The 55,144-nt window shown below is 34.7% G+C and overlaps 8 protein-coding genes and 1 pseudogene across 11 annotated transcripts; 4 read left to right on the top strand and 5 right to left on the bottom strand.

Annotated features, from left to right (window-relative positions):
* The first annotated feature begins 2,182 nt into the window (after window positions 1-2,182).
* On the top strand, window positions 2,183-2,651 carry LOC130993821 (two-component response regulator 24-like; annotated as a pseudogene).
* A 946-nt stretch (window positions 2,652-3,597) lies between these two features.
* LOC130992627 (phosphoribosylformylglycinamidine cyclo-ligase, chloroplastic/mitochondrial-like) lies at window positions 3,598-6,834 on the bottom strand. The gene is made up of 10 exons (XM_057917341.1): window positions 6,657-6,834; window positions 6,353-6,412; window positions 5,573-5,910; window positions 5,327-5,421; window positions 5,153-5,254; window positions 5,009-5,068; window positions 4,479-4,651; window positions 4,268-4,370; window positions 4,046-4,204; window positions 3,598-3,966 (listed from the first exon to the last, which is right to left on the bottom strand). Exons 3-10 carry the CDS (start codon window positions 5,898-5,900, stop codon window positions 3,796-3,798), a joined length of 1,191 nt encoding a protein of 396 aa, XP_057773324.1. The 5' UTR covers window positions 5,901-5,910; window positions 6,353-6,412; window positions 6,657-6,834; the 3' UTR covers window positions 3,598-3,795.
* Window positions 6,835-11,572: 4,738 nt separating this feature from the next.
* On the top strand, window positions 11,573-16,885 carry LOC130992570 (probable rhamnogalacturonate lyase B). Of its 3 annotated transcripts, none has more exons than XM_057917256.1 (15): window positions 11,573-11,667; window positions 11,806-11,927; window positions 11,992-12,051; window positions 12,146-12,265; window positions 12,339-12,458; window positions 12,525-12,666; window positions 12,734-12,883; window positions 13,002-13,163; window positions 13,298-13,404; window positions 13,934-14,024; window positions 14,872-15,013; window positions 15,119-15,275; window positions 15,384-15,500; window positions 16,275-16,401; window positions 16,504-16,885. In XM_057917256.1, the coding sequence occupies exons 1-15, from the start codon at window positions 11,626-11,628 to the stop codon at window positions 16,732-16,734; spliced, it is 1,890 nt and encodes a 629-aa protein (XP_057773239.1). In that variant the 5' UTR covers window positions 11,573-11,625; the 3' UTR covers window positions 16,735-16,885. The 3 variants fall into 3 exon arrangements, with proteins under 3 accessions (XP_057773239.1, XP_057773238.1, XP_057773237.1); XM_057917255.1 differs by having other exon boundaries at window positions 12,734-12,904; window positions 16,278-16,401; XM_057917254.1 differs by having other exon boundaries at window positions 11,579-11,667; window positions 12,734-12,904.
* A 1,187-nt stretch (window positions 16,886-18,072) lies between these two features.
* LOC130992622 (protein CLT2, chloroplastic-like) lies at window positions 18,073-21,414 on the top strand. Its single transcript, XM_057917335.1, has 10 exons — window positions 18,073-18,633; window positions 19,106-19,251; window positions 19,348-19,385; window positions 19,688-19,803; window positions 19,985-20,084; window positions 20,157-20,192; window positions 20,395-20,445; window positions 20,581-20,704; window positions 20,823-20,948; window positions 21,109-21,414. The coding sequence occupies exons 1-10, from the start codon at window positions 18,239-18,241 to the stop codon at window positions 21,246-21,248; spliced, it is 1,272 nt and encodes a 423-aa protein (XP_057773318.1). The 5' UTR covers window positions 18,073-18,238; the 3' UTR covers window positions 21,249-21,414.
* Window positions 21,415-21,724: 310 nt separating this feature from the next.
* On the top strand, window positions 21,725-28,034 carry LOC130992616 (protein CLT2, chloroplastic-like). Its single transcript, XM_057917323.1, has 10 exons — window positions 21,725-22,504; window positions 22,845-22,990; window positions 23,313-23,350; window positions 23,991-24,106; window positions 24,865-24,964; window positions 25,043-25,078; window positions 25,188-25,238; window positions 26,406-26,529; window positions 27,332-27,457; window positions 27,545-28,034. The coding sequence occupies exons 1-10, from the start codon at window positions 22,104-22,106 to the stop codon at window positions 27,706-27,708; spliced, it is 1,302 nt and encodes a 433-aa protein (XP_057773306.1). The 5' UTR covers window positions 21,725-22,103; the 3' UTR covers window positions 27,709-28,034.
* Window positions 27,966-32,061, bottom strand: LOC130992624 (protein ECERIFERUM 2-like). Its single transcript, XM_057917338.1, has 2 exons — window positions 31,325-32,061; window positions 27,966-28,932 (listed from the first exon to the last, which is right to left on the bottom strand). The coding sequence occupies exons 1-2, from the start codon at window positions 31,754-31,756 to the stop codon at window positions 28,102-28,104; spliced, it is 1,263 nt and encodes a 420-aa protein (XP_057773321.1). The 5' UTR covers window positions 31,757-32,061; the 3' UTR covers window positions 27,966-28,101.
* Window positions 32,062-44,402: 12,341 nt separating this feature from the next.
* Window positions 44,403-45,294, bottom strand: LOC130992689 (uncharacterized). Its single transcript, XM_057917440.1, has 2 exons — window positions 45,049-45,294; window positions 44,403-44,948 (listed from the first exon to the last, which is right to left on the bottom strand). Exons 1-2 carry the CDS (start codon window positions 45,234-45,236, stop codon window positions 44,819-44,821), a joined length of 318 nt encoding a protein of 105 aa, XP_057773423.1. The 5' UTR covers window positions 45,237-45,294; the 3' UTR covers window positions 44,403-44,818.
* A 645-nt stretch (window positions 45,295-45,939) lies between these two features.
* On the bottom strand, window positions 45,940-46,759 carry LOC130992683 (uncharacterized). The gene has a single exon (XM_057917434.1). The coding sequence runs from the start codon at window positions 46,614-46,616 to the stop codon at window positions 46,203-46,205; it is 414 nt and encodes a 137-aa protein (XP_057773417.1). The 5' UTR covers window positions 46,617-46,759; the 3' UTR covers window positions 45,940-46,202.
* LOC130992552 (serine/threonine-protein kinase CTR1-like) lies at window positions 46,757-54,407 on the bottom strand. Of its 2 annotated transcripts, none has more exons than XM_057917228.1 (15): window positions 53,404-54,407; window positions 53,036-53,334; window positions 52,614-52,758; window positions 51,815-51,930; window positions 51,060-51,262; window positions 50,373-50,747; window positions 50,247-50,287; window positions 50,026-50,094; window positions 49,024-49,124; window positions 48,844-48,928; window positions 48,667-48,765; window positions 48,529-48,597; window positions 47,625-47,756; window positions 47,185-47,279; window positions 46,757-47,109 (listed from the first exon to the last, which is right to left on the bottom strand). In XM_057917228.1, exons 1-15 carry the CDS (start codon window positions 54,031-54,033, stop codon window positions 47,013-47,015), a joined length of 2,556 nt encoding a protein of 851 aa, XP_057773211.1. In that variant the 5' UTR covers window positions 54,034-54,407; the 3' UTR covers window positions 46,757-47,012. The 2 variants fall into 2 exon arrangements, with proteins under 2 accessions (XP_057773211.1, XP_057773210.1); XM_057917227.1 differs by having other exon boundaries at window positions 50,373-50,756; window positions 53,404-54,349.
* Window positions 54,408-55,144: the final 737 nt, after the last annotated feature.

The following is a 55,144-nucleotide window of genomic DNA, read 5'->3' as shown; positions in this document are numbered from 1 at the left end:
ATAAGAATATAAATGGAGAATTTATTTAATTGGTAGGAGGAAATTTAGAGAAATTGGTTGTGGACGTGTGTGCGCTTAAGAATTTGAGTGGGAGGATTGGAGTTTGCTAACACAATCTTTCTTCAATTCACTTCATTCTAAACAATTGATACAACCTCCACATATATATAGTAGTCAAGTGAGAATTCTAGAATTCTCTTGATTTTTTCTATCTAGATTTTTCTACTTAAAATATCTTGATTCTAGATATTACAAATATCTTCACTTACTTTTTCTAGAATTCTCTATATTTTTCTTCTAAAATATCTTGATTCTAGATATTTCTAATACAAATATCTTCACTTACTTTTTCTAGAATTCTCTATATTTTTCTTTTAAAATATCTTCACTCAAAAAATCAAGTTTATTTTTATATTCCAACAGGAGGGAGTAAAACTTATACAAGAAAAAGCTCTTGCTCTCCAAATTAAAAATCTACATTTAATTGGCGGAATGATTGAAACTAATACAATTTGAATTGCTTTGTCAATTCAATTTGATCAAATTTATTTAATTAGATACACAATCTAATTAATTTAATTTTAAAAAATAAATTGGTGTAATTAAGTAAATTATTTTTTCAATTTAATTTGGTTATAAAATAATATATTTTGTATAAATTTTTAAAAATAAAATTTGGATTCAACATAGATTTTTGTTGAAAATTTATCAATTAAATTACTACATAAATTAATACAATTTGAATCTCGCATCAACTTTCTTAAGCTACACACGAGATGATTTTCAGAACTTAGTTATGATATTTCAAACTTCAAATGAGATAATGTTCACGCTCCACATGAAATAATACACAAAAATTTGTCAAGATTTTTCAAGTTGCAGACAAGATGATGTTTAGAAGTTAATTATGATCTTATAAGCTCAAGATGATAATGATCTTTAAAGCTACACACGAGATAATTCTTGTAACTTAGTTGTGGTCATTCAAAGTGCAAATGAGATGAGATGATATTCACAAGTTAAATTTGTTCTTTCAAACTCAAACCGAGATGATTCTTGGAACCCAATTATAATATTTGAAGCTAATAATGCATATATAAGTTTGTCAATATTTTTTCAAGTTCCATACAAAATGATATTTACAAGTTAATTTTGATGTTAGAAGTTCCAAATCATACAATCTCACAAGTCAACTTTGATTTTAAAAGCTTCAGATAGTGATGTTAAAAAAATGGACGCATAAAAGTTTATTTTTTGTATTTTAAGGTCTAGACGAGATGATGCTCAAAAGTTTGGTGGTCAAACATTAGATGTCATCTTTCGAACTTTAGATGATGATATGATCCTACCGGGTTCAAACGAGATGATGCCCAAATGAAATAAAATCTTCAATATCAACTTTTTTCAAATGATTATTAAATAAAAATTTATATAAAAAAATATTTATTATTCTAACAAAAGGTTAACATTTAATTGAGCAATATGATTCAGATTAATATAATTTCAACTCTATTAACTCAAATTAAATAAATTTAAAAATAATTTATATAAATAACTATTTATACAAAAATAATATCATATAATTTAAAATAATTTTCTGTCGAATTTCGACGGTTATACACTAGTCTTGAATTATGCAGAAATGAATTTATCTTTCAAAGGAAAAAAGAAACAAAAATGATGTAATTTGAATTTCACCTGTGATTTCCACATGCCACAGTAACAAGATTCTGTTTGAAAAGGTGCTAAATCCCAATATGAAAAATAGATCACACAACATGAATTCGTAAAGCAACAAAAAGTTTCAACTGTAAATGGCAGATTTCATAACTAAACACTGCAAATCTACCACACAGATTTCTCCCAGACGGAAAATGATGAATGCCAATCCCCATTCAATTCATTGCATCAAAATCTCCAAATTTTAGACCAGAAAATCTTGGAGAAACATCAGAAAAAATTTAACCTAAATCCATCATGCAAAAAGCCAACAAAGGCAATAAAAGTACTTGACCATAAGCGCGGAAAATCTGGTTGCAGCCAACACTTTCATATCCTCTCCAAAAAGTTGCTTCATCAAAATCTCTTCTTCCAAAGGTTCTCTCTCTCTCGATATATATATATACATGCCTACATGTATACTCAACATGCATGCATGGTGCTTTGTTTCGCAGGAGGAAAAATGGAGGAAGGGCGAAAAAAAAGGGCGCTCGTCGTAGACGATGATCCATTGATCCGTCGAGTGGAGGGGATGTTGAGATGAAAGCAGTCGAAAATGGGAAAGAAGCTGTGGATTTGTTCGTGGCGGGGATTACCTTCGATCTCGTGCTCATGGACATGGAGATGCCAGTCATGAACGGACCCGAGGTAGAAATATGGTTTGATAATAATGTCACCACCTTTCAATTTTTATTTATTTTATATAATGGTGTGGTGGCCCGTGTAGGCCACCCGTGCCCGGTGCCCTACGGGCAATGGGGATGAATTGCATGATGGTCAGGGTGACCGCCCGCAGCGACGAGGCCGAGAAGGCAGCGTTCGTCGCCTCGGGACTGGATAGTTGTTGGGAGAAGCCTTTGAATGAGTTGACCAACAAACTGATTTCAACAATCAATATTGTTGTACTAAAATTTTTGTCCATCATAAAATAAAACAAATATATAATAATAAAACTGTTACGTTTGTTTGTAAGGGTGATGTTTATTGCTTTTGTCTGGTTATAATTAGACAAAATTATGTACGGTTTAACACATTAAAATAATTCAAGAAATATATAATTACAATTAAATACTTAAATTATTGATTTTATAGAAATATAGCAAACTATATAAAATTATAATTAAATACCTAGACTATCACCAAACTAACAAAAATATTGCAAAGTTCAGTTTTTAATTGCGGAAAATTACATTGTTTGATAGAATTATTTTGTGAAAAAAAAAATCATAATAAGACATATAATCTTTCTTTCTGTGATCAGCAATTGGATTTCGAGATAATATTGCATTTTTGCTCATTTTTGTAATAATTTGAGCATTTAATTGTAATTATTTATGATTCTAGACTTTTTTTTAAGTGTCAATAATTTGGATATTTTATTGCAAATATGTGTAATTTAAGACACTTTTTATTAGAGATAAGTAGTTTGGACATCAAACTATACTTTTGCCTTGTAACTATGATAATAGTGACGCAAACTTTAAAATTTCAATTTATTCAATTAAAAAAAATAAAAATAAGGAATTGTCTCATTTTTTAAGCAATTGTAAAGGAACCGTCCCTTAAAGTGCGTTTAATTTGATTGTAATTTTTTTTATTGAAAATGGATAAGAAAAGATGAGAATTTTTTTTTTTTATTCAAAATGGAGTACTTATTAGAAATGAAAAGATAAGAAAATGTTGAAAAATATTTTCACACCCCTACCTTAAGATAAATTAACAATGGAGAGAAAATTAGTGAAAAAAAGACAACGCAAGAAAATATTCTACCCTACCTGGAGAAAATTTTCTATGTGAAAATGATAGAACATGTGTTAAAATATATTTTTTCCTTTCATTTTTCATCAAAGTAAACATCAAAGTAAACGCACCTTAATCTAGTTCAGAAATAATCATAAACAAGACTTCAATAGCATGGAGTAATAAACACGACATTTCAATTTTATATTCATTTCACCTCAAAATCCTGCAAAAATCGCTAATCACGATGGATTTCATAACTTCAACCGGAACAGAAAAAATTCTGCAATCTCAGCTACCTCAGAACTTCTCAAGGCTGGCAATTCGAAACATCGATTATCGGTAACTCACGCCATCCCCGCTTACAACCTCACCAATCCGGTACACCGAGTTCTTGCCATGATCATCTCCGAGTAATCTGAGAGCGGCCTCCTCCTTCATCACGAGCACCATCCCGATCCCCATGTTAAAAGTCCGGTTCATCTCGGCGCCTTCTATCCTTCCAGCCTTGAGATTCATCAAAGTTCAATGGTGTGAGTAAACAGAAAATGAGAGAGGAGGCCTAGACAAATTTGATGATGTTGACCTCTTGAATCCATTTGAAGACAGGGGGAACAGCCCACGAGTTCTCGTATACTAGAGCCCCAAGGCCCTTTGGGAAAACACGGGGTATGTTGTCAGTGAAACCACCACCGGTGATGTGGGCGATCCCTTTGACGCCACCTCTGCTAATGATGTCAAGAACCTGTGTCAAGAACGAGTGAGCTCGCAAATGGTATTACGTTGTATGCTAAGCTTGAGGCATTACCTGCTTCACATATATAACGGTTGGGGCCATCAGAGCTTTGCCCAGACTAAGAGACGAGCCGGGAAGATTGTCTTTCAAAGAAAGGCCACTTCTTTCTAAAACCCTGGATTAGTGCAATCGGATTAGGCTATTAACTCATCTGTTTCCGGAGGTGTACAGAAAAGACAACTCCAACTGAAAAACGAGCAATCTCAGAGAAACGGATGTGAACCTTCTGACAAGAGAGAAACCGTTTGAGTGCACTCCACTGGAGGGAAGACCGATGAGGACATCCCCAACCTCGATGTTTTTTCCATCGATAACAGAGTCCTTCTTCACGATGCCAACAGCAAAGCCGCTCAGATCATACTCACCATCAGCATAAAAATCAGGCATCTCTGCAGTCTGAAAGATATCAAGGACAGTCGAGTCAAATCAAATACAGTGAATAGACGTCGGTTTTCTTATTCAAAAGCACATTTTACGCAATAAGGGAGTTTGTATAAATAAGGTCACGACTTTATAGCTGAATGGAGCACAAATGAAAAATAATAATTTGCTTATCGTAAAGAAACCACTTAAGAAACACTATGAGTGGACAGGAAAAAAAAAACATACTTAGCAATTCAGCATAGACACCAGCTAATTTTTGGAAAACAACAAAAAAATGTACAAGTTCGAAAACCTTTGAAGAACGAATAGTTAATTATATTGGGAGCTAGATGGTCGCCAAAACAGATAGAATTAGTAGGCCAAAAGTACCTCTCCCCCAAGAAGAGCGCAATCAGATTGTTGGCAACCGTCTACAATGCCTTTAATGACCTGAATTAGTATATATATAATAAAATTACTGAATTTTCATCGGATAATGGATAATGCAAGAGGTCGACTGATAACAACCGATACCTTCTCTGCAAGGTCAACATCCAGACGGCTTGTGGCGAAGTAATCAAGGAAAAACAAAGGCTTAGCTCCAGATGTGATAATGTCATTAACACTCATCGCAACCTGAATAAAGAGAATTGCACATTACCACCGGCATAACTAACAAATAACATCCAAAGACTGAATTTTTTTTACCAAATCAATGCCGATAGTATCATGGATTCCAGTCTCGAAAGCCAGCTTAAGCTTTGTTCCCACTCCATCAGTACCAGCAACCAAATAGGAATCCCCTAATACATGAGCCAAAGATAAATACAGACAACTCATGCTTCAAATCCAAATATAATCAAAACTTTAAACGAGGCAATTCATGCAGTTCGAGTGAAAAAAATGTCAGCATCGACTATTGAACATAAAGATCACAAAAGCAGAGAACAATACCCAATGGAAAGAGCCCTCCAAAGCCTCCGATTCCGGGAGCCATCTTAGCTATTCTTTTAACAAGCTCGGAGCCAGCATCAATGTCAACTCCGGCATCCTTGTAAGTAAGTCCATCGCTCTTTTCTGCAGCCTCAGTTCTCGACATAGAAACCACACCTCTGCCTTTCCTAGTTCCTCTTCTCATCTTAATTTCATTCTTGCAGTTCTTGGACAAGAAAGGCAAGAGTCTTCTTGTTGAATGGTCTTTACCAATCTTGAACAAGTTATGATTAATCGAACTCGAGATACAGCGGGAGAGTTCTGTATTTGCTTTGCAGGAAGTATTCATGGTTTTTTTTCTTGACAAACAAAAAGAAGATAACAATCATCTCTGAACACCATGAAATTCGATAAATTGCATAAAGGATTTAAGCAATGTTGTGACAATCACTGGAGGCAGACGCCTTGAAGCGCGCCTCAAGGCAAGGCGACGCTGAAGTGCACCAATATGTGCGCCTCTGCAAGATTTTTGCGTATATGCGCCTCGTCAGCGAAAGGTGGCCACCTCGACGCGCGGATGCGCTGAGGTGCGAGGCGGCGCTGAGGCTATGCGAGAATGTAGGAATCGGGAGATGCAGACATGTTCAAATAAACATGATTTCGGCAACAGTTTCAAAATTTCAGACGTGATTTCAGCAATTTTACGTATAAACATGGATTTCAGTTATCACAAAAACAGAATTCATTCAATATCTTCACAATGAAAAAAAAATGTAAGGTGAAATCATCTTCCATAAATACCTTTTCTTGAATCTTCTGTTGTGTTCCCAAACTCTTGAATTGAGGATGCAAACTCTGGAACTGAAGATGCAGACGAGGGAGAAGGGGAATTAGGGTTTAAGAAGAATGACGGGTTTAAATCATTTAAGTAACAAAGAAAATACAGCTTTTTGAATAAATTAAATAAAACCCTCGAGATAAAAGCGACCCTTTTTGATAAGTAATTCCAGAATACACAGATATTAATCAGATAAAGTGACATTCAATTAGTAGTAAAGAGAAACAAGCAATAAAGTAATTAGTTCATAATGAAAGAAACACTAACCTCGGAAAATTTGAAGAGCTTCTTCTGCGGATCAACTGATAGCTTCCAACAGTTACCCAGTTGAAAAGTTACGATTTTGAGGTTGACGGTGGAGGAGAGAAGCGGCGGTCGGCGCGGCAGAGAGGAGGATGCCACTTTAGTAAGGATTTGCGAGATTGCGAGTGCTCTTAAATTTTAGTTTTCTCGCTCCTTTTCTTTTTCTTATTTTTATAGTACTCTTTTCTTTTCTTTTTTTCTTTTTTTGAGATACTTGTTTCTCCACTCCATCAATGTTCCCCAACTTTTTGAGTATGAGTTTAAAAAATCGTTAGGTAAGCATGTTGTAAGTGAAATTTGAATCTCACATTAAAAATGTAATTATGATAATGTTTAAAAATATATGGTGGATGAATGAAGTTTGGATTCCATATTATTAAATTGTGTTGTGAGTGAAGTTTGAGTCCTGCATCAAACGTATTGTATTATGAAGTAGTATTTCAAAATATATTGTGGGAGAGAGGAATTTGAATCCCACATTAATTAATTATATTATCGAGTAATATTTAAAAATAAAAAGAAAATATTTTTTATGAACGTGTTAAAATAGCAAAAAAGAACATTGATTGTGGATGGAGGGAGGGAGTATTATTTACTTTATTTACCACTCTTCTTTTCTCTTATATTTTTTTTGGCATTTTCAAACTTATACAAATGGGGTAATTTTGACGGGCTTTTGAAGCCCGAATTCGGCCGCAGTAATGAGGCCCAATAGATTAAGCCCGTTAAAACTTGGGCATTACAGAACTGGATTGTTTATAATCTACTCCATTCGTCCTACGAATCTTGACACGTATTTTTTTGGGGTCATCCCATGAATCTTGACACGTTTCTAAATATAGTACTAACAATTAGCTAAACAATAAGGGTTCTTAATTACATTTCTCTCTCATACTTTATCACTTTATTACATTCTCTCTCCTACTTTATCACATTCACTCTCCTACTTTACACACTTAAAATACTCCCTCCGTCCCAAACGAAATGACCTATTTCTTTTCGGCACGGAGATTAAGAAATGTGTATAAAGTAGATAAAGTGGGTTGGTAAAAATTATTTAAATATTAAGTATAGAGAGAGAATGTTTTGCCAAAAAAGGAAACATGACATTTCGTTTGGGACAACCCAAAAAGGAAAACAAGACATTTCGTTTGGGACGGAGGGAGTACTAATCTATAACTCCTTAATTCCCGTGCCGAAACTAAATGTTAACATAAACCCTCCAACTATGTTGCATAGGTACGGGGGTGCGGATGCGGGGGCGATACGATACGAGTACGGGGATACGGATTTTTAAAAATTATAGGGTGCGATTCGGCAAATATACATCTAATTATTAAAATTTTATGATATATAATGCTTATAAACTATATACAATTTAAATTTTCTTAAATTAATTCTATATAATTTACATTTTATTTTACCCAAAAGTTAAGCATTTTCAATTATAAGTTAATTGAGCAACAACATAACGATTCAAATATTATTAGTCCAATATATAAGTCATAACTGAAAATAAAATAACCTTGTGTAGGCCTTTCGTGCACGAGATACGTGAATTTCGCCTATGGAATTTGCGAATCCGGTTAATTTAAGATTTGCACCCTCAAAAAAAAGTTTTAACCCAAAGTACAAGAGAAATCCAGTTTTTAAAATCCTAAATTCTATTGACCCAACTAAAAAAAGGTCCATCATCTCTTTCTTTTGATCGAGCCCATCATTCAATTAATCCATTACGGCATTACCTCAATTCTTAATTAAACAAAAAAGTTGCAAGTACACATCACTTTGGAATGCAGAGTTTTACTTTTTACAGGAAAAAAAAAAAACAATGGGGGAAACAGTTCCAAAGCGTGTTATTTTTTTTAAAGCTTATTGAAATAAAGAGATATGTGACTTATCTTCTAATACTAGTTGTGCTCCCACACTATACACGGGACTGCATATTGCATGTTATTTTTTTAAAAAAGAAAATAAAAAACTTAAATTTATTATTATTTAATGTTCATTATTTATATTTATACACAATTTATTATTTTTATGATTTAAATTTTATAAAAAGTAATTACAAATCTTATATTGATAAATTATTATAAATATGATAGTAGAAAATAAATTTCATTATATACATATTTTAAAATAGAACCACTATTGAGAATTTTCAAATGCTTCATTTGTAGCGTTATTTGAAATATAATGATGTACATATATTCTTTATATATACAAATGTGATTTAATGTTTTATTTTTTCAAGATGTATATTATTATGGAAATTTTGGATTGTATCATTAATTTTACATATCTATTAAATTTTAAATTTTATCATTAATAAAAATATAATTTTCATTAATTCTTCATTTATACAATGCTTCATTTCAATGAAGTTATTGAATTTTCAAGATAGTTCACATTTGAAATAATCAAGTTTATATAGCAATGCGTTAAATTTAATTTGAACATTATCATTATAACATTTATATATCTAATTCTAAATACAATCTTATCTTTTAAGTCCAAAACTTTTGAAACTATTTCAAAGCTATTTACCCAATTAATATTATAGCAATTTTTTTTTTTTTTGTTATATTTGAGAGACGTGCTATATTTTTTTACGTATTACATATTTGAAATTGCATGCTGTTTTTAGTGGGATTTGGTGTGTAATTTTAAGGACTCAGACATATTTTTAAAATGAATGCATAGAAATTGTTAAAGGATTTCTGAAATGTGAAGCATACATTCACTCTTTAGGCAGGCATATATGATTAATAAAAAATATATTTGTTTTGCATGTTTTTGCATTAGTTGCTTGATTTTTGGAGGGAAATTTTAGAAGACAATCTTCCTTTAGTATAATATATAGATTTTTACTCATTAAATGTATTGATTCTTCATGTTGCTATTGTAAGTGTAGATAGTGTGCTCTTAAGAATGACTTACATCAAGAATATATAAGCTGCAAAATAGCATGGGGGATCAAGTTTTAAATGATTGCTTGATTATTTTTGAGAAAGATATGCTTCTACAAGTTTCTGATGACGAAGTTATCAAACACTTTGAAGAAATGAAGACTCGTCGAAAAATAAATTAGATAGTTATGTATTTTTTTTTTTACAATGTTTTAAAATGTATTATTTTTAACATTAAATATCTTTTCCTTTTATGTTTGTGAAATTTTTTTTGGGTTAATAGCCGAAAAATATACGAACTTTCACCGGATTTGCATATTGCACATGACCTTCAAAAATAGCCTCAGAATACACCACCTTATAATTTAATCGCAAATTGCACCCGCGTTGACTAACACCTTGATCGGTGGTGACGTGGCTGCCGGATTTTGTTGACGTGGACGATTTTCTGATGTAGTAAAACGACGTCGTTTTGTCAAGCTCTTTTAAATTAAAAAAAATAAAAAAATAGAAAAATCCCCTGATTTATCGTCTAAACCTTCTTCCCGTTTGGATTGCCTTCGTCGCTCATTCTACAAATCTCGATCGCTGCCTTCCTCCTGGAAATGAGGGGAAACGGTGGTGGTGGAGAGCAGGTGCGCGAGCTTTAGCCTGCGACCGCTGCGAAAATTAGGGTTTCGAAGGGCTCCAGTTCGGATCTGAGAAATTAGGGCAGGAGAGGGCGGCGGGACGGCGGAAATCGTGGGGAAGAGGGAGACGGCAGGGCGACGAGTGTTGGACGACGCGCCTCTGCAAGGACGATGAAGGAAGAGGGGTTTGCAGGAGGGCGAGGCGGCGACAACTTTGGGGATATAGGGCTTTAGGCAGCGGCGGTAGTAGTGGAGCAGAAACGTGTGTGTGTGTGTGTGTCTGTGAGAAACAAGAGAAGAAGGAGCATAAACATGTAGAAATCGATGGTGGATTGTGGGCAGCGGAGATCCACGATCCGGTGAAACAGAAGGCGTGGTGGGCAAGGGATGAAGATGGAGGGCAGAGAGAGGATGAAGGCTGCGAATCGCTGGGGAAGGGTGCGGAGAAGCCGAATCTGGAAGCGCTGCTGTCGGAGGGGTTCCTGGAGAGGTGGCGCTGCCGCCTGCCGGTAGAGATGGCCGCTGCCTGGAGAGGTGGAGAAGACGAATTGGATTACTTTGTTTAATTAATTAATCAGACTTTGCTTAATTAAAATCACCTTTTAATTTAATTTATGGGCAAAACGACATCGTTTTGCTCACGTGGCTTGCCAGCGTGAAAAAAGCCACGAGCAATGTCATGTCATCGCCGGTCAAACTTAAGAGCTGCCGGAATTTTCGCCGTGTGCAATTTGCGATTAAATTAAAAGGTGGTGTATTCAGGGGCTATTTTCTAAGGTCATGTGCAATATGCAAATTCAGTTAAAGTTCGTGTATTTTTTGGCTATTAACCCATTTTTTTTTACACCCCCAATTTAAAAATCCTGGATCCACCACTGAAAAAAGGCAACACTACAATCAAGGATGAAGCTAGTATCGAAAAATATAAGATTAGCACTTAATTCTCACACTAAAGTAGGTTTTTATTTAACTATCCATATGTATATATGTGTCCTAGTTACGAGTACATCATAATAAAGATTTGGTTTCTTACTTTGTAGTTCAAGTAATGTCCAACAATAGTCATTGCTTGCGCACCAATAATCCCTCACCCCTCGTTACTTCTTTGACACCTATTTCTCCCTTCCAAGAGTAAAGTTCAAGATCTAGATATGTAACAAGTAACTTGATACTAAACCTTCTAAAAACTTAAAGCAGAGATACACGTTTAGTATTCAATCTAAAAGAGACTCTTACTAAAAAAGCAAAAATATTGACATTTTGCTTAACTTTAGCTTAAAATTCGGCCTAAATTTAACATTTGCGAGTATATAAGTTGATTGCAAGCAGACTAGTATTAAATAACTCACAATATTTCATTTGTCTGCAGAGAATATATAAGAAGGATAAAACAATATGTCAACTGCAAAACTACGGTTGCACATTCGAGAACGCTATGTAAGACAAACACGCATACAAAATCATGTTATGTATATTTTATTTTTTTGAATTGGAAAATCATGTCATATTTGGTTCAATGTAATGGATACTTGAATTCATAGACTATACATAATAATGTTTGATATTTGAATGCAGGTGGCGATGGAAAATGCCATCGTTAGAGTCACATTATCAAAACCAGATGGCATTGTAACTGCAATAAAATACAATCACATGGACAATCTGCTGGAAACAGCCAACGATGAATCTAACAGAGGGTAATAATCTGCAGAAAATCAATATTTTCAAGGATTTAATAAATATCTGAGAATATGAATGCAGGTACTGGGACTTGGTTTGGAGTGAAGCAGGAAGTAGTGGAACTACAGGGACATATGATAGGTACTCCATTTGGATGCATGCATGTGTTTGGATTTAATTTCTACAATAAATTTTGTAGAAATATTCATATAATCGTATATATATATAATTACAGAATTGCTGCAACAAATTTTGAAGTTGTGGTGGAAACAGAGGAGCAAATAGAGTTATCATTCTCAAGAAAATGGGATACATCCCTCCAGGGAAAGCTTGCTCCATTAAACATAGACAAAAGGTACGTACTTTAAATTCACTATATATATACTGATATAGTATTAGAAATTAATTATGTAATAATTTAATTGTAGGTTCATACTGCTTCGCGATTCGTCAGGGTTCTATTCGTATGCGATATACGAACGGTTGGAAGGGTGGCCTGGATTCAACCTGGACGAAACAAGAATCGCGTTCAAACTGAAGAAAAACAAGTTAAGATTTTTGTAAATAATTATGTGAAGGTAATATATTAAATTTAGGTAAATGGATATGAACAGGTTTAGATATATGGCGATGGCAGACAACAGGCGAAGATACATGCCGTTGCCAGATGACAGGCTGCCGGGGAGAGGACAAGCCTTGGACTATCCTGAAGCTGTACTACTTGTGGACCCCATCGACCCTCAGTTCAAAGGAGAGGTAATAGTTATTTAACTAAATTAGGTACGAAGAGGTAGGGGTGGTTAATTAGAATTGTGAATTGTAGGTGGACGACAAGTACTCGTACTCGGGTGAGAACGAAGAAGTGAAGGTGCATGGATGGATAAGCATGGATGGAGGTGTGGGTTTCTGGCAGATAATGGCTAGCAATGAATTCAGAACAGGAGGCTCTACCAAGCAAGACCTCACCTCTCATGTCGGTCCCACCACTCTTGCTGTGCGTATATATATACAACACTCGATTTAAAACTACTATATATTGTAATATTCAAATCTACGTGATTAATTAGTATATGTTTTGATGAAATGATCAGATGTTTGTTAGTGCACACTATGGGGGTGAGGATTTAGTGCTCAAATTTGGAGAAGGAGAGGCATGGAACAAAGTTTTTGGTCCAGTTTTCATTTATCTCAATTCTACCAACTCACAACCTCAACAAGACCCCCTTTCGCTTTGGGAAGATGCCAAACAACAGGTCTTAATTAGAAATAAAATTACTTATTCTGATATGATTGATTATAATTTTCTAAGATTTGCTAAAAATACACGAGTTTAGTTGAAATTAAGTATATAATAATTTGATTGATATATATAGTGGAAATGGAACAGGCATTGGAGCAAATTGAGAGTTGGCCTTACAATTTTCCAGCATCGGAGGACTTCCCAAAATCAGCTCAAAGGGGTAACGTCACCGGCACATTACTAATTAAAGACAGGTATATTGCATAAGTTACTCAATTGACTATACTTCTATATATTATGCAAGATCATTTGAATTTCTCATCAACTTATAATACTATAATACAACATTGTTTCTATTAAATATTAATTTCCATTGCCCATATATATTACTCTACTTTTTGAGCGAGGTTAACCGAGCACTCTCATCATAATTGACGATTTTTTTTTACTAACAATAGGATAGAAAATTAAATTATACAAATATGTATGTTAAGTTGTGACATACTATAATACACTATCTCATATAATTGTAAATTACAAACTAGAACAATAAAAAGAAGCACTAGTTGATAGAAAGATTGACTATTCAGTTCAGCTACATTTGAGGGGGTTTCCTAGTAGTCTAGAACAATTATATTAGCTCACTTTGTAATTCTCACACGAGGATAATTTTTGATGAATTTAACTAATTGTGAGAAGATTTCATAATCAAATTAGTTAAACATTTGCGTGAAACTCTAAGATTCCCATTGTTTTGTGAAATTTCGATATTTTGAAATATAGGTATGTGAGTGATGATGATGTGGTGGGAAATGGTGCTTACATTGGGTTGGCTCCACCAGGAGAAGTAGGGTCATGGCAAACAGAAGGCAAGGTGCGATTGTTGATTCATTATTCTAGACTGCTCATAGTTTACTATCGTTAACTGATCTCATTATTAATTAAGTTACCATATTTAAATCTAATCAATATATTGAACATATTTATGAGCACTCATATATAATAAGTTAACACAAAGAAATTAAATTTAAAAATTTGAGTTAATATATCAAAATATCTATTTTGTCCTTTTATCCTTTAATTCACAACACTAAAGCTTCGTGATTTTGTAGGCAAATTAAATTATGGTCAATTCTCGACTAAGGAATTTAATGATTGTGAATTATAGGCAAAATAATGTTAATTCACGACTAAGGAGTTTTGTGTGAATTAATGTAACAGTTAAGGGTAAATTTGTAAGACTAGTTAATTATATATATATATATATATATATATATATATATAAGATATTGTGGTTTAAGGTTTGAGTAAGAAGTACAATTTTCTTAAGAACCTGAAAATCATTAAAATTATAGCATATGTTGTAAAAATTAACGCATCCACTGTTAAATTTACTGCACTCGAAAAAAAATAAACATTTCGCTCCTTTCAAGATTCGAACTCAAGTGTTGTATTCGTCGAGTAAAATGATGCATTCTTAATGATTAAAGAGCTAAAAAAGGATTCGAACTCAGGTGGTGTATTCACCGAGTAAAATGATGCATTCATTGTAGATCTTAATGATTAAAGGGCTAAAAATGATTATCCGTTCTTATTTTATTTAGTGGTTCATTATATATATATATATAAATTACACAAGTAAATAAAAATAATTTAGAGATGGCAAGACGGTGGACTAACAAAATTAATATTTAACTTAAAATTTTGGTATTAATTTGCAGGGTTATCAGTTTTGGAGTAGAGCGGATGAAGAAGGTGATTTTAGCATCAACAACATCCGAATTGGAGAGTACAATCTGTATGCATGGATGCCAGGATTCATTGGAGGTTTCAAGCATGATCAGAACCTTAACATAACCCCAGGTCTATAATAAAAATTCATTCCTTTCTCTTCCCACCAGATTCAATTAAAATAAAGAAAGTGAAATTTGTTAGGTGTGAGAATAATTAATACTCCATATCTTGCAGGATGCAAGATTGATATGGGGAAGTTAGTGTACGAGCCAGCTCGAGATGGACCAACCCTGTGGGAAATAGGCATTCCTGATCGTACTGCTCAACAGTTTTACGTTCCAGATCCTAACCCCAAATACATTAATAAACTTTATATTAATCATCCCGACAGGTACCTAACTTTTTATTTTATTTTTTTCCTTTTCCTTAATTAGTATCGATCATTTTGACGATTGACTAGTAGTTGTAACTATATATTAAATTTGGATTAATTATGTAGGTTCAGGCAATATGGATTATGGGAGAGATATGGGGAATCATATCCCGATCGCGATTTAGTCTATACAGTTGGGCAGAGCAATTACACAACTGATTGGTTCTTTGCCCACGTTCCCAGGTACAAACACATGCATACACGCATATATATATATATATATATATATATATATATATATACACACATGAATAATATTAATGTTTCTTAATTTTTTTATAAATATTCCGTAATTAGACATTCGATCGGTGTGAACTTCTGTCTCTAAACAACAAGATCTAAGATTCATTCAGTCACCAAGTTAAAACATGTTGTTTTATATTATAATTAGTTGCAAAAATGGTTAATTAATTAAAGGTACGGGATAATTGTATATATATGCAAACTCCCAAAGTAGAAGAATGAAAAATTAAAAGGTAGGGGCTAGCATATATATGCACTTTAATTACCTTCCCGCTAATTTTGAATGAATTACGTACTTCATCTAACACTATGAAGGACCCAAAACTTTTAGGTACGTAAATCCAATACGTACACGTCATGGATATCTCGCCTTTCTCTGTTTCATAAACTTGATTAAGGAGAAAATATAAATTGGTTAAAGGTGGTAGGATCCACAGTTTTTAAATGGTTAATCTTTGTCATTTATGGAACTGACATTTATAATGGAACAACTCAAAATAGAATACATGTCACCTTTGGTGTGACGGAGATAGTATCATTTTATGCTTGAAATTCCTGAAATAATATTGAACTTACTAAATAATAATGAAGTTTCAATATTCCTCAAAAAAAATAATGAAGTCTCAATAATTGAAAAAGGCCCTAGTGTAAAGACTACAAAAAATAAAATGTTTTATTCATTAAATTACTTTTTTTTTTCCATTCGAAATTTAGAAGAAAAAACGCCAATTCATATAAAGCAACAACATGGCAAATCAAGTTCAAACTCGAGGCAGTCGAACCAAATGGAAAATACTATTTGAGATTGGCGATTGCATCTGCAGCTCAAGCTGAATTACAGGTACGATTTTAATTAGATGAAAAAATAAGTTTCTTTTTTATTGCTACATTGATTTAATTAATTAGTTCTTTTTGTTTGTCTAAATGTAATTAATTTCTTAAGGTACGAACAAATAATCCTGACCAAAATCCAGCATTGTTTACGAGTGGATTAATAGGAAAAGACAACGCAATTGCGAGACATGGAATCCATGGTCTTTATTGGCTGTTTAATGTGGAAATGCCATCAGCTTTATTTATTAAAGGGATTAACACTATTTATTTGACTCAAGCAAATGCTACTTCTCCATTCCAGGGAATCATGTATGATTACATACGCCTCGAAGCTCCCTAATAGCTTTTATTACTCTGTGGTCTTGTTAATTTGGAATTTTCAAAAGGATTTATCAGACTTTATTAAAATAATGTAAAATCGCAACTTTTATTTATTGTATAATAGGATTAAGATTTTTGCGTGTTTGAGTGATTCATTGGGATTTAGTAGTTCAGGAAAAGCATGCAAGTGTGACGCGTCATTTTTCAATCATTTGAAAAAGTTGAGAAAATCGAATTTGGTATAAATTAAGTAAAAGAAATATTAGAAAAGTCGTGCCGAAATTGAAAATTTACTCGGGGTCTTCTTTCCCATTTTATGCAATTAGAGATTTTCAGCATATATTCTCAAAAAGAAAAAGAAAAAGAGATATTCATCATATAACATGTAGGCGTTTGATTTAAAGGATTTTTTTTTTTTGATTTGGGGGAGTTGGGGAGGGGGAGCAGTGGGGTTTGAACCCGGGACCTCACTGTTCACACACAGGAAGTCGCACTGCTTGGTGTCCCCTTGGGAACTGATTTAAAGGATTAAATGTTTTATTTGTATAATTTAATTAAATATTTAATTTTCATAATTGAGTCTGTGATAAATAATTCAATTCACGCTCTAATTATACAATCGAATAATTATTTATTATTCTAAAATTATTTAATCACTTTTCAATTCTATTAATCTCACATATCCTATCATCAAACCACACACGGAATATCATGAGTTTATTATTAAACTCTAGTTCTGGTGTATATGATATGGACATCCCACACTATCAATATTAAAATGGATATCCCAGTATTGTTAATAAATTTCATTAATTACTAGTACTTTCTTAATCATTATGGGAGATGTCAAACTGCAGTAAAGCAGCGTGCAGCTTGCTCTCTATCTCACCAAACCGACTGCGCAAATGCCGGCACACCGCTGTTTCTTGTGGCGTAGCTTTTATTTAAACATATTTTCCTAAAAAACATGTTTTAATGGACGAAGAACATACTATATTATTAATCGGATCATCATCGGACGCCCCAACCAAAAATCTAAATGGATCACTTACTCTTCACCAAACCCCATTTCTTCGGATTAAGATGATCTATTTTCAGTTCTGTACATTTATTTATATACCTCATGTATTCATATAAATATATAAAACAAAAAATAATAATGTTAACATGGATTGAATAATTTGAATGTAACTTTAATAATCTAACATTGCATTATCTACCTCAATATTTACCTCTTTTTTTTAGAGCTAGATAAGCTCATACATACAACTTTTCTAAATGACTAGCTCGAGTTCAAACTTATTAAAAAAAAAAATCATACCAAATTACCAACTTAACCGTGTTTCACGATTCAATCAATGTCTACGTGCTTGTTAGGACAACTCTATTATTTACTTGAAGTATGACTTTGACATGTCTCGCAACGCTTTCCACGACTTCTTCACCACAAATAGTAGTAAAATAGATTTTGATGGTCGAATTTTAATTTCATGAGCCGAAATTCGTAAGCACGCATTCTTCCCATGAAACCGTTCATCGCCGGCGCCAAATCCCCCTCCCGCTGCCTAGTTTCCAGCAGCAGCAGCGGTGGCAGCAACAGCGGCGTTTCTCCGACTCCATCTTCTCGTCTCCATTTGCCATTTCATCCATCAAAACCATCAATCCATAAACTCCAGTTTTCCATGTTTCGTAGCAGATCATACACTTTGTACGAGAGAAAGGCCATAGTTCCTCCATCAGCTATCTTGAAAGTTCCTTGGCGCGACGGGTCGAGTTCGAGCAGTGAGAGAAAGTTTGCGGTTGTGGCGTGGTCCGTGGTGACTCTGCTGATGGCGGTTGCGAATCGGGTGCTTCAGAAACTTGCTCTTGTCCCCATGAAAGACTACCCCTTCTTTCTGGCTCAGCTCAACTGCTTCGCGTAAGTATTTTTCATGATTTTAGCACTTACTTTCACAAAAATCTTATTTTGCATACATATGAATTAATAGTTATATATATATATGTCTCCAAATACATCAACTTTAAGTTGTTCCGATTTTTCACATTGTTATCAATGGCTCCAAATTAATTTTGAGGTGACTGTCTGAAATTTCTATATGTATATAGCGTACACGACCAACGTACTAAACCATGTAATCTATGTCACTTCAACTAATTACAATGACATAAACATGCATATACATTTATGTTGTTTAAACTTTGTAGAAGTAACCACTTACAAATTAATATTATTGTTCAAAAATATTACTCCTATATTAGTATTGTGTTGAGTCATATGTTAATTTATTGAGTAGTTGTAAGGTATATGTGAGCATGATGGTTGTGTAGTAGCTGATAAACAAACATTAGATTAATTTGTGATATATATATAGAATTAATAATTGATGCAGGTTGGTGGTAGTTTTCTTCTGGGTGCTGTATGTGAGATATCATGTTGGCGTAACGACCAATGAGATGCTGGCTGTTCCCAAGTCGCCCTTTGTTGCGATTGGCTTTCTTGAATTCCTTTCTTCTATATGCGGGATGTATGCCGGAGGTACAATACTCAATTTTTGTGTATAATTTAATTGGCAACACATGAGATCATATAAGATTAATTTACTCATTTTTTATTCAACACCATCTCTTGCAGCCATGCTTCCGGGACCAGCCATACCCTTGTTATATCAAGTAATCAACTACTCTTTATCTGAAATATTGTCGATTTTTAGATTTTAGCAATGTAATTATCTGCAGATTTGATATGCAATTCGACAAGTTGTATTTATTTCGTTCCAATACAAAATTGAATGATGTATATACGTGGCAACAACTTTGATCTACATTTACAAGGAATGATTAATTCATACAATTTGATGAGATTGTTCTCTTACAAACTATCCAATCTAGCAAATTAAAAGTGTTGTTGACTGTACTAACTTGTTTATTCTGAAATTAAATACTTATAGCCATAAGTGATTTGTGTGTGCAAGACATTCTTGGTTTGGCAACTGGTCTTTTCCAGCCTCCTGTTGGGTAAAAGATACTATTTGAACCAAATTATGGGATGCTTTCTTGTGGCAGCTGGTGTCGTAGTCGCGGTTTCAAGGTATTGCTCTTGTTCAAGTCTTACTCTATTCTAACACAATTTGCACACTGCATCAACTACTATTTGTTTGAAGTACCAGTTTCTTGTTTCTTCATTAGGAAGATATATAAATAATTAGATATTGTGATGAAAAAATATAATTGCACAATTATATATAGCTACTAGTCTTGGTTGCATGCAGTGGTGGAACAGATAGCGGAATGCTGTCTGGAATCAACCCTATATGGCCGGGGCTGATGATCGCCTCAAGTTTTTTTCAAGCAGGTGCATCTATTTTTAAGGTACTGTCCCATTATTTTCTGCTGCTCCAAATTAGCAAAATTATAATAACTCAAGGTGTTGCACATGTACAGGAATCAGTCTTCATTGATGCTGCAAAACATCTCAAGGTAAATAACATTAATTTTTGCATTTCTATTTCTACCAAATATATATTGCTTTCTCACTCTCCTCGTCCAAGCTTTGAAATGCAAAAACAGTCGGCTTAAGTTTCTTTCTACTATCTTTTTTTGGTGCAAAAGAAAAAGTTTTGAAGCATATAATTTAATTATTTGAGGTTTTTGTTGATCATTTTTCACATCATGCATGCAGGGAAAATCATTGGACATTTTTGTTCTCAATTCATTTGCTTCTGGATTTCAGGTAACGACATGATGTCCTACTCGTTTCTTTTTTCTTTCTTTTTGTCTTTTTTCGAGAAGAAGTTAGCAGGAAAAAAAAAAACTGGTTTAGTGATAATGATTTCTAAAAAATTAATTAGATGAGTTGTTATGGTAGGCCCTGTTTTCAATTGGGTTCTTGCCAATTCTGTCGAACATGAAGGGCATTCCTTTATCTCAACTGCCTTCATACTTCACAAGTGGTGCTGCTTGCTTCTTCAACATTGGAACAAACACAACAGGTATAATTTTCATCATTTCATTTAGGACTCTCTTTGATCATGTCTTTTGTTTGGTAAAGTAAGATACTTTCATTTTTAATCAATTAGACAAACATAACATTGATGTTTTTTTCCTCAGGATGTGAAGGAGCGCCTTTGTTACCATTGCTCTACATAGCTTCCAACATCTTCTTCAATATATCCATTCTCAATCTTCTCAAAGTTTCCAATGCAATCGTGACTTCTTTGGCAGGAAGAGCAGCAGGTTCTCTCTCTCTCTCTCAAATATATACATATTCCCTCTGTTTCATTTCAAATGTCTCAAAATTATATGACAATTTTATAGTTTTGAGACATTTGAAATGTGGCGAAGGGAGTAATTATCAAGTAAATTGACGAGAGTTTTTAACAATGAATTTTTGTAGTGCCATTTGCAATCTATATTCTTTCTCAGCCATTGCCTTACCTTCCAAAAGGTGTAAGTTTAAGCCCATTTTTCCACGTGGGCTCCGCCATTCTTGTAGTGGGACTCATCATCTACAATTTCACCAAGCGGGAGTTTTGATACTTTCACGTGCAAAATGCACGAACTCTCATAGCTTAATTAATCTCATTTAAACACTAACTTTGTATTTTGTAACAATAATGTTTACTCTCATGTTAAGGACTAAATTTATTTTTGATTCATCTTATGGACTCAAGTTCATTAGATGTAATCAATTTCTTCTTCATTCGTCTAATTAGATGTAAGGTCCAATCTCCAATTATAAAAATAATACTTTTATCAGTAGTACATGTGTGTACATATAAGAAAATATCAAATAAAAACCATCCTTTTATTTGAGAAATAATAATTAATAAATTTGTATATATTTTATAATATTTACACGGCTGGTTATTCTAAAATAAATATTATTTATTCTTTTCAACCTATTTTGAGGCTTTTTTTATGTCTCACCTATCTTGAGACAATTCTTTATTTGGCAAAAAATTTATCCTTTATTTACATTTTTATTTTTTTACATACACATAATTCGTGCAAAAAAGTCTCAATATAGCCGGGACGGAGGAAGTAATTTAAATCATAAATTATACTTTTCGTTCTGAAACTATCCAGAAATACCGATAACATCAATCGAATGTTCGAACTATTAAAATTGTAATAAAAATATTGAATACCAATTTTCGTCAACAAAAAACTCCATATACCTGAGAATTTTTTAATAAATAATGACATAATGAAGAAAGTAAAGAATTAAAGAAAAACAGTGGTTGCAAAACACGTGCTGATACTATTACACGCCTTGTTGTATATAAGAGGACGTGAGAAATAAGAAGTCAAAATAAATCTAAAGTCCCAACAATAAAAGTAGTTGCACGTGGCTGTTAATGCCGCCATTTTCGTATTTCTTCTTCGCGAATGGAGCTTCTCCGACCAGCATCTGCTCCTTCAGCTCACTGCGTACCCCTCCGATCCACCCCCACTCTCTCCTTCCATCTTCAATCCGCCTTCAACCGCAATGCCTCTCCCCGACGACTCTCCGTTTTCTCCCACCCTTCCTCTGCTCACCACTTGAAGATTAACTACAACGACACCATTTTGAGGCGGCGTTTGCCTCTGGTCTCCGCCAATGCGACGCCTCCTCCTCCTCCGCCGCCGCCGCCGCCGCCGAATTCCGATACGAAGAATCGGAAGCTTTTGGTGGTGGCGTGCTCCGCCGTTACTGTAGCACTGGCCATTGCCAATCGTGTGCTATACAAGCTCGCCCTTGTCCCCATGAAGGAGTTCCCCTTCTTTTTGGCTCAGCTCACTACTTTTGGGTATGGTTTTTTTATGCTTTGAGTATCAAGTTTATCCATTTATTATTGAATATCATAATTAATTGGATTGTCCTTATAGCTGCTGAGATTGTTAAAATTGTAGGGTTCATGACTCTTACCGGAAAACTAATGGTGATATTATTGAAGAAAGTGTAGTTTCTAGAGCTCCTAAATTTCATTGATGTGCTAATCAGTTAAAGCGAAAGAGTATCATGGGGGATAACTGCTATGTTATATATAAAATGCACAACATGATAATGTAGCTTAATTTCTCTTAAATATTGGGATTATGATGTCTTTTCAGGGTAACTTAAGCTTGATGGTTGTTTTTGATGGCCAGGTATGTGGCTATATATTTCTCTATACTTTTCACGAGATACATAGCTGGAACTGTAACGGATGAGATGTTAGCATTTCCAAAAACACCTTTTATAATAATTGGTTTTCTGGAAGCTCTTGGAGTTGTTGCTGGAATGTATTCTGGAGGTACAAGCAACTTTGTTTTTGGCTCTCATGACTGAATCATAATCTATCATGACTGATAGATGTCTCAGGAAAAACTTACCTTTTCAATAATTCCCAACAACCATATTACATGTATGTGTTCTGCCATTGTTTGATATTTTCTTGGCTTTGTGGTAAACATGTGAGTTACTTCTTAATTCACAATTGTTGCGACTTGCGAGTAAGGGCATGCTGCTGAGTGAAACGAAGAACAGAAAGAATTCCAACTTGTGAATGCACAGTCAAATTGATTATTTTTATTCTTTTAGAGGCATTTTAATTGAGCGGTGAGTATCTTTTACAGCCCAGCTTCCTGGACCAGCCATACCTATATTAAATCAGGTAATGTTTATGTCACTTCTATTTGGATTGAAGTGGTTATTTCCCATTATGGATAAGGCACAAGAATTGGAACAGATGGACTATTAATTCATTCGCAGCTTTCCTTTATCCATTTCTATTTTCTTTGAGATTCAAGTTCTGAATATATATATTTTTTTATTTTTGAAATGTCAAGTTCTGAATATTCACTATAACTAATTTTAAAATTGAGCATAAGTCTCTGAGTTGGTCTCGTCCCCAAAATTTATGCATGCAGTTTTGCATGGTAAGTTTGCTTGGAATATTCACTGGAATTTTGATAACATATCTTTTCATCCAACTCTAAGCTTAAGTGGCTATTCACTTTGTTTGGATTGTATTACCTGATGGGGACACATCTTTTGTTGAATTTTAGAAGGCGAATCATCAGACTGAGCAGTCCATTTGTTCGTACATTCCCTAGTTATTTTGGCTTGGAGCATCTTGATTCATCTTTCATGTGTTAGATGGACTAACCTAGGGAACTTTTACTTTTTATTTTTAATTTGTTTTTATTGAGAGAGAAAGCTATATTAACCTAGTTATATCCAGTACAACTGACCAAAGGCTAAGATTCATTTTGTTCTCAAGGTTCATTTTTTCGGGGGACCTACTATTTCAGGCATTTTTGGTATGGCAACTAGCCTTCTCTGTGCTCATCTTGGGGAGGAGATACTCTTGGAACCGACTCGCTGGATGCTTTCTTGTTGCTGCTGGTGTTGTGCTGTCAGTTACGAGGTTTACTCCTCTTCGAATGAGTCATTGCTATGTAAATATCAAAATGAATGTGGTAATATCCATACTGCGTTGTGGGATATCTCTTCTGGGAACTTCTGTTCCTTCCATTAGTGATTTATTTTTCCTCTTTTGAAATCTTGAAACACAATTTTTTGTCTTAACTTTATCCAAGTGTGTATAACCCCATTTTTCACCTTGAATTGGTCAAAATGTGGAAGAAAAGGGTGTACTTTCTTTTTTATTACAATTATAAAGATGTCAAGTTGAGTCAAGTGAATCATTGTATTTTTTTTACTATGGTGTGCGTTTTAGAATCATGTCTGAGACAGGTCTACTGCTTGTTGAATGACTCGAGCATGACTGAATTGGCACTCTTAAGAAAATCTCACTTTAGTTCAGCTAGTAAATTTCAGAACAGTTTCCAGTCTTATCAAAACAGAGAACTATGATGCGCAAGGAATCGAGCTAATTTTTTTCTCCTTGTTCAGTGTTGCTCTGTCGCTGATGCCTATGTGTTTGATCTACAAAACTAATCTGTATAATCTCAGAAAGTCTGTGAATACACCACTGTCCATGTAAAGTCATTGTATTATAATTGGTCCTCTTTCATCTGCAAGAGTGGGTTGTTGGTCCTTGGGTGACTAGATAAAGGTCTGGCATTAAGAGAATGCACTAGAAAGAACAAGTCAAGAATGATAGTCACGTGGATTTTTGTAGACATCTGATTTTCTGGTAATAGTTTTGTTTCTGGATTGCAGCGGATCAGAACAAGATCAAATGCTCTCTGGAGTTGGAATGATATGGCCAGCAATGATGATAACTTCAACTGCATTTCAAGCAGTTGCTTCCATTCTCAAGGTAATGCCTAAACCATCTAGTAGCTAAAATACCACCTGAAATGCAATTTTATTTTCTCAAATTCTTGGATGTATACAGGAATCTGTTTTCATTGATGCTGCGACCCGTCTCAAGGTGCCAAAAATGAATTCCCTCAAGTATTGCTGTTGAGGTTTTACTACGCTCTACTTCATATTTAGAGTGTATAAAATATAAAACTCTACTTGTTGGCTACTTGATACAGGGAAAGCTACTAGACATATTTGTGGTCAATTCCTATGGATCTGGATTTCAGGTGAATATCTCAAAAGGATATCATTGACTATTAAATTTAAGTCTTTGTACATTTGCATTTTTGGGTATATTTGACATAAATTATACATTGTGTTTATATGTGTCTATTATGATGGAACTTGTTTCAGAGATTGCTTCAAGCTGAAGCTGTAAAATTGGGTCAAACATAAATTACCATTGGAATTTTTTGCTTATGACGCGTTGTGTCATTGTGATTTTTATAGTCTTCCATTTCTACTTTCTCCAAGCAGTAAGCAGGTATCGATCCATGTATGTTTTTTAATATCAAGGTTTCTGCACCCTCCTGTCAACTATATGGAATAGTCCCCTGGATAGCCAGGATGCTGAGATACTGCTCTTGTGCAAGTTTCTCAAGAACTAAACTAGGGCTCGGTTCAAGGAACATGTGGACTAGTAAAAAGTAATGAACCTCCCAACAACTTTACCATGCGGATTTGTCCTGAGTGTTAATAAAATTTCTATGTATTGTTATTTTTTCTTCTAACCTTTTGTGCATCTTTCTATTAGTTTTATTTTCTGTTCTTGAATCATTTGTTTTGAATCTTGAATTGTCATGGATTTTGGACCTGTCTTCATTCTATAACCATTCCAGGGAATTGCAATCTGCGCAATGTGTTCTAATCCACACAAAGGATGTCTCTTGGGCTTTTCGTTCCCAGTGATCAGTTTTGACTGTCTGGCGACCATTTATTCCACAAGGAATTAAACAATAAAGACCATTTTATTGGTAGAGATATTTTAGCTTTATCTGGATGTCAATATGCCTCCAAGTGATATAATTATCAAATTGACAAGGGTACAAATATAGAAAGTATGACTGTCTTAGGAAGTCACAAATGCAGCCTCATCAGTAGTAGTAGTGGGCTTTAATGATCTTTATTTTGTTTTTCCCACTTTGAATGGTTCATGAAGCGACGTGAGTAAGAAAAGGTAAGGAAATAGTATGAGAGCCATGCCCATGGCTGATGGGAAGGCTATTAAGAGTGCGGCCCTGCAGACCACTAAACCTCCTTGGACTCCCTTATTATGAGAACTGTATTGGGTTTACCCTCTACTCACATGAATGAAACTCATCGAGTCATTAACTTTAGCTAATTTGAATTGAACCTGTTATTTTTTCTATCTCATTCTTTCTTTTCACTTGTAGGCGCTTTTTGTACTCCTCTTTCTGCCAGTTTTATCAAATTTGAAGGGCATACCATTACCTGAACTGCCTTCATACTTGAGAAGTGGTGCTGCTTGCTTCCTTAATATTGGAGCCAATACAACAGGTATTCACTTGCCTTTGATCTCAGTTTTAGCCATTTCATTGAAGAAAAGTTCAAAGAGTAGTTCTTGGGTTACCACTTCACCCCCAAGTGCAAAACCATGGTGCAAGTTCATTTTTAGTTACTTATAGATTAAGAGATGGTCCTCTCATGGAGGAACATCATATTTTGTCTGGTGTAGTTAAGTAAGTCTTCACCCTAATAGTTTCCAATTAATGCAAGTAATATCTAGATGATCATATAAAGTTAAAAGAGCAGCCATGTTAGCTAGCTTACAAGTAATGATATTCATCAAATACAAACTAGGCATGATAAGAGTTTGAACTCCGTTTCTAGTAAAGTCCAGAGGAATTAATCTTGTTCAGCAGTAAGGAAAAAGGAGAAGTTTTGTCTGAAGAAACCCAGTAGTGACCTGCAACTTCAGCTGCGGCCTAATGAAGCTCTGTGCTTGAGTATTTATATTCTTTTTTACCATGGGAATTCAAGGACTCCATGATGCTGGACCCTCATCCATGTTCATTAGTGTGTTCCCCGAGTACAGGCCGTAATTTAATTTATTTGTTTAATATTTTTAAGGTTCATCTAGTGGTGGGTGCAAATTATTTTGAAGACGCCTTGGATAGGGAGGTGTTTTTAGTGTCCCCGTTAAGTACCTCATTTATAAGTGGAACTGGGTGAATGGATATTTTTATTTAGTAGGTTCAATGAGTTAAAACATGCTTCCATATCAGATTATTGTCATTTTATAATCTAGGAGCAATAAGAACATTATATGAAGTAGTCTTTTAACCTCTCATTTTGTCAGATTGTGATGGGGCCCCACTACTACCTCTCCTCTACATAATAACCAATATTGCTTTCAACATATCTGTGCTCAATCTTTTGAAATATTCATCCGCTGTTGTATCCTCCCTTGCTGTGATGTCATCAGGTACCCTCATCACTTACCTGTTAGCTTACTATGAGTTTGACTGCTTGAAAATCGAGCTATGCTAACCACATCTACTTGGTTTTGTAGTGCCAATCTCAATCTACATTCTTTCCCTTCCACTACCATACCTCCCAGGAGGTGTAAACTTGAGCCCCTTTTTCGTCTTGGGCAGCGTGGTTCTTATGTTGGGGCTCATCTTATACAACTTTTCCTGGCCTCTCAAGCAGAACTCGGACACATCGCGACATTGACAGTAGTTGTCTCCATATTGTGTTGTGATCTTTGTATAGGTTGATGGTGGCTAAGTGATCATCTATTGTTTAAGGCTGTGCATAAATCACTGGCACTCATCAAACTCCATCATATATGTCGCCACGTTTACCTGGGATTTTTTTTGCACATTTACTCCTTTAGGTACTGGCCGATGCCTTGATAATAATCTGTGCAAGATTTTGCTTTCTAAGTTATAGTTAAAGGTTTTGATACTTAGTAACGAGCCCTCTGCTTCTTGTACTATGAAAATTATTTGTAGAACTTTGTATTCAAAGTTGTAAGATGAAAAACATTATTTTGCAAACATAGACTAACACAAACATGGAGGAATCGCACACAATATAATAGACATGCCTTTCTATGTAAAAGTTTTAGACAATGTCCCAATCCAGCCTCAGGTCATTCTTCAAGTGATGGATGTGATCTTCCGGCAGAATCACATTCACAAGCCGTCCACCTCCACTTGCATCCGCGGCCACCACCACCGCCCCTTCGTCTCCCACCCCTCGGATGCTTATGCTGCCTAGAAGCGGCCGTCTCCCCTTAAGCTGGAGTCCATACAGATCAACTCCTTCCAAGTCTAAGAAGGTTAGATTTGCTCCATACACCACAAAATCGAGAAGCCCCTTTCCCTCCTCCATTTGTTTTTGGATCATGCCGGTTTGATCGAAGAACTTGTCAGCAATCAGCTTAGAGATTTCGAGTATATCAGCCTCTGCGATTACGCTACTTGTTTCAGCTTCGACCACGCCAATCAAATGGCGTGCGTTGCTTGGCATCTCATGATCATTTTTATCATGATTTTTTGTGTTTCTACACACGGTTATGATATTAGTCCCCCTTATTTTAGCCATGGATTTCCATAGAATGGCTGAGATGATTTGGAAGGGCTCCGCCTTATACTTGGCCAGCAAGTCGCTCAGCTGTGTCTGTGTGATGTGGAAACTGTGAGTCTGCATTTTGGAGCTGTTGGGAGCTAACCAATCGTCTCCGATGGGGTCCAGTAGCTTCACGGCCGAGAGAGACGAGGGCGGGCTCGGGTGTGGGGGGTTGGCGGGGGCTGTGAGAAGCTGACGTGGCGTGGTCTCATTGGCCATAAACTTCCCCCACATGTTGAGGAATTCTGAAGCTGAGAATGCATCTCCAAGAATGTGAGCCCATCTTAACCCCACACACAGTCCTCCACATTGGAACTTCGTTAACTGCACAAACTCGATATGTCATGTACAAGAGCTTCATTATGCTCAATCCACGATTACTCAATTCCCTCTCTCGTTATATACCACACAACTAACCTTTTGATTAGTAGGGTTTAGGGTCTAGGGAGAGATCAGTTCAAGAATATACATTTTTCTATTTAACTGTATGCATTTTTAATATTTAACATTAAATGTTAAAAATACGTTTAAATCCTTTTTGCCATTAAAAACTTGTTTTAAAACTTGAAAAAAAAAATGCGAAAAATCTTAACTATTAGATGAGCGACACTGGACAAAAGTCTTATACACTAGTACTAAAAAGATGTTTAATTAAAATGTACATTTACAATACCAAGTTTGTACATGCATAATTATTATTTTATCTACACTTATATATTCTACTTTTTGAAAGGTAAAAATTCAAAACAAACATATAGTGTATTTAATTCAGCAGTGTTTGCTATTCTTTATTTTCTCGCTTATTATATAGTACTTCCTCCGTCCCAGCTAAATTGATAAATTTCTTTTCGACACGAGATTTAGAAACTAGTGTTATAAGTGTGTTTGATAATAAAGTGAATAAATGATTAGATATTTATGTGCTTATATTTATTTCATATAAGGAAATTGATCAATTTAGTTGGAATGACCTAAAAATTAATATTAATCAAGTTAGTTGAGACGGATGGAGTATGTGATTTAGAGAAATTCCCAATCATTTTAAAAAATTATACAAAAATGGAGAAGTTGACTATAAATTAAAAAACGTGAATTATACGCTATCAAAACCATTTATTAGAGTAGCTCCTTTTACATGTAAATGCACCCAACTAGTATAGTATAGTGTGGAAGAAAGTTAAGGTAAAATATGCACAAAAAGTATCACTTATTTAATGATTTTGTGATTCGGTAAAATACAGTATCCTACTTTTTTTTTGGCTTCACTATATATGGTATGCAAATATAGTTATCAGATTTAAATTTAAATCACAAAGCTCCTTTAAAACCGGTTTCATTGGGAAATCGACTTTTCAATTACACTACTTCAACATACAAATGACACTTTAAAATATTAAAGTGTCCGATTTCACAGGAGCCCACGTGAATTTAAATGTGGCATTGAAATTTCATGTCTTTTCCTTTTTATGTAAGAAAAAGATGAGCGACACAGGACAACAGTCCAATCAAAATTTAATGACAAAAAATATTTTCTCAAGAATCTGATCACGCAGTGTATAAAGATTGTTAATTTGGTCTAAAAATCAACTTTAATTTATTTATTTTGTATAAATTTATATTGCTAAAGTTACTAGAATATTTGAATAGCGTTCTTATTATGAATTTAATTGATAGCAATTATTATTCTAGTAGTTAATTAATATCTGAAAGAAACTATATTTGTACAAATCTACATACTTCTATTTGAAAATCTGCATTTTCAAAAAGAAAAAGAAAAAAAAATCTATATACTTTTATTAGAAAATCGCATTTATCGGCTTAACAAGAAACTGCTGGGAGATAATTAAATCAATAATGGAAACTTTAGTTAGAGAAATAAATCGAGTATCAACAAAAGTTGAACTTTAATTTTGTTTCGCTGGCGGATAATGACAGGTTTCCCGCATCAACCTTGTATTAAAATCCAATTAATTCAAGGAAAAGGTCCCAAAACACAATCAACATTTATGATATTTCTTATATATGTATTATCAGATACTTCATCCATCCCTCAAATATCTTCTTAAGGGAGGTAGGCACAAATTATAATAAAAATTAATTATGTATTTAATGAGTGAAGAATGAATCCCATAAAAAATGAAAATTGTAAGGTATTATTTTCAACAGTTAGTGGAATTATTTTCAAAAATAAATTTAAAAAGATGTTTTGAAAACAGACCAAAATAAAAAAGAGAAAAATGTTTGGGTATTATAATGTTCAACTTAAATTATTTGCATTGTCTGAATGTTATTAAATTATATATATGATAATTGCCTAAAAATAAAAACACATGCCGACATAAATAAGAATTAATATGCGATCAATAATCTTCCTTTTCATGCTTAATTTTTGTATATATATATATGATGAATCCATCGGAATTGGATGACATATCCTAAACACATCCCACTATTTTTCGTATAATGCTAAATTTTCACCATTAAAAAAATCTTAATTTTGTATTTAGGGACGTTTACTTTGCATAATTGAGTATTTTTATCCACTAATTTAAATGATAAAAATAAAAGTTTCAATCTATCAAACCTAATCCTTCAAGTCCGCTAGAATACTAATCAAAGTATAAGAAAGAATAGAAAATAGAGCAAAAACATGGAATGAGGAAGAAGGTAGCAGATTGAAAATGAAAAGTTGCAATGATTTGTATTTGGTAAGTACCTGCAGAAACACAAGCGGCGTAAAGCCGAAATCATGAGCGAGGATGGGCTGATCATAAACCAGCAGGCGATGGTGATCTCCGCCGTGGACAGCCGCGAGCCACTCCGCCACCGTTTTGGCGCAGGTGGCCTCCACAACCCGAACGCCGCTGTCGTTGCACTTAACGTAGGGGCGGGCGGGGGCGGGGGCGTCGTGGCGCCTAAGTCGGCCGCAGATAGGGTAGTAGAGCTGCAGGCAGGGAAACATAGGCTTCTTCAAGTCGTGGATGGTGAGCTCCGCCGCCGCATCTGCGCCGAAGAAGTGGACGCTTGTTATGTAATGTAACTTGAAGGCCAAGTCGAGATCGCTCAACTGGTGGTTCTTGTCCTCGCCGGTGATGCTCGCCGGCACCACCGTCGACAGCTTTATGTCATCTAACTCCGCCCACACCATCGCAAATATTCAACAATCCCCTACTTAATTTGATGCTATATAATAAGTCGTATTTATATATGTGATTTGCGGATTCACACGGCTTAATGGGATGTGCATACTTTTATTTGTGATGTATTGTTCCGAAATGGCAAAAAAAAATGCATAGCACAGATGGAGACTTCAGACTTGGAGTATTACTTTTACTTTTTATAACAAAACTTTATTAAGTAGTGAAATTGGTAATAAACATGATGAGACACTAGACATTATTCTTCATCCATCCTCTCGAAATGTATTCTCATTTAAGAATACATGAATTTTATAAAATTGATTAAATATGATTTATTTTACAAGATGATTAAAATACATGATTGAGTATTTTCATCCTCACGTATATAATTTCTCTGATCCCACTATTTTAATGGGATAAGAATCAAACAAAACTAGCTTCAATGATACTTCATTCGTCCACGAAATTTTTTCCATATATATATATATATATTTTTTAATTTGGTCCATCCATTGTCTTCTTTTTTAGAAAAAACTTGGTCCATCCATTGTCACATTTTACACAAAAACTTACGTACACCCGGATGTACGATACACCTGGGTCGTACCCGACCCGGATCCGACCCAACTGAACTATTTAACCCCGAATGTCAAGTGTTAGTGTTATTTCAATATAGTGTTAGTGTCATTTTACACGTAGTGTTAGTGTCATTTTCAAAATAGTGTCATTTGTAAAATAAAATAGTGTTAGTGTTATTTTTGAAATAGCGTCATTTGTAAATTAAAACAAAATAGTGTTAGTGTCATTTCAAGATCGTGTTAGCTTAGTGTCATTTCAAGAAAAAATGGGTCAGGATATTCCAACTGGATCAGGATCCGGGTCGGGTACAATTCGGGTGTACGGTACACCCGAGTGTACAAGAGACTAACTCCACTTTTTATTTATAGTGATAGTAGGGTCCACACAACTCCAATCACATTTAATATATTACTCCACTAACAATTTCATTTATATACATTTTACTAAAATTCGTGTCATTCAAAATGTGATAAATATTTTGTAGATGGAGGGAGTAGAAATAATCAAAAGCCTTATGATATCTTAAAGTATCAATTCATCAAAGCAAATGAGGGATTAACTTTACTATTTTTTATCTATATATCAAGCTTAATTAATTCTTTAAAATAAACGTTGTCTTATTGTGAATGAATTATGTGGTATATTTAGTAAAAATGAAAATAAGAATATACTTTGAAAGTTAAAAAAAATAGGAATGCATTTTAGAAATGAAGTAAGAATATCTCAGCAATCCTATTTCTGTTTTGTTTTTTTTTTTCTGATAAATTAACAATATTAAATAAATAAATTTAAAAATCGCGCTACAGGAGTTTCGAACCCAAAATCTTTGACTTTATACATTAATTTCTTATCACTTAGCCAACACACGGACACCTATTTTATCTTTTTGTGACTGGGGAGGAAGAATCCATCATAAAAGTTGAAAATTTAATTACTCTCTCGTCACAAGCATATAAATCCATCACAAGCATGCATACATGAATCCATCATATTACTCCCTCTTAGTCATGTGATGATGAAGTGAAAATCAGGAACTTTAACGGTGAACTATTTTATTAATGTCTTTATAAGCTTAAGTTTGTCGTATTTAATTTGTAAGATATAATTTTTTATGTAATTTGCAAGTTATTGAATAGAAAATGAGTTTACTTGATATGCATCAAAAATATTGATCGTGAATTCTCATGAGCTAAACAAATAAAATAGAAAAAGAACAAAGAAACTAACTATTTATATCTACATATATGTAATCATGCAGTGAGAAAAAGGGAACTGCATGATATAATTAAAATTTTAATCATTCTGCCATCTCAAATATTATATCGCCCCTAAGCAAACCCTAATAGAAACCATCAAATCAAACTGAATTGAACTGAAAATTTACCCGGCCCAAACTGAACTGAAAATTTACGATTTGATTTAATTTGAATTTGGTCTTTAAATGATGCAATTCGATTTAATTTTTCAAACCCAATTTAAGTTCGATTTTTTTGGATTCGATTCGGTTTCAGACCAGATCGTCTAAATGCTCACCCATAGCCCCTGAATCGTAAATCATGTTGTTGCAGCCTTTTCGCATGTTGGTTAGGGATTATGCAACTTATCCTATTAAAAGCAATAACTAATTTTATTTAATAAATGTTAGTTTTAATTACATTGCAGTTTTTTCCTTAATGTGGAGGACAAACATGTAATAATAATAATAATAATAATAATAATAATAATAATAATAATAATAATAATAATAATAATAATAAGTATCACATGTTATCATGTTACTAGCAATGCAAAAAAACTATTTACAATATCAAGTTATTTCCTTTGTCTATGAAAAGTATGACACTTTTATTTTTAGGATATAACTTCACAGTTTTTCTTTATCTTTTATCCTTACAAATATTTCTACTTATAAAAAGAAATCACTTATAGTCCACATTTAATTCAATATCAACCGCTTATTTTATACAATGATAGAACTCTTTATTCACTATATAGAAATCATGAACAATTTTATTAAAATTTGTATCCACAAGAAATATCATATTTTTAGTGGACAGAAGGGAATACATGATATAGTAGAACGGTCTAGATCTAACACAATCTTCAATCCAAATTGAAGGTAGAAAAGAAATAATTAAATTTTAAAATATTCAGATCGAGACGTATGTATTTATTTAGGGATATTTGCCGTAAAATACACGAACTTTCAACAAATTCTGATTTTTCCCATGACCTTTAAAATTTGAAAAAAAATACACAACTTTTTGATTTCTTCTAGTTTTTCCCATGAGTATGAAATACTCTCAAATAGAAGCTGATTTTAGGGCTTTTGATTTAGATTTTTTTATACTTAAGCTTGTACATCGACTTTATTATGACATCTTTATTATCCCTCACGCTTAAGTATCAAAAAATTTAAGTCAAAAGCCCTAAAATCGGCTTCTATTTTAGAGTATTTCATACTCGTGAGAAAAACTAGAAGAAATCGAAAGGTTGTGTATTTTTTTTCAAATTTTAAAGGTCATGAGAAAAACCAAAATTTGTTGAAAGTTCGTGTATTTTACGGCAAATATCCCATTTATTTACAACCAAATTCATCAAGTGAAATAATTAAACTTTAATCAAGGAGGGAAACTTAACCTTTTCATTTAAAGTAGAAAACCACTTTATTAATTACCACTAAACTAACCAAATATTTTTTCGCTATATTCATAAAGTGGGTATCATTATTATTCTTTGCCAAATAGAGCTACACTGGGATCCGCATCTCACTGATTACTCTGAATCAAACTCTATGCATACCGACATTGTTTTTGGAATAAATTTTACAATAACTTAACAATACGCGTTTCAATAAGACTGATGTTAAACAGTTATTGCAGCCACACACTAATTAAATTGAGAAAAAAAATAATTTATTTAAAAAAAAATTAGTACTATGTATTATATTGTTCATATTGTAGTTATTTTTTTTTATAAATTTTTATTTTTAAAAAATAAAAAGTACAAAAAGTATAAAAAGTTAAAAAATTAAAATAATAATTATAATGTAAACAGTATAATAAATTTACGTATTTAACTAATTTGTACATAGCCACATTGTTTCAATAATTGACCTCATTCACGAAACCTTAAATTGGCAGAGTAAGAATGAAGAATAGTTGTAGGTTGTGATGGTAAAGTAATTGGTGGGGTGAGGAACAGGAAGAGCCTAAACCTAAGGTTTGGTAGTTGCAGAATTAATTGGTGAGTAGAGAGTCGGGCGGCGAAGGCGGTGGAAGTTGTAGCAATTAATGGAGTAATTAATTAATGAGGGCTGCCACCTCACCTCCCCCTTTTTGTATCTATCCACTATTCCAACTCTTCAATTTCCTACATCTAATCTACCATTCCATTTATACCCCTCCATCTAACTTTGTTTTTCCAAAAAAAATTGGATTTCGACTCTTCTCCTCAAATTTTTTATCCGGATTAATATTTTGATTTTTCAATACAGATTTGACCAATGTATCTATTTTTTATACGATTATTCTAGGTTCAATACACAAACTTTGAGTTCATTTCATCTTCTTTCACGAAATTTTGAACATTATCAATAATATACAAATTTTAATTTATTTTATACTTTCTCATCAATTTTTTTCTCATGAATTTTAAGAATTGTAAAAAAAAAAATACACGAATAATAGCTTATTTTATATTTTTCACAAAATATATTATTATAAAAAATGATTCAATTATTTTATAATTAATAATAAATGCCGAATCATTTAAGATTAGACATTAGATAGTTTCTCAATCATATGTTCATGTGATGGATATATCATATTATTAATTGGATAGGAAAATGCTAATTAGCATTATACAATTGGGCGATTGATAATCATAAAATTTAAGTTAACATTGAATCTAAAATGATGTCATGTGACACAACTTTAATTAAAACGACGTTATTTTGATTACGAAATATATTTTATTTAAAAAAGGAATTAATGTCACGCATGAATATTCATTGTCCTCTATCATTAATTAAATTAATTAAGCTAGCTAGTTAAAAAGATAACGAGAGATAATAAATGTATGATTACTTATCGTCTAATTGTATAAATCTAATTAGCATTTCCCGATTTAATTTATTACATGGAATATTCATCACATAATCATGCGATTGAGAAACTTTCTAATGCCTAATCTCAAGTGAAACGTATTTATTGTTAATTATAAAAGAATTGTTTGGACCATTTTTTTATAACAATATATTTCGTGGGAAAAAACAAAATGAGCTAAAATTCGTGTGCTTTTGACAATTCTCAAAGTTCGTAGAAAAAAAATGAATCAAAATTTATGTATTTTTTAATAATTTTTAAAATTTGTGAGAAAAGTCAAAATGCACCCAAAATTCATGTATTTAAGGTGAATGACCATTTTTTATGGATATGGGCCAGAGTTGGGCTTAAGAAAAAGATAAACTCATAGTATTTGAATATGGACTTAGCAACATTCTGCCCGAATTTCAGTCACAAAATCTCATGTACATTCGGGTTATGGTACACTTGGGTCATATCTGACCCAAATTCTGACTCGGATCTAACCCAACTGAACTATCCTACCCGAATGTCAAGTGTTAGTGTCATTTCACTATAATATTAATGTCATTTACATGTAGTGTTAGTGTCATTTCAATATAGCATTAGTGTCATTTTCGAAATAGTGTCATTTGTAAAACAAAATAGTGTTAGTGTTATTTTCGAAATAGTATCATTTGTAAAATAAAATAGTGTTAGTGTCATTACAAGATCGTGTTAGTTTTAGTGTCATTTCGTGTTAGTGTTAGTATCATTTAAAAAAAAATAGGTCAGGATAGTCCAATTGGGTTCGAATCCGGGTCGGGTACATCCCAGGTGTTGGATTACAAGTTTGCGGGCGTATTACAATGTAAAAGAAAAGTAGAAGATTAGAATTACAATGAACTAAACTATATTGAAGTTACAAGAATGAAAAAACCCGTGAAAAGATGTAGCCGAGTCGAGGATGATCCTCTATCCGCAAGACGAGATACACCCCGGTAGTGCTCACGATTTGGCGTGTCGTCTCCAAAGATGAAATGGCTTCGTCTCGTGGGTAGCAGCACCACAGACCAACGAGCTCCGGCGAACTGAAACGAGGCGAGAACAAAGCTCCTGAACTATATGAGTGCAGAGAGTATGTGGATGCTAGAATGCAGATTTCAAAAAGTGTTTTGATGCATGGAGTGGCTGTCCTATTTATAGGCACAGTCCATTTATGGAGGATCCCGTCTAATAATGACGGCAGTTACGTTGTAACTCCCTCCCGTCCAATAATGACGGGAGTTTCGGAGGTGTGGAAGCTTCTAGTTGAGAGACCAACGAGTCCTCCCGTCGGGTTGAGCCCCTTGCGCACGTGTAGGCCCAAACGATTAGGCCTCGTTCTTTGGACCGAGAAATCGTTGGTTCATTGGGAGCTAAGGGTAGGCCCAAAGATCAGCCCAAAAACCAATTGCCAAGATCCAAGTCCGACCGAGGCCGGGTAGGCGGCGGCGGCGCGCACGTGTGGGCTTTGCAACCCATCACTTGTGCACACAATTTTATTACATGCACTGATGTAATAACTTATATAATGTCTTAGTTATCATCCACAAAACAATGTGGGTTAGGCATTAACATCTCTTTAGTGCTTATCACTTTCCAACAACTCCATATTACAAGTACCCAACTTTAAATAATTATTTTCCACTCACCGGAAATCGATTTTGAATAAATAAATATACTACGATCATCTACTCGGAACGTACGTAGATCGATCCTGTGCCATTTAATTATGTTAAATTAAATATTTTCGGTACTCGAAAAATTATCAAATATTGGTTACTCACAACCAATTTCCAACACCGGGTGTACAGGAGACCACTTCAATTACAGTCTTACATCCAACTACTAGTCAACTACTGCTCACTTTTGGATCTTCATTTACATTCATGTTCATCATCTTTTATTAGATGTTTTCTTTGAACTGATTTTTAATTAGATATTACTGAGTTCTAATGTACAGTTATAAACCCTTACCAATACGATACGCTGCAAACATGAGATCTAATAAGATTTGGTTTGGCTTAATCTTCGAGATTGCATGTAGAATGAGAGATTCCTCAAACTCTTCTGGAAGTTCCAAAATCTTTTCTAGTGCCTCAGGGTGTATGTAGATCGAATAGGACTGAAAAAATCGACCAAATTGATAGTTTTGAGAAAGAAAAAAAAACAAAAAAACTTTTACACGAGTTTTCATTCCATGAATTTTCATATGGTGTGTTCTGTTTGGTTGTAAATATATCATGAGAAAAGGAGGGATAAATAAAATTTCACCCTTTAAATCCTTTTTTTCTTTTCCCACATTTTCTACTTGACCTTTACTCATTCCTCATTTACACTACAAAGGAGGGATAATATTATCCCTCCAAAAATGGTGTGATAATATTATCCCTCCTTTGTAGTGTAAATGGGGAGTGAGTATGAGTCAAATAGGAAAGTGACAATAGACACTTGTAGCCAAAAGCATATAGTTTATGACTTTGGTAGCCACCACTTTTAAAGAATGACTTTGGGGGTCAAAATGGAATGAAAAGACAATCTCACCCTTACTAATTGCTAAATAAAAATAAAGAAAAATTGAATTTACTCCTCACCCACCTCCAACTGCCAACTCAGCAAAAGTTACTCCTCACCCACCCCTCTTCATCTTCTCTCTCTCTCTTTCCATGGTTTCCATTACTCTTTCCATGACTTCCATTAATGAAACTGCCGATCTTATTCTTCATCGTATCTTTGATTTTCGTAGGTTAAGATGGTTTGTACAGCTAAATTAATGTGATAATAAATGCTAATGTAAGGTAGGTTGGTGAAGAAATGGATGAAAAATGGATTTGTGTTCTTCTTCCTCATTCTTTTCTTTTTTGGTGGAAACCTACGAAAATTTTCCCCAAAAAAATAGCGATTTTGTTATTTGAAAACACTTGGGTCGGACGAAATTCTTTGGGCATTCTGATTGTATTTAGGTATGTATGTTCAATTCATGGCAAATGTATCAATTGTATGTCTTATTTTTCGATTTTAGTGAGCGGTGAACAGTAATTTTGCAGAACACAGTTGTATTTGTAAATGACACAGTTTAAAATATATTGATATCAAATTCATGATTTGTTGTTTTGTAATGAAAAAATTTAGTTTATTCACGTCTAAGACCACATTGAGTGTGAAAAATATAAAATAAATGGTTGATTTTGAGGACACAGTTTGGGAGTTATGAATGTGTTCTTAGCTACACAGTTGGGAGCTCAACTGTTCTTAACTACACAGTTAGAAACACAGTTGCATCCACAATAAAAAAAATATTGTGCATTGTTATTAATTATTTGAATTTGTTATTTATTATTAGAAACTTGTTTTTTATCAAACACGTATCAATTACTACGATGCTATCATATGTACTCTAACACGTACTCTTAGTATACTTAACTCTCATGCGATATATGTCCAATATGTTTGAGGGGATAATGGAATTGAACACTATTGACTCATTTTTATTGAATATAATGCCTATTAATTGAAATTGCATACTTAATTTCACTTAATTGCATATGAATTACTAAAACATGCCTCGTTTGTGGCCGACTGTGTACGTAGTTGTTAAACTGTGTACGTAGTTGTGCACTGTCATCGTGCACCGTAGAACTCTTGCTATTTTCCCGATTTGAAGGACATGGGGCATCAGAAATTTGGATTTTTAATCTCCTATGTCAAATTCAAGGGTTAACACATCAAATGGAATACTTATTTTTTATCAAACACGTATCAATTACTACGATGCTATCATATGTACTCTAACACGTACTCTTAGTATACTTAACTCTCATGCGATATATGTCCAATATGTTTGAGGGGGTAATGGAATTGAACACTATTGACTCATTTTTATTGAATATAATGCCTATTAATTGAAATTGCATACTTAATTTCACTTAATTGCATAGGAATTACTAAAACATGCCCCGTTTGTGGCCGACTGTGTACGTAGTTGTTAAACTGTGTACGTAGTTGTGCACTGTCATCGTGTACCGTAGAACTCTTGCTATTTTCCCGATTTGAAGGACATGGGGCATCGAAAATTTGGATTTTTAATCTCCTATGTTAAATTCAAGGGTTAACACATCAAATCGAATACTTGTTTTTAATCAAACACGTCTCAATTACTACGATGCTATCATATGTACTATAACACGTACTCTTAGTATACTTAACTCTCATGCGATATATGTCCAATGTGTTTGAGGGGGTAATGGAATTGAACACTATTGACTCATTTTTATTTAATATAATGTCTATTAATTGAAATTGCATACTTAATTTCACTTAATTGCATATGAATTACTAAAACATGCCCCGTTTGTGGTTGACTGTGTATTCCCCGATTCACTGTGTACGTGGTTGTGCACTGTCATTGTGCACCGTAGAACTCTTACTACTTTTCCGATTTGAAGGACTTCGGGCATCGAAAATTTGGATTTTTAATCTCCTATGTTAAATTCAAGGGTTAACACATCAAATCGAATACTTGTTTTTAATCAAACACGTCTCAATTACTACGATGCTATTGTATGCACTCTAACACGTACTCTTAGTATACTTAACTCTCATGCGATATATGTCCAATGTGTTTGAGGGGGTAATGGAATTGGACACTATTGACTCATTTTTATTGAATATAATGTCTATTAATTGAAATTGCATACTTAATTTCACTTAATTGCATATGAATTACTAAAACATGCCCCGTTTGTGGTTGACTGTGTATTCCCCGATTCACTGTGTACGTAGTTGTGCACTGTCATTGTGCACCGTAGAACTCTTACTATTTTCCCGATTTGAAGGACTTCGGGCATCGGAAATTTGGATTTTTAATCTCCTATGTTAAATTCAAGGGTTAACACATCAAATCGAATACTTGTTTTTAATCAAACACGTCTCAATTACTACGATGCTATTATATGTACACTAACGTATGCTCTTAGTACACTTAACTTACATGTAATATATCCCCAATATGTTTGAGTGAGTAATGGATATGAACACTATTAACTCATTTAAATCGACTCTAATGTTTAAACATTTATTTTGAATAATTAATTTCACTTATACGCATATCAATTACTAAAAGATGTCCCGTTTGAGTGTGTAATGTCTAACGTGTTACTGAATTTTACTTAATTTACATATAACTAGCATTTGCATCCCGTGAATTTCACGGAAAAATATTTTTAATTTTTATATTTATATAAAATTAATACTAATTCAATTATTATAAAAAATTAATTTTAATTGAATATTCCTGAATCAAAATTAGTCAAGCTTTCACCAAAATTAGTCAAGCTTTCAACATATTTATACTATATTAAAAGGCCAATATTTCAAATTGATTTTAAAATTGAATAGTAATTTTGTAATTACAATAAAATTTAAGGTTTATTTATAAATTATACTTTTTCTTTTTATTTTTTATCTTTTTTATTTTATTTATTTCTAAATCTTTTGAAATTCGACTAATTATAAAATAGTTAATATGCATATCAAATTAAAGCTTATTTTATGCAAATATTTGATTTAAAATGTAAAATTTATATTTATTTAAATATTAAAATTTTAAAAAAAATTATCTCTCATCTTTTTTTGAATAAATATATTTTTCAATTTATTTTTTATTTTTAACTTTTTTTTTCCTTTTATAATATCAATTTTTATTAACATGAATTTTTCTTTATTTTTTTATTTTTTAATATTCAATTTAAATATATTCAGTTAGAATTATTTTTTTATTATATTATAAATATGATAATTAAATTAGTATTATAATTATATATAAATATAGAAATATAAAAATATTTCTCGTGCATTCCACATTGTGTGTGCAGATACTAATTTAACAAAACTGTTAATATAATCGTTTTCCTTATCAATGTATAACAAAAAGAATATGTTCAAAAAAATTCCGCTTACTAATAAGTGAATCGGGCATGCTTCTTTTTAACATGAAATTTGTTTGAGAAAACTAGGGTATCGTTGACAGAAATCATCGAATTTAGAATTTTTTAATTGTTAATTTTTTAATGTGTTTATTTTGTTGAAAATAAAAACTTGTTATTTTAGTACCGATTTATAAAATTCGTGTAAAACCAAATTCAAGTAAAAGTTAAATGAAGTTTTAGCAAAAAGTAAGAGATGATGATATGATCCCAAACCCCTTCCCCAATTTAGAATAATAATAAATGAGAAAATTAGTGTTTCGATTTTATTTATTTTAAGTATAATTTCCTAATATGTTGCCGTAAATTCACAGATTTTATTAACCGAACGATCAGATATAATTATGCTGCGGAATTTTCTGTTTTTTTTTTTTTTAATTTTCAATCTTAAAGTCAAACAAATGTTCTATTTCAATTTTGTTTTATTTTTATTCACTATTTAGTAAGGGTAGCATAGTCTTTTACTAGCATTTTGACCCCCAAAGTCATGGTTTAAAAGTGGTGGCTATATAAGTCTTAAACTATATGCTTTTGGTTACATATGTCTTTCTCCCAATAGGAAATGTGGGAAAAGAAAAAAAGGATTTAAAGGGTTAAATTTTATTTATCCTTCTTTCTCTCATGATAAATTTACAACTAAAGAGAACGCACCCATAAAGTCAACGTGGATTGAATGTTTTAGAAAAATACTGGTAAAGGCTCTTTAAATCATGCTTAATTATTATGGTGAAAATGGAACATGTTAAATGGTATAAACTGTTCGATCTTGCTTGACACGAACGGATCTCGATGATTCCTTGCCGTTAACAGCTTGTATCTTCGAAATTCCCGCAAACAGTATATTGATTTTGTATTTAATGGGTGAAATTTCAAATAATAGTTAGAAATAACTAATAACAGTGAGAAATGCTTTTAACTTACAGTATTATGGAGTATTAATTTTGACAGCAATTAAATATAGTAGAGTGAGCGTATTTACAAATAAGGAGTTGTTCCCCTTTATATATTCCAAGTAAGGTAAGGGGTAGAATGATCTTTTCAAGTCGCATGCTTTCAAATTTGTTGTGCTTTGTCTTCGTGTAATATGGTGACGTCAACTGATAACGTAGCTTGTCAGAACAAAACACGGTTATGAAACCACAAGAGGTTTGCCACGTGTTCCCACCGAAAGGTGTCATTTTCATCATCCTCACATTCGACTTGTTCTTTCTGCTTTCAACTCTTTGCCCAAATCTCTTCTTCTCTCCTCCTAGTTTACCTATTTGCCTACACCTTTCTACTTGGTCCAACAAGTCATCCTTTAGCTTTGAGCCTTTATTGCTCATTCTTGGGCTTGCTCTTGGGTAGTTGAGCCTCTTTTACTATAATTAAGATGGGCCCAAATACCATCTTCATCAATCACAAAAAAATAAATAAATAAAAAGTCCACATATAGAATACAGGATTGTTGTAGTATATTTATCGCTATTCGTATATATATTGATGAGGTCGTACAATAAAAATATTTTTGGTTACATAACTTACATTATATTAAAAATTATTTATTGCCAAATTAAATGAACATTACAGTTCAAATAACAGCAATCTCGAAACTTTTGACCATGATACCAAATTAAATGTGCATTTTTGGATGAGATGATATAAGTATCAATGTTTTCATTTTTTTAGAGGATAAGTATCAATTTATTTGAAGTGGTATAGTTCTTAAAAAGTTAATTTGGAATTCAAGTATTTTACTACCTAAATTTTCAATTAGCGAATTATCATGAAAAGTTGATGCAGACACAAAAACTTTGTGAAAAAAAAAAGTGACATTGAAGTGATTCTAAATTCTAATAATGCAATAATATTCTTACTTAAATTTAAGGACGCCTTGGACAACTAACTTAGTGGGCCGCTCGAAACTGGATTCCGTTTTTCTCATTTATGTATCATATCATATCTAGATGGCTATTAGATTTTATTTTTTAGAGTAAGATTAGAGACTATATTAATGATAATCCCGATGAATCAAGCCGAGAAGCCAGCTCGGGAAAGCTGACTCCCAAATCCTTACATAGGCACAAGAAATAGCGAAATTCGCTAAAGAATGGGCTACACAATTAGCCTCTCTACGAACATGGCGGAAATCCACCACACAAGCCTCGCGAGCAAAAGCAAAAGTCTCGCTCAAATCATCGCATAAAGTCGGCACTCACTTTCTCATCATGAACAACGTGAACCGCTAGGAGAGAGTCGGAAAAGACAATAACAGGACCAAGATCTCTATGAAGGCAATGTCCAATACCAATCACCATAGCTTGTAGTTCTCCCATTAGAGCAGAAGTGGTACTCCCGATCTGCTGCGCTACAGCCATTATAGGCTCGCCTCTCCAGTTGCGGACAATGCATCCAACCCCAGCTACACAGCCCCCTTCTTTCCTCGCCACATCCACATCAAGACGCAGGTAGGTCCGCTTAGGCGGAACCCAGCGACAATCTCCTTCCCTGGGAAGGCTGCGGTTCTCCGCATCACACAAACCCCGAGCCTCCTAAAAATTTTGCAAAAAAATCGAGTAAGAATCCATCATATCCCCCTGTACATTCACTGGATTTCCATGCTTCAAATCACAAAGTTTCCTCCACACCCACCAAAGGCAGACACAGAACAGATCAAGCTCACTATCATCCACCACATCAGCAACCTTAAAAAAGATATCTCGCATAGACATGTGAGAGCAATCCTTAAGCCACTTCCACCAAGGGGAGGACTTCCATAGACGTCGAACCACAGAGCAGAGAATCAGACAATGAGGGGCCATTTTCTTGCTTTCGTACATCTTGGAAATAAGGAGGACACTGATTTTCTTATTGGAGTGTGGATTTGCACAACGTGGTGTCTTTGGAAAGAGAGAAATGAGGGTAAATTCAACAAAAGCCCATGGAAGACTGAGAAAATAATGGCAGAGATCAAAACAAGAATCTGGGGGTGGTCGCTGGCGTTTAATCAGAAGACAGAACCAGACGAGTTCAGGAGATGGTTCTTTGGGGTGAAATTGTGTGGCTAAGTCAGGTGTTTCTTCCTTTGTATTTCTCTTCTACTTTTTGTGTTTCGTTTTTTTTCCAGCTGTGTTGTTGGTGGGGTACCTCTGGTACCTTTGATTTCTTCATTTATAAAAGTTTTTACCTTTGCCTGATCAAAAAAAAAAAAAAAGACAATGAGGGGCCGAACCCCAATCCGCATGACACCAAGAGCACACGCCCGAAATGGGGATATGATGTCCCTGAAGATTCAAATCCGTTGCAATCCAATCGTTCAAGAGACGCCACAGAAAAATTCTAATCTTTGGAGGAAGATTCCTTCCCCAAGCTACTTTCCATTGTCGTTGTTTCTCTCCCGACGTCGAGTTAGGATCGGGGCTATAAAAACCCACTCCAGCCAAGTATCCCGATTTCACGCTATACCTTCCTTTCTCATCAAACCGCTAAAATCTGGAATTATGTGCAGTATCCCGATGGCTATTAGATTTTCAATTTGTAAAATATCACAAAAATCGATGTGAAATTTGATAAATCAGTATAATAATACACATTAACTGTCAAAATAATGTGTTATCAGTACATAAAACAAACTCTCGATTTAACAAAATTAAAATTAAAAACAATTTATTTAACTAAATTTATTATTATAAAAAACATAAAAATTGAAAATAGTGTTGTGAATCGTAATTAAATTGATACTCTATTTGGAAATTGGCATCCTACAGTAAGACGTAGAGTTGGTTTCCTCCAAATCGGGCGAACCTTTAGCCTCCGGCGGCCTGCAGCTGGGCCCGCTTGAGCAGCGCGTCCGTCTTCTCGGTGTGGCTGAGGGTCCCGACGGCGAGCGGCGAGAGCGCGGCGTCGAGCGAAGCGAGAGCGGAGGTCCTGAAGCCCTGGCGCTCGAGGGCCAGCGCCTTGAGGATGTGGGAGGCGGCGTCGGTAGGGTCGAGGGCGATGGCTCGATCGGCCTCGGCCTCGGCGCGGCGGGCGCCGTCGGCGGAGGTGGCCTCCGAAAGGAGCTGGGCCGCGAGGACGAAGTGGCGCTTCGCTTGGAGTTGGGAACGGCGGCGGAAGAGGCGCAGCTTCGTCAAGAGCTTTTGGGGGATGCTTTGTGAGAAGAGGAACATCAACGCCAAGATCACAAATATTGCAGCCTGTAGAACCAAATCGCTCCACATTTTTCTTCTTGTTTGTTAAATTGGATGAAAGAAAATTGGTTAAAGTAGATGAAAATTGGAAGAGGTCAACTTTGGGTCCACGGCTGCAGCCTATCTTTCTTCAACTCATACATCATCACATTAAATAATTAGTAACATCATATTAATAACTCTTAAATTACTATTATTTCGACTGGATAAAATACAGTGAGAGGCCAGCAATACAATTTTCAGCTGACTAATAATTGCATTACATGATCTTCTGCAACAACATAAAGTTGCGATATAAGGTTAGCTTTCATATAAGATTCAGCATAGACGCTGACAAAAATTATTGGCTCCATATTTCCCATATCCATCTTAATTAAGCAAAGTGGAATGAGAATCTGTGGGTATCAAGAAAAGTGAAGACAACGATCAGGGGCCGCCCATCTGTATCAACTGCAGCGGAGATTTAAGCAGCTTCTTCAGCGTATCCACTATGCTCGCAAATGAGGGGCGCTCCGCGGGGTCGCTGCAGATGATAAAGACACATGCATCACTAGTTTGCCAGGATATGAAGATGAGAAAGCTAAGGAAAAAGTATTACTCGGCCCAGCAAGACTCCATCAGAGACACCAAGATGGGCGAGGTGTTTGCTGGGATCGCAAGCCTTCGATTCTGGAAAGCAACTGCTCCAACCACCTAACAGTTTCAAAACCATTGATGCTAAGCAAAACCAAACTAAGATTAACTATTTTCTACTCCCACCCGACTTGGCCTATTTCTTTTGGACACGCTTAATAAGATTGTAGTTTAAATGTTTGTGACTTGTGAGCCCATATTTAACGGAAGGAGCATCATTCTACGCTACTCAGCTTCATGGGGATTTTAGCTTGGGTGATAGATGAGATTGGCAATACACTAGTTTTAATATTTGAATGGATTACGTGATCAAATTTCAAAATTGTTCAATCCCTTGAAGCATATGATAGATTATTAACGTCTATTACTTTATCTATCTAATGAATCTCGGGGTTTCATAGTTACCTGGGCAGGGCTAAGACCGCTCCAAGGCTGTTGCATTGTGACGAGCTCCCATAAAATTACTCCGAAACTGTAAACGTCAGATTTCTCATTTGAGGGCTCTCCCCGAAGAAATTCAGGGGCCATCCATTCAGGCTGAAACAACAAGGATCGAGAGAGTTAGATGCTGATTGCAATGTCATGAAAACGCATAACCTGCAGCGATATTTTATTGCACTAGCTCATTTTCTACAATCACGTGCCGAGATGACATAACTTCAAACAAAAGCCGATAACAGACCCCAGGACAAACTGTGCCAGGAGATCGAAACAACTGGCATTTACTTGGATTAACAGATAGTGTAAAGTACTTGTTACCACAACCTCAATTGTTGTGTTACTTCACTATGCTCGGTCATCTACCATGAGGGACACGGGTACTTCACTTTATCATTTCTCGAGGTTTCTTAATAAATGCCAGTCATTTAAATGATGCGAATCGTTGGAATCGAAGACGAGAGGGAGAAAAGGAAAATGAATGCCGACAAGGGTCCATCTGTTTTGAGAGTAGACGACATCCACTTTATCTGTAGTACAAAGTAACCGAACAGCTTATTTTGGAAAAAAGGGAACACAAGCATTCCGCCTTACCCTACCGTTTAACTTCTTAATTTACTCCGATGATACCATCAATTGGTTCCCGGTAGTTTCACATGCAATGAAACGAGGCTGATAGAAAAGAAGTTATATCATATATGTGGCAGGAGAAAGTATGCCTTTCTAATTCTGTTCAACTCTACCTACATGTTGCAGGTAACGACGCATCGCCTCTCTTTTATAGAGAACAGACAGAGAGAGAGAGATTGTGTGCACTCCACTCACGCTGGTGTGTGTGAGAGAGAGATAAAGAGAGGGAGGAGGGACTTACGGTTCCAGCAACAGACTTTGATGATATGAATGTATTTGCTTTGAATCTTGACAGGCCGAAATCACACACCTAAGCCATAATATCTTTTAGTAACAAACAAGATTAGGTGAAGCTTGGAGAGACGCAATACGGTATTACCTTAACAGTCCAATTCCGATCAACCAACAGATTCGGCGATTTTAGGTCCCAGTGGACAATAGGTGGGTTGAGACGATGAAGATAATTAATTCCCTTCGCCTACAGGCAGTATGAACCATAATTAGCTGATTTCAGCAAGAGACCAATTGGAAGAAAGATATGAGATTCAAAACGAACCACGTCCAGAGCCATGCGTAGTCGTCTCCTCTGGTCCAATATCTCCCCAGCAGCTGGCCTGTGTATCAGGCGGAATAGACTGCCTCTGATTCATAGAAATGAATAGTGAAAAGCTTAGAAATCATATTGTCTTACTTTGTAGAAACTGTTAGATTGGTACTAGGATTCAGAACATACTACCTCGGCAAGTACTCTGTTACTATTGAGAGATGTGGACGTCTCGTAACAGCACCCATGAACAGCACGACATTGGGATGACGGACACGTTTCATAATGGCAACCTGCGGGAAAATAATAAGTAGAAAATTAGAGGTTAAGTGGCATGGAAGGCACCAACTGAAAAACTTCATTATAAAATGGTGTACAGAATTTATAGTAGCAACCAACAAGTTGATGCATAAACCAGTAAGTATATGTATATATACCCAGACAACCAGAACCCTCACCACGTATATAAAGTTAATGACAAAATGAATGACAACCAGAAAAAATAGATGAATCAGAAATTGCAACAGAATTTAAAAACGTACACCGGCACATATGCTTACACCATGTTTAACTGACTTCTATGTTCATGGGAATATTATTATTTCTGCCAAAGAGATAACATTCAAATATGTATAAGAAATAAAAACTATCCTAGAAGCAAGCCAAGAACAAGTATATTTATTTCTTATCTCATAGAAATTATATCACAGTATTATCAGAAGACAATCTTAAACTGTTTTAGGGAATACACAGAGAGGGCCTGTGAATTCAGAACTCTGTATTTTGAACATACTTATGTATTGGTCTGTGTTAGAGGACATGAATTGAAGTTCATATGTGTATTTGTGAAAGTTTGAAAATGAGACTTTAAATGATCTTTTCAGTTTTTAGGAATTATTTTAAAGCATGAGTGTAGGATTTGTAATTTGAATCGCAATGATGGGCATAGTGGTCAAGAATATTAGATCGTAGTTACAGAATTTGTGGTATAATCAGCCTTCACAAAAGTGTAAATGAACAAGATTAAAATGAGTAACATACAATCTCAAAGATTCATAATACATTACTTGTCTTATACCGATGCATAAGTTTAAAAAATCAGAAACTTTTAAGCCTCCATCACTAATTTAAGGTTCACAAAGACTTTGCAAAATATGTCTAGAGATAAATTCAATTATTCAATATTATTCATACCTCCCTTAGAAACTCCTTCAATTGATCATCATGAAAATCTTGGATAGTTAGAACTTTAACTGCTACATCCTGCAGTTATACTACAATTTAAGTTACATGAAGTTCGAACTCCCAAAATGTCGAGAAGAGCTGACCAAATTGAGGGGAAAAAGAATAGATATCAAGAAAACATGAGAGATCCATTTTGCACACAACTAACACAAGTCTAAACCAATACTAACCGATCCATGCCATTCCGCCCGATGAACTGTGCCAAAAGATCCTATCAGGAGAAAAAAGCAACTGCATCATAAACAACTGGTTAGCATCATTAAATACAAGAAACAATAAATAAACAATCACAGTACCAGCTCCAACGCGTTCTTTAATGTGTAACTCATCCCATGCGATCTCGAGCCAATCCATTGCAAGAGAAGGCTCTATACTCAAATATCTAGGAATCAATGAAGCATGATATTTCACATTATCAGAACATTTGTTCTTAATCTGCGACTCATCTTTGCTTTCACAGAAGGATACTTTTGGAGGTTGTCGTCCAGCTTGAGCTAAAAGTGCATTTCCTGCTACAACAATCTCCTTTTTGTAGGTCTGTTTTATGATAATTCTGTCGGTTCCTGGTTTAGAATGACCATCTTTGGACACTGTGGCACCAGCATCAAGAACTTCCACGCTGCTCTCGTCATTCTCTACTCTATCTGGAAGGGTAACACCCTTGGCTCCATCTGTGCAAGCTGCAAGTAAGTCCTTTATGCAAGTTTGACAACTTTTTATTTTATTTTATTTCGAATTAAATTGATCTAATTATTGATCTTCACTCATGCTTCTGAAAGACAGGAACTACAAGATTTTTTTAAACTCATGCAGCACACCCTAAATGACCAAGATCTACCTTTTGAAGCAGAATAGCCGGCCAAGATGGACGAAGATGATAATTGCAGGTTGCAAATTAAAATACTACTAGGAAAATAATGTTCTATGATAGCTGCTGATCATATTGTATCTTAAGAAAATGCCTAGAGGCATGTAAAGCCAACCTGAACGCATAGGATTGTTATTCCCGCGTGCATACTTTGATTTCACCGATTGACAATCAATCTTATTCTTCACATCTTGCTGAACTTCTTTTATGTGAGTTATTTGAAACGGAGAGGGCACAGGGGCAAGTATATTTCCATTGATTGATGAATCGGGACCATGAATGTGTCCTGGTTGCCCAACTAGATCAACAACATATTCCCTGCTAAAACAATATCCATTAGAACGAATAAATGAAATGAAGTTGTATGTCCTAGTAAGTATTGTACTAGGATACTATGTAAATACTTCCTTTAAAAAAAGATACAACGTAAATAAACTAATTTCTCATCCCAACATTATATTTCAAGTATTAAAACTAGGGAGTGTATTTGGAACAGGCAGTCATAGGCTCAATTCATTCTAAACTCAGATTATTTGACAGGATATTTTTCATTAGCTAAGCTAAATAAGAGTTGTGAAAGAGTAACTTGATATGTTTCAAAATTAAATGTCATCTAGCTTTGCATCGAAGAAATCAAGTTCATACAATTTTTTTCTCTGAGGATCTAAAGCTGATAGACGACATTAGGTGAAAATCAGTGATAACATGATCTTCAAAGAAAGCATGGAACGTTGATGCCAGTAGTGAGAGACGCACAAGGTCCCAAACGATGCAGCATGTATAAAAGATACTTATAGAATACGAATAAGTAAGAACAAAGAGTTATGTATAATAGAAATTGATAGTCAGAAACACAAAGGAAAATCAAACCTTGAAAGCTTCCTTTCATCCTCAATTTTAATAAGGCATGACGATTGATACTCAGAAACACAATACTTGCAACCTCGAGCAATCCGACAAGGCAGACCTACATAATCCGCTAGTTTCTGAAAATAGAAATAAGTTGTTTTAAAATACTAAATCAATGAGGTTAATTAGCTAACTCATGAAAATGGGCACAATGAGTGATACGCATAGCCTTGCTCACAAAAATAAAATAAAAACAATAAACTGATACAAATAGTCCACCTGCTGCCTGCAAAACACCCCCTTCAGAAAACAAAGGGGGTGAGTGAAAAATAGTGCGTGTGCCCGAGTAAGAAGACAAAAGGTAGAGTGATTATATCAGAAGCGTAAATTGGCAAAGCAAGAAAGAGAGAAAGTGCAACACATTCATAATTACATATCTTTCGAATTATTCTTTGCAGTAGTCACCAACCAAGTATCAAAGTGAGTTGAGAGCATGTTAGATTTCATGAAAAGTAAAGTAGTTTACTACACTTGAAGTTAACTGTACGAGTATACTTTTACAAATGTCAATAATAAAAATATGCCTGTTGGTTCACCTTTTTCAGATCATACATTATGGGATACAAGATTCAACAAATCTTGAATTACATGAACCCAACTGCAAAAATAGGAACTAACTTCGCCTTCGACAGTAGAACAAATCCAAGATTCATGTTCATGGAAAATATAATGAATAATCTAGCTAGACCACAAATTGTAAAAGAAGTATGTTGAGGTACAGGCATTGTAAGAAGATGATTCATTGTGGATACATATTCACCTTGAACAGAATAGCACGGTGCCTGCAAAGTCCCATAGATAGGCTGCCAATTGGAATGACGATGCATTTGTACAAATCCTTAAATCTCTGATCGACCAACTTCCAGCCACGGTGAAGGTCGCCTTGCTCCAAAGGAAAAGAGCCCCTTAAATTTCACAAACTTAAGGTGATGACAAGGAAGCACACATCATATATAGATAGATGTATGTAGGATTGGCTTCTTACCCTGAAAACTTGATTTTCCATAAAAACTACCAACATCTTGCACTTAACCTTAACCTATAAAGAAAGAAACTGCAGCGCTTATGGAATTCATGAGAGTCGAGTGCAAGAGGTTCGTAGTTATAATTTTACGGAAAATCAAGTTTTTGACCCTAATCCGATGTACGTATATAGTAAAGCTATATAAGCTTAACATGTACCCCAAAGAGAGAGCAACAAGTTTCCCAAGCTCCTCTGCCAAAGTGATGTTACTCTCAGCAGAGAAATATATCTCCTGAGCTTTATCTTCAAGCTCTCTGAGCTGTGAATCGCCACGACGATCCACCAAAATCACCTCCAATGAAGAATCATTGGGTTCGACATTTGAGAGTGCAATCAATGAGGGCATCCTTCTACCTTCCTCCACCTCGTTGCACATTAGCCATAGATATGGATTCATCCCCAAAATGTTGTAGAATCCATCAGTTATTTTGTCACTGTATGACAAGCAACCACTCACCTGAAACAACAAATGGAAATCAATCATCAAATAGCTAGAGATGAGACTGATTATTCATTATTCCCATACCCAAAGACGATAGGAGATGGTGTCGGCATCGGGGGAGCCGCCCATCCTTCGTTCCGGCAGAAGCAGAGGCTCCGTCACAAGCGCCGCCTGTTGAGTGAGGCGTTTGGCAAACATGAGCTGCAGATAGTAGCCCTCTTTATACCTCTGCATCACCCCATCGCCCTCCTCCTCCTTCACTCCGGCAGGCTCCTTGAGTATTCCGGTAGCATTCGCCGACCAATTCCCGTCCAAAGTGGTCCCGGAAAACAAGCTCCCGGCGTAGCTGGTGCTCCCCTCGCTCGACACTCTCTGCAGCGAAATCTGCCGCTCGATACCACTCTCATTTGTAGGCTGCTCCGGCGGCGGCAGGAGGCGCTGCGTCGATTCATCTTCTTCCTCAATAGCATGGTCGTGATCGTACGATTTGATCTTGGCGAATTGGGATTTGTCCCTGTGTTTCTTGTCGGAAAGCCAGTTGACGAAGGCGGCGAGCTGCTTCCCGTGAATCTTGTCGCACGTGACTCCACCTTTAGGAGGGGAGTCCTCCTTGTCCTGAATCTCATCTACCACCACCTGCTTCTTCTCGTGATCCGCCGCCAAGCTGCGGTCAGGAAATTGCCGCGGGAAAAAGTAAGTGGTTCGATGCGGCATCTTTTCTTGATTATCACGTGATGTTTTTCGCTTCAAAACATCCACGTCAACAACTTCAAGCACCCAAAATCACCGCCGGCGAACTACAATCCAAATCACATTCTCATACACCAAAAACCATAAGTGATCGACAACTCATGCACATTCAAACTCATCAAAAAACTAAACAAGAAGAAGAAACAAAGAAAATTCAAAAAAGAGACTCCCAACGCGAAGAAGAAGAGCAGATGGATATGAAACACACGGAGCACACGCACTAATGAATGAAGTGAGAAAGATGTGTATATAATATATGCGCTGCCGTAGAAGGAGTAGAAAGAGCATTATACATACTGTTGGGTTTCAGCCGACTATTTTAAGCGCCAACTTGCGCAAACATGAATATTTTTATGGGCCTCGCGGCTAAACTACGCGCGGGTGTGGATGCGCACCCTGCTTCGTAGTTTGCCACGTCGAGTTTGAAGGAGCTGGCCACGGGACACGTAAATCTCCAACCCCGGCGTATGTTAGCGGCTCTCATAAACTAACGAGGAAAAGGACCAATAGTGCTGCCTCCCTATCGCATTGGGAAATACACACCAAACCACAATATTACATCATCTACAGACTTCAAATGTTAACAAATACTCGCTCCATCCATCGATTTCATAAAAAATATATTCATTTTATTTTGGATAAGTTTACCTACGTAATCCTCTAGTTTTAACTTTCACACATATTAATAAATAAACAAATTGCTTAATTTAATTTTAATTAATGATAATTAATTAAAGTTAAATACAACCGTGAGAAAAAAATGGTGAATTTAAAAATGGATCAGCTTATTATTGAGTTGTATGATGTATCCTTTTAATTATTATCATATCTATCGTGATCCTGTTCTTAAATATATGAAATGTGCTATTATATTTGGTAATGCACTTCATTATTTTAAATTTTTCATACACCTAATCGGCATGTATAAGATAATGTCATCATCTATAACATTTGTCCACTAAAAGTGGAAGAAGTTGAGCAGATACAATATTCTTAATTCAATCCGCAGAATTATTTTCTGAAACTATTCTACTATTAGATATACTTCCCGCGCATATGATGAAATTTGACTACA

Source organism: Salvia miltiorrhiza, chromosome 7 (assembly GCF_028751815.1).
Source record: "Salvia miltiorrhiza cultivar Shanhuang (shh) chromosome 7, IMPLAD_Smil_shh, whole genome shotgun sequence".
NCBI classification, from domain to species: domain Eukaryota; kingdom Viridiplantae; phylum Streptophyta; class Magnoliopsida; order Lamiales; family Lamiaceae; genus Salvia; species Salvia miltiorrhiza.
The sequence above is the reverse complement of the archived record's forward strand: the minus strand, read 5'-3'. Positions and strand labels throughout refer to the sequence as shown.

Excerpts from the sequence above, each read along its gene's own strand:
- LOC130992627 (XM_057917341.1), bottom strand. The coding sequence starts at position 5,900 with ATGAATACTTCCTGCAAAGCAAATACAGAACTCTCCCGCTGTATCTCG. Across the intron at positions 5,255-5,326 it reads ATACTATCGGCATTGATTTG|GTTGCGATGAGTGTTAATGA; the intron begins GTAAAAAAAATT and ends CTCTTTATTCAG. Across the intron at positions 4,371-4,478 it reads GGTTTCTCTCTTGTCAGAAG|GGTTTTAGAAAGAAGTGGCC; the intron begins GTTCACATCCGT and ends GCACTAATCCAG.
- LOC130992570 (XM_057917254.1), top strand. The coding sequence starts at position 11,626 with ATGTCAACTGCAAAACTACGGTTGCACATTCGAGAACGCTAT. Across the intron at positions 11,668-11,805 it reads TGCACATTCGAGAACGCTAT|GTGGCGATGGAAAATGCCAT; the intron begins GTAAGACAAACA and ends ATTTGAATGCAG. Across the intron at positions 15,276-15,383 it reads TATATTAATCATCCCGACAG|GTTCAGGCAATATGGATTAT; the intron begins GTACCTAACTTT and ends TTAATTATGTAG.
- LOC130992622 (XM_057917335.1), top strand. The coding sequence starts at position 18,239 with ATGAAACCGTTCATCGCCGGCGCCAAATCCCCCTCCCGCTGCCTAGTT. Across the intron at positions 19,804-19,984 it reads GTCGTAGTCGCGGTTTCAAG|TGGTGGAACAGATAGCGGAA; the intron begins GTATTGCTCTTG and ends GGTTGCATGCAG. Across the intron at positions 20,949-21,108 it reads TTTGGCAGGAAGAGCAGCAG|TGCCATTTGCAATCTATATT; the intron begins GTTCTCTCTCTC and ends GAATTTTTGTAG.
- LOC130992616 (XM_057917323.1), top strand. The coding sequence starts at position 22,104 with ATGGAGCTTCTCCGACCAGCATCTGCTCCTTCAGCTCACTGCGTACCC. Across the intron at positions 24,965-25,042 it reads CAGTTGCTTCCATTCTCAAG|GAATCTGTTTTCATTGATGC; the intron begins GTAATGCCTAAA and ends GGATGTATACAG. Across the intron at positions 26,530-27,331 it reads TATTGGAGCCAATACAACAG|ATTGTGATGGGGCCCCACTA; the intron begins GTATTCACTTGC and ends TCATTTTGTCAG.
- LOC130992624 (XM_057917338.1), bottom strand. The coding sequence starts at position 31,756 with ATGGTGTGGGCGGAGTTAGATGACATAAAGCTGTCGACGGTGGTGCCG. Across the intron at positions 28,933-31,324 it reads CGCCGCTTGTGTTTCTGCAG|TTAACGAAGTTCCAATGTGG; the intron begins GTACTTACCAAA and ends GAGTTTGTGCAG.
- LOC130992689 (XM_057917440.1), bottom strand. The coding sequence starts at position 45,236 with ATGTACGAAAGCAAGAAAATGGCCCCTCATTGTCTGATTCTCTGCTCT. Across the intron at positions 44,949-45,048 it reads CTGTTCTGTGTCTGCCTTTG|GAGGCTCGGGGTTTGTGTGA; the intron begins GTGGGTGTGGAG and ends CAAAATTTTTAG.
- LOC130992683 (XM_057917434.1), bottom strand. The coding sequence starts at position 46,616 with ATGTGGAGCGATTTGGTTCTACAGGCTGCAATATTTGTGATCTTGGCG.
- LOC130992552 (XM_057917227.1), bottom strand. The coding sequence starts at position 54,033 with ATGCCGCATCGAACCACTTACTTTTTCCCGCGGCAATTTCCTGACCGC. Across the intron at positions 52,759-53,035 it reads CTTGTTGCTCTCTCTTTGGG|GGGCTCTTTTCCTTTGGAGC; the intron begins GTACATGTTAAG and ends GTGAAATTTAAG. Across the intron at positions 50,288-50,372 it reads TAAAGAACGCGTTGGAGCTG|GATCTTTTGGCACAGTTCAT; the intron begins GTACTGTGATTG and ends TTCTCCTGATAG.